This window comes from Carcharodon carcharias, chromosome 4 (genome assembly GCF_017639515.1).
Source record: "Carcharodon carcharias isolate sCarCar2 chromosome 4, sCarCar2.pri, whole genome shotgun sequence".
Lineage (NCBI taxonomy): Eukaryota > Metazoa > Chordata > Chondrichthyes > Lamniformes > Lamnidae > Carcharodon > Carcharodon carcharias.
The window spans coordinates 66,017,011-66,089,099 of NC_054470.1; the positions used below are offsets into that span (position 1 = coordinate 66,017,011).

The 72,089-nt window shown below is 44.8% G+C and overlaps 1 protein-coding gene across 2 annotated transcripts; it reads right to left on the reverse strand.

Annotated features, from left to right (window-relative positions):
• Window positions 1–30,259: 30,259 nt before the first annotated feature.
• On the reverse strand, window positions 30,260–45,105 carry eri1 (exoribonuclease 1). 2 transcript variants are annotated; one of them, XM_041186493.1, is made up of 7 exons: window positions 44,957–45,105; window positions 38,265–38,443; window positions 37,147–37,366; window positions 36,510–36,593; window positions 35,144–35,253; window positions 34,430–34,544; window positions 30,260–31,801 (listed from the first exon to the last, which is right to left on the reverse strand). In XM_041186493.1, the coding sequence occupies exons 1-7, from the start codon at window positions 45,062–45,064 to the stop codon at window positions 31,559–31,561; spliced, it is 1,059 nt and encodes a 352-aa protein (XP_041042427.1). In that variant the 5' UTR covers window positions 45,065–45,105; the 3' UTR covers window positions 30,260–31,558. The 2 variants fall into 2 exon arrangements, with proteins under 2 accessions (XP_041042427.1, XP_041042428.1); XM_041186494.1 differs by lacking the exon at window positions 30,260–31,801 and adding an exon at window positions 31,826–32,503.
• Between the last annotated feature and the right edge of the window lie 26,984 nt (window positions 45,106–72,089).

Below are 72,089 nucleotides of genomic sequence, written 5' to 3' on the forward strand. Positions count from 1 at the left end.
CCGATCGGAGGGCCGCCCGCCCACACCTGCTCGCAACGGGGGGAAATGTTGCCCACGGTCTCCATTGTGTAGGAGTCCATGTGGAGCGTAAACACTGCATTGACCCTCATGGCTGAGTGCACTGTCTCCTCCATTGAGAGAGTGGCGACTCTCGTGGAGAGGCAGCTCCAGGGACTGAATCAGGGGTTCCTGGGGATGCGCTCGGGCCTGCAAGCCCTCACACTGGCAATGACCTCATATGATAAGTGCCAATGTGGGAGATGGATGAGGCACCCAGTATCTCAGCTAGGTGCCCACCCATCAGTGATAAGCAGGGAGGTCCAGAGTGACCTCATGTTAGCACACGAGCTGCTTGTTATCTCTGCGGGCTCCTCTCAGGGCACTCTGGATGATGGCAGCTGCTCGTCCGCCCCGCTGCCAGTGCCTGTGGCATCTGATGAGGCTGCAATAACAGGGGAGATGCCAGCCAAGGCACTGGCCACTCTCTCCCAGGAGGGGCCAGCGCAGTATCCACTGCCCAGAGGATGACCATCAAGGTCATCAAGGCCAACAAGACAGCAGAGTCAGCAGGCTGTCTCCAACGCTGCTACTAGCGAGTGGGGGAGCACCAAGACATAGCACTAGGAAACGTAAGTTAAAGGCACCATGAGCACAAGAGGGGCAGTTCATGGGTGATTTTCTGTTCATTTATATTTGGTTTATATGTCTTCTGGTGTGGACATCAACACCAGTAATGATAATGTCATTACGCTTTCAATGTGACAATAACATTAAATTTGCTTTGGTTCTGATGGTCTGAGTATGCTTCACCTTTTTTATTTCTGATGCAGGGTACGCTGGTCTCCCCAGTCATCGCAGCCTCATCAGATGCCACAGTCACTGGAGGAGGGGCAGAGGAGCTGCTGCCGTCATCCTGAGCACTCAGAGAGGAGCCCGCAGAGACGACAAGCAGCTTGAGCACCACCATGAGGTCGCTCTGGACCTCCCTGCTCACCACTGATGGACGAGCAGCTAGCTGGAATACTGGGTGCCTCATCCATCTCCCATACTGGCACTGAAAATCAGCTGCCCACATAGATCCCCCACTGACCCCTGGAAAGAGGCATAGAAGTTGAGGGCCACTGTGACCTTCTGAGCCACTGGCATGGGATGTCCATCCACACAGTCGGAGCTGATCTCAGACCCAATCATCTGACAAATAGAGGTCACACTCTCCTTTGAGAGGCGGAGCCTCCTTCGGCTCTGGACCGCAGACATATTGAGGTAGCTGCGTCACCGCCTGTAAACCCTGGCAGCAGGATAGTGGCATCTTTTGCGGCCCCTTCCGCCTTGGACTTCCTGCTGGCCCTGCGCCCCTTGTGCCTGTACCTCTTCTCTCACAGGTCCCTCCCCTCAAAGCTGTATTGGGACATGTGGCCTCCTCTCCCTTTTGACCCTCTCTTCCTCCTCAGTGGAGGTACCACCAGCAGAGTCCACAATCCCCATTACCAGGGTAACAGAAGGCTTTCTGATACCTGGGAGGCTCCACATAGTCTGAATCCTCCCAGGGCCTTGCAGACACCAATAGGTCCTGAAATGAAGTCTGGAAATGCTAAGAATGAAGCCCCAAGCAGAGTTGAAGCTGCCAAGTACCAATAAGCAACCAGCAGCAAACTATCTCCAAAACTCCTCACTACTCACACTGGCAATGCTGCTAACCCTCTTTATCTTGCCCTTGGATGAGGTTTAACAAATTGTCAGCTGCCCACCTGCCTGTTTTGCCCATGCTATGAGCACGAAACTGCACGGGCAATGTAAAATACAACTTAATTGCCTTTTTTATGGCCTTAACTGGCTTGTAATTGATGGCGAACTTGGCTCTAACTCCCGCTCGTACCCGCTGAGTGAAATATCGTGCGAGTGCTCGATGACGTTGGGATGTTCACCCAACATCAACACGTGCATGTCGGGCACTGCCCGCACGCTGAGTGAAAAATTCTGGCTAAGAAGATATTTGAGGAAATGCTCAAAAGCTTGTTTAAAGAGGTAGGTTTAAAGTGAATCTTAAGGAGGCAAGAGAGATAGGGAGGCAGAGAGGTTTAGGGATGGAATTCCAGGCTTGGATGCCAGGCTATTGAAGGCATGGCCACCAATGGTGGAGCGATTAAAATCGGGTATGCACAGGAAGCTGCAACTGAAGGACTGTAGATATCTGGGATGTTTGTGGGGCTCGAAAAGTTTACAGAGGTGGGAAAGGGTGAGGCGATGGAGGGAGTTGAATTCTAAAATGAGATGTTGCTTAACTGGGAGCCAATGCAAGTCAGCGAGCACAGGAATGAATAGAACTTGCTGTGATTTAGGATACGGACAGCAGAGATTGGATGAGGTTAAGTTTACAGAGGGTAGAATGTGGGATACCAGCCATGAATGCATTGGAATAGTAACAAGTTTGAGAGTTTCAGCAACAGAGAAGTAGAAAAGGTGAAGCAGGGATGGAGTCAGACGATTGAGTTGGGCAATGTTACACAGGTAAAGTATGCGGTCTTAGTGATGGCATAAATATGTGATCAGAAGATCATTTCAGGGTCAAATACGATACTAAGGATGTGGATGGTCTGGTTCAGCATTAGACAGTTGCCAGGGAGAGAGCTGGATTTAGTGGCTAGGGAACTGAGATTATGGCAGGGATCAAAGACAATGGCCTGAATTTTAATGTAAAAAATTGGACAGGTTTGGGTTGGGTGAAGGGTTAAAGCCTCAGAGATCTGTTTCCCAAGCCAAACCCCTTCCAAGCCACCCATTCTGGCTTAAACTGAGTCTGGAAGGTGGATGCTGACTAACTCGATCTAAGGAGGCAGGTTGGAAAGTTAAATATGAAAATGAGGCTGTGAGCCTCACTGTCATGCAGCTTTTGAAATTTAACTGCTGTCAGCCTGATTGCCTGAGTGTCAGGGATCCTGGCCGTTTCATTGCGGTGAGGACAGTGGATTCAGGAGGTGCCTTCATACCTACTTCTGGGTTCCAGGCGCCTGTCTGAGGGAGCCTCTGTGTTTGGGAACATAGAATCATAGAAAAGTTACAGCACAGAAGGAGGCTATTTGGCCCATCTTGTCCATGCCAGCCTGAGGACAGCGAGGTGCCCTTTCTAATCCCACCTTCCTGCACCGGCCCATCGCCCAGCAGCTTACAGCACCCAACATCACCCCACCCCCCACCCCCCACCACCCCACCTCCCATCCACTCCCCAGAATCAGCAATCCCTGCAATCAACCACACCAATCACCTCCCTCTGGCTAGGGTCAGCCCTCGCCCTCATTCCTGTTGACTCCCACCTTGTCGACTCCAAGTTGCCAACGTAGACCTAACTGCTGCTGTGGCCATTAGTGATCAGCTCCCTGCCTGACTGAAGGCTGAACCTGTCACTCATGCTGACCTCTGGGCTGAGAACCTATCCATGACATCAGAGACATGCTATGAAGTTTAAACATCCATAGCATGTGGGAATCCCAAATTGTGAGTCCCGCTCCTTCGCCCATCCCCCAGCAGATCAGGTCAGTAAGAATTCTGCACAATTACTTCAGTCTTCCCAATATTTAGTTGGAGGAAATTTCTACTTATCTAAAACTTGGGTGGGAATACTGTCCCTGAGTCAGTGGTAACTTCTCCAGATAGAATGGTGGAGAAAAAATACCTTGAAAAACGAATGAACCTTACTTTGGAGGGGGGGCGGGTGGGTAGTGTGGGGGGCATTAGGTTCTCTCTGGATAGATGAATGAAGATGGGCCGAATGTCCTTCTTCATCTGTGTTTACCTTGTGATGCCACAAACTAGGCTGAGCTGTCCAGATTTTGATACCTGGATTGGGAGGCTCCAGGTCTGAATGTGTCCTTTGGGCTACAGGTTGAGTCTCTTCAGTTGGTTGGGTCTGAAATCCAAACACTTTTAATGTGATGGAAATTTAGTAAACAGGAGGATAGTAACAGAATTCAGGAGGACGTAGACAGACTGCCAAACTGGCAGACACATGGCAGATGGAAGTTAACACAGAGAAGTGTGAAGTGATTCATTTTGGTAGGAAGAGTGAGAATAGTCAATATAAGCTAAATGGTACAATTTTAAAAGGGGTCCAGGAACTGGGGATGTATATGTACACATCCTTGAAGTTGAGAAGTCTATTAAATTTGGGTTTATGAATAGAGGAATAGAGCACAAATGCATTGCAGCTAAACCTTTATAAAGCAGTAGTCAGGCCCCTGCAGAAATATTGTGATCAACTCTGGATACCACACTTTAGGAGATCTTAAGATCTCCTAAGCAAGGTGGATAAGTGGGACCCAGTAGATGCAGTGTATTTGGATTTTAAAGAGGTGTTCAATAGGATACCACATAAAAGATCACTACACAAGATAAGAGCTCAAGGTCTTGAGGCATAATATATATCCAGAACTAGGGGGCACTGTTTTAAATCGAGGGGCTTGCCCTTTTAGGACAGAGATGAGGAGAATTTTTTCTCTCAGAGAGTTGTGTGACTTTGGAACTCTCTGCCTCAGAAGGCAGTGGAGGCAGGGTCGGTGAATATTTTTAAGGCAGAGGTATATAGATTCTTGTTAGGCAAGGAAATCAAAGGTTATTGGGGGTGGATGGAAAGGTGGAACTTGAAACACAAACAGATCAGCCATGATCTTGTTGAATAGCTGAGCAGGCTTGAGAGGCCAAATAGCCTACTGCTGCTTCTAATTCATATGTTTTTATATTAACATGGATAGAGGATTGGCTAACGAACAGGAAAGAGAAAGTTGGGATAATAAGTCATTTTAGGTTGGCAAAATGTAACTAGTGAAGCGCCAAAGGAATCAGTGCTAGGGCCCCAACTATTTACAATATTGTAGCCCAATTTGTGACAATACAAAGGTAGGAAAGAAAGTTGTAAGGAGGATACAAAGAGTCTGCAAAAGAATATAGATAGGTTAAGTGAGTTGGCAAAAATTTGGCAGATGGAATATAATGTGGGAAAGTGTGAGGTTGTCCACTTTGGCAAAATAACCAGAGACAACATGAGGAAAATAGTTTGTGCAACAAGTTGCTCCGGATCTGGAAAGCACTGCCTAAGGGGGTGTTGGAAGTAGACTTAATAATAACTTTCAAAGAGGAATTGGATAAATACTTGAAAATCAAAAATTGGTAGATATATGGGAAAAGAACCGCAAATTGGGTAGCTCTTTCAAACAGCTGACAAAGGCATGATGGGTTGAATGACCTCCCTCTGTGCTGTATCATTCTATGATTCTAATCAAACACTGTACATTATCTTGGATTTTTCTCCTTAGAGCAGAGAAGGCTTAATAAGATATTTAACAGAGCTATTCAAAATTAAAAGGGATTCTGATAGGAGAACATAAGGAGAAACTGTCTTCAGGAGAGTCTGTAACCAGAGGATATACATTTGAGATAATTTGAAAAACATCAGTAGGGACGATGAGGAGAATTTTTTTATACAGCAAGTTATGATCTGGAATGCACTGACTGAAAAGGTAGTGGAAGCAGATTCAATAAAACTTTGAAAGGGAATTGGATATTTACTTGGAAAGGGAAAAGTTGTAGGGCTATGGTGAAAAGACAGGGGGGTAGGACTAATTGGATAGCTCAAAGCATAATGGGCCAAGCAGTCTCATTCTGTGTTATAAAATTCTAAGATTCTATGATTATTGCTAAAATACAATACATTGGTTGTGGGATTATTAGTAGCCAAGTCTCAAAAAAAGAGGCTTTCAAATTCTCAGTTGGTTGCATTTTTCAGAAGTCATTCTCTGTTATATGACAGTATTCCAATGTAGATTAAACTGCAATGGGTAAGCCAGCTCATCACTTTATAAGCAATACTCAGCAGGCTCTTTATTTTCTTGTTAGATATTTAGACACCCATCTATTTGCAAGAAGGAAATGGATTGTTGGCAATGAGGTGGTAAGTGATTTTCTAGCTGCTGTCAATCATCCTGATAGAACTGACCCTTCTGAAAAAATGACTTTTTGAAATGTATTTATCTATCTAACTCTAAAATAACTTACACTCATTCACAATATCCTCCCCCGCTCAGGAAAGCAGTCTGGCCTTGAGATGCCAATAAAGAGACTTTCAACATAGCTCTGCGGTGAAGCCACCTGCAGCATTTGTTAGCTGTGAGGGAAGGCCCAACTGGCCCCATGGCTGATTATTTTATTAAGCATTGCCCTGAGCAACCTCACTAGGACTGGACAACCTCTGATAATCAGTGAAGACTGGGCCTTGAACCTGAAAAAGTTAAATTGATGTTTATTGCAACTAATATCTGACCCATGTAAAAATATTAACCTTGTGGCATTTCTTTTTGGTCATTGACTCTTTAACTAACTATATTCTATTTGAGGCATTTGGCACTCACAACTTATCATTCACAATCTTTATTCATTCTCTCCCACACCACGAATAAGGACAAGTAACATGTTTTTGGTTGCTGCTTTGATATTCTCCTGTCAGCTATTAAAGAAGCAAGAAGTGAGGGTTGACTCTGATCCTGATCTTCCTTTTCTTCCTCCCTATCTGGAATTGCCTCCTTAAGTGAATTGGCTAAGATTAGGAACATCTCAAGTGGTGTTACTGCTCCCTTCCCTCAAGTGTACGTGTACTACTGCTGTTCTCTGATCATTGTTCTCTCTACACTCTCTCTTTCTGATATGACGTTCACTTACCTATCTCTCTTCAGTATTCATTACAGATAGATTTATTCAGACCTTACACTATACTTCCACATCCAGACTAATCAACACTGTTCCTTTCTTACATCCGCCTGCAGCACTTTGCTGATTCCTTCTTATCTCAACATGTAGAGGCTGATGCCACTCTTATTAACCCCTCCAACTGCCACAGATAGTTTTGTGTGTGTTAAATAATCTATATACTAAACTGTGTCTGCTCTTATAGCCACTCCCAGTCATTCACAGCTACACAAGTCTCTCAATAATTTAGAACTTTTTTGTATTGTAAATAGAATTGTTGCTTTAGAACTGTGCGTTTTCTTGCTCCTTTTTGGTACAGAAAAAAACAGAAGAGAAGCACTCAACAGGATCCAAAAGCATTCCGGCAGCATTTAAAGTAAAGGGAATCAGCCTTAATAGGGAACAAAAGATAAAAGAAGGTATGAGGTAGATTATCAGTTTGTTAAATATCTATCTGTCAGAGCTACACACTGCTCATTGGTTTATCACAGTCTCTGGTTTTCTCTGCACTGCCTAGTTTTATTATGACTTTTATTTAGGAAGTTAATCTTAAAGTAACACATTTGGGATCAAAGGGAATATCAAATGGGCTGTGATGACCCCTGAAGATTTGTTTACTCCCTGATCTTCAGAGATATGCCAAGGATTCTTTTATGTGAATTTATATTGCATCTTTCTTGACCTCAGAATGTCCCAAAGTGTTTTGGTCAATTAGGTATTTTGGAAATATAGTTCCTGTCATCATGTACGAATTGCCACATACCACTAATTCAAATGGGACAGACTGCGCAAAAGTAAGAATAAACAGGCCATTCTCAGATTGGCAGACTGTGACTAGTGGAATACCAAAAGGATCAGTACTTGAGCCCCAGCTGTTCACAATCTATGTCAATGATTTGGATTGGGGGGGGAACAAATATAACATTTCCAAGTTTGCAGACACAAAACTAGGCGGGAATGTGAGTTGTGAGGAGGATGCAAAGCGGCTTCAAGGGGATTTGAACAGGCTTAGTGAGTGGGCAAGAACGTGGCAGGTGGAATATAATGTGGATATGCGTGGATATCCTCCCTTTGGCAGGAGGAGCGGAGGTACAGAGCATTTCTTAAATAGTGAGAGATTGGGGAGTTTTGATATCCGAAGAGACACGGGTGTCCTTGTTCATAAGTCACTGAAAGCTAACAGGCAGCTGCAGCAAGCAATTAGGAAGGCAAATTGTATGTTGGCCTTTATTGCAAGAGGATTTGAATATAGGAGTCTTGTTCCAATTGAACCTTGTTTAGACTGCACCTGGAGTATTGTGTACAGTTTTGATCCCCTTACCTTAGGAGGGATATTTTTGCCATAGAGCGAGTGCAGTGGAGATCCACCAGACTAATTCCTGGGACGGCAGGACTGTCCTATTAGGAGAGATTGAGGAGACTGGGTCTATATTCTCTAAAGTTTAGAAGAATGAGAGGTGACCTCATTGAAATTTACAAAATTCTTAAGGGGCTGGACAGGGTGGATGCAGAAAGAATGTTTCCCCTGGCTGGGGTGGAGGGGTGGTCTAGAACAAGGGGACACAGTCTCAGAGTAAAAGGCAAGCTATTTAGAAACATATGGACATACAAACATACAAATTAGGAACAGGAGTAGGCCACTTGGCCCTTTGAGCCTGCTCTGCCATTGAATACAATAATGGCTGATCTGACTGTAACCTCCCGCCTACCCCTAATAGTCCTTCACCCCCTTGTTTATCAAGATTATATCCACCACTGCCTTAAAAACATTCAAAGACTCTGCTTCCACTTCCTTTTGAGGAAGAGAGTTCCAAAGACTCACAACCCTCAGAGAGAAATAATTTCTTCTTATCTGTCTTAAATGGGCGACCCCTTATTTTTAAACAGTGACCCTTAGTTCTAGATTCTCCCACAAGAAGAAACATCCTCTCCACATCCATCCTGTCAAGACTCTTCAGGATCTTGTATATTTCAATTAAGTTGCCTCTTACTCTTCTAAACTGCTGCAGGTATAAGCCAGCCTGCCCAGTCTTTCCTCATAAGATAACCTGCCCTTTCCTGGTATTAGTTTAGTGAATCTTCTATGAACTGCTTCTAATACTGAGATGTGGAGGAATTTCCTCACTCAGAGGGTAGTCAATCTTTGGAATTCTCTACCCCAGGGGGCTGTGAAAGCTCAGTCCTTGAGTATGTTCAAGACAGAGACTGGTAGATTTCTAGATACTAATGGCATCAAAGAATATGGGGATAGTGCAGAAAAATGGCACTGAGGTAAATGATCAGCCATGACCTAGCTGAATGGTGAAACGGGTTCAAGGAGCTGAATGGCCTCCTGCTCCTATGTTCCGATCTTCCTCCAACAGTGCAGCACCTTTTAGTATTGCAGTGGAGTGTGAGCCTAGGTTATGGGATCAAATCTCTTTAATAAAGCTTTGATCCCAAAACCTACTGATTCAGAGTTGAGAACGGATTCGAAGATGATTCCATCCCCAGGCCAGATAACATTAACCCAGGGTACTGAGGAGACAAATGAAGAGATTTTTTCAGGATGCTGACTACAGTCAAGACTCACTAGAGGAGTTCCACGCTTTTCTATGTTTGAAAAGCCTGATAAATTTTCAGAACCACAGAAAATGATGAAAACCCATGCCAAGGTCAACTCAATAAATAAAAGTCATATTTTGTGAAGGTTACAAGAGGCAAATTCAGTGAGGCTATGCTCCTGGAAAAGTGTTACACTAGATGGAAGTACAAGGTAGAATTAGATGTCGATTGGTGAATCTCTGCTCTGGAACTGCAGCCTCATAATATTTGCTGTAAAGGTCTTTGCTTTTGGTTTGTTGCAAAAGGTGTATGTTGTGAGTCAGCATTTGTTAATCTGTAAATACCTAAATGAAATGAACTTGATATACTGGGGAGGGAATGTTATACTGCCACTTTAAGGTTTAGCAATTTCTGGGTTAACCCAACAAAGCAAGCTTCCACAAGGTCACTGCTGTCTCACACAATTGATCTTGCAATGAAGGAGTCATTACATTGACTGTAGTTTCTATGGCAGCTGATAATGATGCTCCTATGTTGACTGAATGTGTGCAACAAGGATTTAATATTAACTTTTATGTTTGCATCCGTTAAGGGATAACTGATCTTTTATTTCCTTGCACTTAGGTGAAAATTCCAGTTGCCTTGAAGTCCAGGATAAAACTGGGTCAGACAGCCAACCCTCGTCAGTAAACAAGAGCAGCTCCCAAAACAGACTTGAACATTCATCTCTCTGCACAGTCCTGTAGAGTGTTGGAGCCTCTCAGGTTAAGATTCGAGTCTGAAATGATTTTCACTTCAAATCGCTCCAGAGTTAATTCCAATGTTAATTTAAGTAGATTCAATTGTCTGAAATAGAAACTGCTGGCATGTGTATCTAACAATCAGGACTAAGATTAGGGTTAAGGCTAGAATTAGAAGTAGAGCCTAAAGAGTTAAGGCTGAGGATAGGGTTAGAGGTAGAATTAGGTTTAATCAACAAATCCACTGAGCAACAAAGGAAAGAAATGCAGTGTCCATTGTCCTTTAAACAAGAAAAAAAATACTAGTCTGTTGTCACCTGAAAATTTATTTATAAACAATTGGGTAAAACATTTTCAATGAAAAACTTCTGAGAAACTAAAGGTGCAGTGAAAACTGAGAATGCAATGGAATGCAGAACCTGTAGTTGGATGTAATTTATTAGCAGGTGGTGTTGTAAAAACATTTAAATGACAAGGAGGTCTGCAGTGATTCCATTTATAGTCATCTGATTTCATTCCTACAGCATGCTCTTCATTATAAGTTCAGTAAGGGGAGGAGGGAGAAAGAATTTGCACTTATTTAGAGCCTTTCATGACTTCAGGAGCTTTACAGTCAATGAAGTACTTTTGAAGTAAAGTCACTGTTGTAATGTAGAGAAACGGAGCAGCCAAGATCCCACAAACAGCACTGAGATAAGTGACTGGATAATCTTGTTTTGCAGTTGGTTGTGGGAATAGTTGGCCAGGGTACTTCCTCGACTCTTCTGCGAATAGTACTTTTGGATTATCCATCAGAACAGGCAGCTCAATTTAACATTGTGTCTGAAAAATGGCACCTCTGTAAATACAGCACTCCCTCAGTACTGCACTGAAGTGTCATCCTACATTACATACTCAAGACATCAGAATGGGGTTTGATCCCAAAGCCTTCTAACTAGAGAATGAAAAGTGTTACCACTGAGCCAAGCACATCTAGTTATATATACGGGTCTGGATTTGTGATAGGAATAAAGGCAAGACTACAGCACACATTGCTATTATGAAGTAAATCAGACAGCAACTTTCGAAATCTGCAAAGTTGAAAGCTGCAGTCTGGTTTGCCCTGCTCCTCCAGTACCTCGCCAATACATTTGGCATTGAAATACATGAACGGTGTGAAATTGTGATACTTACCCACTAATTCTGTACTAAACAAGCCAGAAATAAAATTATGGCTGGTGCATTCAGGCATAAGTGAATTTTTGATGATATGATTAGTCTTAATTATTGGCAAACAACATCTTTGGCCTGAAAATTTGATTTCACAAGTATAGAATCTCATTCTTTCAGAATTTATTGTTGGAAATTTTAAAAAATTAACGTAACCTTTTTAATCTTTTCTTTCTGTCTCTTTTAACTCTCTGTCTGTTAATCCCATTCTTTTTCCCTCCTTTTATTTTGCTTTCTGTGCATGATTTTCCAATGAATTAAATATTCCAATTTATACTTACTGGTTTAGATTCTGTGGATGGAATCTTAACAGAACAAACCAGCATGCAGCAGTGAGATTGGTGGTGGGTTGGAAACCCATTTGTTCTTTCAATGGGCTTTGCTGTTGCCCTTTAACTCAGGTAGGGCATTAATATCCCGCTCCCAGGTCTCCTGATCACTTAGAGAGAGTGAGTGGGATGACACACCAAATCCCTTAAAGGAAGGATTTCGAGTTTCAGCAAGGGTCAGAATGGCTGAGCTGCATATTGAACTGTACACTTCTCAAACTAAGCAGGCATGGATGGAAGTAACCAAGGAAATAAGCAGCAGGAGAATGGTGACTCAAACCTGGATACAGAGCATCAAGAAGTTCAAGGACCTCAGTAGGTCAGGGAAGGTGAGCGGTATACCATTTATAGCTGCCAACCCCACACTCTGACTTTCCCATAATTCTACTGCACAGTACAACTTGCAGCTCCATTCATCCATCTTTCTCCAAGTACCTCACATTCCCATCTGAACAGCTACATGCATTCTCAACTTTGTGCCATCATCCATGCCTCACAACCACCCTCCATAAATGTAGTCCTTCCCTCTTTGCTTATAAAATTAATTTCTCACACTCACAGCTCTCTACTTTCTCTCCTTGCAGAAGAGAATGCAGAATTCCAGGGAGAGGCAGAAGCTAGGGACATAGAGGGGAAGGGGAGCAGTCTTCAGTGAGAGCCATCTTGACAATCAGATGTATGCTGACCTGCGCCACTGGAAAGGAGGTCTTGTTTCAGGAGGCTGCAGATGTCTGCAATGACTTGACATGAAAGCTTGAGCATCCTGAGGCACTGGTACTCACACAAGTTGAGGATCCTCTGCCTGTGGACTCTGTGTTGAGGGTCCCACCTCCTTTGGACTGTATCTCTGTGTCCATCCCCTCGGTCCAGTCAAACGACATGTGGCTGAGGGGAAGGCAGATGGTGCAGCTGCTGGTGTTAAACCTACTGCTTCTGGTACTGTTGGTGTTGCTGCTCCTCTTCTTCATCAGAGCTATTCCCATGCCCCAATAAAGGTTGACAGGGAAGTACAGGTGAAGGTGATTGAAGTCCAACAGGTTAACTGACTTTCAAGAAGTTAGGAATCACCTGTTGAGCAGTAAAAGCACATTCTCAGAAGTGCTGTGAGCAGTGGTCTCTCACCTTGGCATGGCTGCAACTCCTTGGTTTCACTGTTCAAAGGATTTCTAGCTCTGTCAGTTTCACTGATGAAGCACTCCTCACAGTTTCCTCACCTTGTTGACCCTGGCAAGTTCTTCAGAGCTCATGAAACCCATGCACTGGTTATTAGCCACAGGAGATTGGGTTCAATCCCCAGTGAGCTGCCTCTTTGTATAATTTAATTGCTATCTAACAGCTTAATGGAGGGTTCCCCATTCACGTGCAATGTCGACAGGATTATAGTGGTTAAAATTCTGCACTGTGTGGCTCAGTGAGCATTTTTCAATCTGATTGGTTGAAGAGACATGCTGTTACTTCATTGAATCGTTACAGCGCAGAAGAGGGCCATTCGGCCCATTGTGTCTGGCTGTCTGGATGAGCAATTCGTTTAGTGCTGTTCTTCTGCCTTCTCCCAGTAACCCTGCACATTGTTCATTTTCAAATAACCATCTAATTCCCTCTTGATGCCTCAATTTAACCTTCCTGCACCACACACTCAGGCAGTGCATTCCAGACCCTAACCACTCGCTGTGTGAAAAAGTTTTTTTCTCATATCACTTTTGCTTCTTTTGCCAATTACTTTAAATCTCTGCCCTCTTGTTCTCGATCCAATCATGAGTGGGAACAGTTTCTCTTTATCTACTCTGTCCAGACCCCTCATGATTTTAAATATTTCTATCAAATCTCCTCTCAACCTTCTTTTCTCCAAGGGAAAAAGTCCCAACTTCATCAAACTATCTTCATGACTGAAGTTTCTCATTCCTGGGACCATTCTCATAAACCTCTTCGGTACTCTTTCCAATGCCTTCACATATTTCCTAAAGTGCAGTGTCCCGAACTGGACGCAATACTCCAGCTGAGGTCTAACTAGTGTCTTATACAAGTTCAACATAATCTCCTTGGTCTTGTACTCAATGCCCCTATTAATAAAGCCGAGGATACTGTATGCTTTATTAACTGCTCTTTCGACCTGTCCTGCCACGTTTAATGACTTATGCACACATACACCCAGGTCCCTCTGCTCCTGTACCCCCTTGAGAGTTGTGCCTTTTATTTTATATTGTCTCTCCATGTTCATTTTACTAAAATGTATCACTTCACATTTCTCTGCATTAAACTTCATCTGCTACCTGTCCATCCATTCCACCAACTTGTCTATGTCTTATTGAAGTTCTACACTGTCCTCCTCACAGTTTACAGTGCTTCCAGGTTTTGAATCATCCAAAAATTTTGAAATTGTTCCCTGTACACCAAGGTCTAGATCATTAATATATATAAGGAAAAGCAAGGGTCCCAATATCCAACCCCTGGGGAAATCCACAACAAACTTTCCTCCAGCCTGAAAAACATCCATTAACAATTACTCTCTTCCTGTCACTCCTTCAATTTTGTATCCATGCTGCTACTGTCCTTTTTATTTCATGAGCCATAACTTTTCTCAAGTCTGTTGTATCAAATGTCTTTTGGAAATCTATGTACACCACATCAACAGCCTTGCCCTCATCAGCCTTCTCCATTACTTCTTTGAAAACTCAAGCAAGTTAGGTAAACACAATTTTTCCTTAAGAAATCCTTGCTGGCTCTCCTTAATTAACCTGCATTTGTCCAAGTGATTATTAATTCTGTCCTGAATTATAGTTTCTAAAAATTTCCCACCAATGAAATTAAACTGAGTGGTCTGTCGTTGCTCGATTATCTTTACACCCTTTTTTAAACAAGGATGTAATGTTTGCAATTCTCCTGTTCTCTGGCACTACCCCTCAGCGTAAGGAAGACTGAAAAAACTTGGCCGCTGCCTCTGCCATTTCCACTCTCTTCCCCCAGTATCCTTGGATGCACCTCATCCAGTACCAGTGCCTTATCAACTTTAAGTACAGATAGCCTACCCAATACCTCCTCATCATCAATTCTAAACCATTCCAGTGTCTAAATTACCTCCTCTTTCACCAGGGGCTGGGCAGCATCATCTTCTTTGGTAAAGACAGGTGCAAAGTATCCATTTAATACCTTAGCTATGCCCTCTGCCTCCATGCTTAAATCCTGTTGACCTACTCCTCCTTTTACCACCCTTTCTTTATGTATATGCCTATAGAAGACTTTGGAATTCCCTTTTATGTTAGCTACCAGTCTCTTTTCATACTCCTTCTTTGCTTCTCTTATTTGCTTTATACCACCTCTCCTCTGAACCTTCTGTTTTCAGCCTGGTTTTCAATTATATTTTCTACCTGACACCTGTCATAAGCACACTTTTCCTCCTTTATCTTAATTTCTACCTTCCTTGTCTTCCAGGAAGCTCTGGATTTGTTTGCCCTGCTTTTTCCTTTTGAGGGGATATACCTTGACTTATATACTCCTGTCCAAATACACCACAGATCTCATGTAGAGGGCACTGTGCTGAAAAGGATGTGTAGGAGTCCTCAGTTGCCACTCAAAAGCTCACAAAAAGACTGGGAAGCTGTAAGTCTAATGACCAATAGATTCAATCGAGTTCTGCATTCTAGAGTTTTAATAATGCATTATTTAGATGTGAAAATTTACACAAAGCTTAGCTAAAATCTGGAGATCTGTCCCCCAAAAGTTTGCAGATGCTGATTCAATAAGAAATTTCCAAGGCTGAGTCAGATACTTTTGTTTGGCAAGGCCATTGAAGGATATGGAGCTAAGGTGGATAAACATTGAGGTACAGATCAGCCATGATCTAATTAACTGGAGGAATGGGCTCAAGAAACTGAATGAATGACACATTCCTCCATTTGTATCAATGACTATTAAAATTCACAAATGACACCTGCATAACTGTGACAAAGGTAAACAATCTCTCCTTGTCCTTCTTGTCCTGCCTGTAGCCTTTGACATGGTTTGACCACACTATTCTTTTCCAATGCCTCTCCATTGTCGTCCACTTGGGTGGGATTTCACTCACTTAATTCCATTCTTATGTATTTAATTTCTTATGTATTTAATTGCGTTATGACTTGTAATGACTTCTCTTCCTGCGTCTGCACCGTTATCTCTCGTGCCCCCCAAGAATCTATCCTTGGCCCCTCCTATTTCTCATCTAAATGCGACACCATTCGAAAGCACAATGTTAGTTTTCATACATACACTGAAAACATCCAGCTCCATCTCACCACTGCCAGTTTCATTCCTCCACTGTTGCTAGGTTATCAGACTGCTTACCCAACATCCAGTATAGGATAAGGAGAAATTTCCTCCAATTAATTGTTGGGAAGACAGAAGACGTTGCCCCAGATAGAGGCAGATGGTGGCACAGTGGTGATGCGGCTGGTTATCCAGAGGCCCACACTAATGTTCTTGGGACACAGGTTCAAATCTCACCGTGGCAGCTGGTGAAGTTTAAATTCAATTAATAAGTCTGGAATATAAAGGTAAGGTGGAACTTTCCACTCCAGAGATTAAGCGCGGTGGCAGGCGGAAAAGGTGGTACATTTCTCGCAGGCTGGCGTCGGGGGGGGGGGTGGGTGTTTCCACGCCAGATTGTCCGTTTTCAGCTCATTATATACACATAAATGTGAAACACGTCATATCTCATGGCAGGACAAGCTGGGGTTTGTCCACCCCGCTGTTGTCTCATCGGCTCATCTTTGTGGGCGCCATATTTAAACCACACCCATGCACACATTCATTCTCTGCAACCCAGGACTGGGTAGTGGCGGAACCCAGAATGGCCCCGAAAAGAAAGGAGCACAGAGCTCCAAAGCTCAGCAGCGTTTTATTGGCAGCACTCCTCCAGGCTGTCGAGGACCGGCGGGGGATATTTCTCCCCTGTGATAGGAGCCAGAGGACCACCAACCTCACCACAAAGGTTTAAGAGGAAGTCGCCAACACTAACGTGCAGAGAGGAGATCCACTGTACACTGCAGGAAGGGGATGAATGATTTCATCCGCTCTGCCAGGCGAAGTCCACCTTCCCATTACTCTGAACGTACTCTCACAAACCCATCAGGCTTTCGCAGTGTTGTAACCCACAGGAATCTCACACACTACAACCACAAGGTACATCACCATCTATTCTCTCACTTACACTTATACATCTTCATCTCTTCTCACAACCTGCATAAGTCATGTCCTTAGCCCTTACAGAAATCCATCCACGTTCAGTCTGATGTCATGGCATTGACATGCCAGCGCGACAAGGTCACCCATGGAAGGATGGTGATTGCCATGGAGACCTTGGCCCAGGACTTTGTGCCAGATATGCACGAGAACCTGCACACTATCACTTCAGCCATGTGAGCTTTTGAGCATTGGCAGCTAAGAGCCCCTTCTCCTCAGGGAGTGACCCCTGGGCACCCATAGGGAGAGGGAGTGTCAGCCGGGGAGCCCAGAGCAATCCACCCAGGACTCTCCTGAGCTGTTCAGCCACTTCAAACCCCCTCTGCCTGTGACCCGAACAACTCCAGCTCCTCAGGCCAAGGAGGGTGCAAATGCCCCACCCTCTTCGCATATATCCCATTGTGTGCTTCAGGTCTATGGTACCTCACAGCATCTCATAACAGTGCCTGGTCACTCTCTGGGCAGCAGCAATATGAGCAGTCGACATGGTCATGTGATCGCGATAATGCCATCGGGGTGCCTGGTATGTGCGTGGATGTGAGGCTGGTGGAATGAAAATGTGGTGACCTCATATGGGGTAAGAGTGAAGTTGTGTGTTCTTTATTATCAAGCATGTAACTAGTTGATGCCTAAATGTAGTGTCTCTGGCCCACAGATGCCAAGGTTAGGCTGAACATGGGAGACCCCAGATGATTGCAGGGTCATGATTGCTTGACAGTGATCAAACAATGCTGCTGCTGGAGCTTCAACAGTCCACAGAAAGTTGAGCTGACTCGTAGGCTTCTATCCGTTACTGTGAGTGGTAGATGGCTGCGCCCTAAGGAACGAGCTTATGCTGGGGACTCAGTATGATGATGAGACCTGTACACTAATCTTGCATAAACGATTGCCTGGGGAGAGATGCTACAATATGGATTGAGATTAGACCTCAGGCATCCAGGTGAGAACCACTGAGTGATTAATGTCCTCCTTGAGGCATCTTGCAACACTGCAGGCATTCTGCCATGAGTACAGTGAGGCTTGCAGTGCTGCTCCCACATCTTGGAAGGCTGCCATAGACAGTGGAATGTTTGCAAGATTCTTGAAGAGACTGCACCGTGTCTACTCTGCGCACAGTGCACACTGGTGGAGTCATGATCCCAGGACAGCCACATGCTCCATAGGCTAACTAGCATTCCAAGGATGAGGATATCATGACACGAGATAGTAACAACTCATTCAGAGATTGATGTGTGTCATTGAGATGATGAGCATTGCAACAAAGGGGCCATTGTCAAACCAGCATGAAGGGCACAGGTGAAAGAGGCTCATATGAGCTACTCATCGCCATTATCCTGGAGCCTTGTGGCTATAAGAATCTTATGGGCACGTTTGCCATGCCTGGCCTACCCTACAGCATCCTCCTCTGAAGCCTCAACTGCCTCGCACTCATTGAGCTCAGCCCTCTCGATGTCCTCATCGAGGGAGACGTGCAGCTCCTCCATCTCTTACTGTGCCAGGTCATCAACCCTTTGTAGCACCAGGTTCTGTAGAGTGCAGCAAGCCACAATAATGCAGGAGATCCTCTGGGGACAGTACTGGAACATGCCACCTGACTGTCCAGACATCTGAAACGCATCTTCAACATACCAATGATCTGCTCAATCAAGGGTCGTGTTGCAGAATGAAACGTATTATACCTCTCTTCTGAAGCACGTTGTGGCTGCCAAATGGGCATCATCAGCCACGTCCTTTGTGGGTAGCTGTTGTCACTGAGTAGCCAGCTCTGGATGAGCTGAAGGCCCTAGGAGATCTGTGGCACCTGTAAGTGACTCAAAATGTATAAATCCTGGGAACTCCCAGTGTACCTTGCACAGACCTGCATAATCTGCTTTTGGCGGTTACAGATCAGCTGTGTGTTGAGTGAGTGGAAGCTTTTTCTTTTGATGAATCGTAGTGGCTGCTGCATAGTGGCTGCTGCCAGGGAGCTCTTAAAGCTGCAGGCATGTAGTCTATGGCACCCTGCATCTTTGAGAATCCAGAGATCTCTGCAAAGCCCACTGCTCTGGCAGGCGGCTGGCTTCGTTCAGGGAGAAGTGGACATAATCGTGTGCCTTACTGAATAGGGCATCGATAACCTCTCGGGCGCATTTACGAGCAGATGATTGAGATATTCTGCAGAAGTCCCCAGTGGAGCCCAGGAACAAGCCACTCACAAAAACATTCAGTGCAGCGGTCACCTATAGAGCCATTGGTAATGGATGGCCTCCCAGCCCCTACAGCGTCAGTTTATTTTCATTCATTCATGGGATGTGGGCATCGCTGGCTAGGCCAGCATTAATTGCCCATCCCTAATTGCCCTTGAGAAGGTGTTGGTGAGCTGCCTCCTTGAACAAGCACATCCCTCTAAATCATTGCACACTTGCCCAGGACCCTCCATACTTTCTGGCCCCAATTACTTGACCACTCCCATCCCCAGTCTTTGTCTCTGTGCACTCTTTCCCAGTCATCAACCCCCAGTCATGTGTCTCCATGCACCCTTCCCCCCTTGCTCCACTCTACACCTGTCCCCATCAAGTCTTTGTTTTCCAGCATCTTCCCATGCCTCTGTCTCATCTCCGCTCCCCACCCCAGTCAAGCCTTTGCCTTCCAGCACACCGCCATTCAGCCCCTTTCCATCTTGCTGGTCTTGCCTGAGCAGCCTCGGCACAGAGACAGAGCAGTGGTAACTGCAGTGCAATGAAAGGAAGGTGAGTGCTGTGCACCCAAACCTTGAGGTTGCAAGTGAAGCGCAGTTCACCAGGTGCCCGTCAGTTGTATCCGATCATGATTCACGACGTTATAATTAGCCGTCAGAGTAGTCAATTGATCTGGAGTGGGGCCGTGATTCCTACGAGCTGGGTTTCTAATGAGTGTTCATGAGATTCAAGCAAAAAACTGCGATGCTGGAAATCCAAAACAAAAACAAAAATACCTGGAAAAACTCAGCAGGTCTGGCAGCATCTGTGGAGAGGAGTACAGTTAACGTTTCAAGGCCGAATGACCCTTCAACAGAACTAAGTAAAAATAGAAAAGAGGTGAAATATAAGTTGGTTTAAGGGGGTGGTGGGACAAGAAGAGCTGTATAGAGGGCCAGTGATAGGTGGAGATAACCAAAAGATGTCACGGACAAGAGGACAAAGAGGTGTTGAAGGTGGTGATATTATCTAAAGGAATGTTAATTAAGGGTAGAAAGCAGGACGAGCAAGGTACAGATAGCCCTAGTGGGGGTGGGCTGGGGTGAAGGGATCAAAATAGGCTAAAAGGTAGAGATAAAACAATGGATGGAAATACATTTAAAAATAATGGAAGTAGGTGGGAAAAGAAAAATCTATACAAATTATTGGAAAAAACAAAAAGGAGGGGGAAAATCGGAAAGGGGGTGGGGATGGAGGAGAGAGGTCATGATCTAAAATTGTTGAACTCAATATTCAGTCCGGAAGGCTGTAAAGTGCCTAGTTGGAAGATGAGGTGCTGTTCCTCCAGTTTGCGTTGAGCTTTACTGGAACAATGCAGCAAGCCAAGGACGGATATGTGGGCATGAGAGCAGGGTGGAGTGTTGAAAAGGCAAGCGACAGGGAGGTCTGGGTAATGCTTGCGGACAGACCGAAGGTGTTCTGCAAAGCGGTCACCCAGTCTGTGTTTGTTCTCTCCAATGTAGAGGAAACCGCATTGGGAGCAGCGAATGCAGTAGACTAAATTGAGGGAAGTGCAAGTGAAATGCTGCTTCACTTGAAAGGAGTGTAAATATCCATAATAGCCATTAAATGGAGGATAGCCATTAAATCCATTATAAGCCTACCGACTCCCACAGCTCCTCACACCCTGCTTCCTGTGAGGACTCCATCCCATTCTCTCAGTTCCTTCGCCTCGGTCGTATCTATTCTGATGATGCCACTTTCAAAAACAGTTCCTCTGACATGTCCTCCTTCTTCCTTAACCGAGGTTTTCCACCCACGGTGGTTGACAGGGCCTTCAATCGTGTCCAGCTCATCTCCCATGCATCCGCCCTCACACCTTCTTCTCCCTCCCAGAAACATGATAGGGTCCCCCTTGTCCTCACTTATAACCCCACCAGCCTCCGCATTCAAAGGATCATCCTCTGCCATTTCCGCCTACTCCAGCATGATGCCACCACCAAACACATCTTCCCTTCACAACCCCCCTGGCGGCATTCCGCAGGGATCGTTCCCTCTAGGACACCCTAGTCCACTCCTCCATCACCCCCTACACCTCAATCCCCTCCCACGGCACCTTCCCATGCAACCGCAGAAGGTGCAACACCTGCCCCTTTACTTCCCCTCTCCTCACTGTCCAAGGGCCCAAACACTCCTTTCAAGTGAAGCAGCATTTCACTTGCACTTCCCTCAATTTAGCCTACTGCATTCGTTGCTCCCAATGCAATTTCCTCTACATTGGAGAGATCAAACACAGTCTGGGTGACCGCTTTGCAGAACACCTTCGGTCTGTTCACAAGCATTACCCAGACCACCCTGTTGTTTGCCATTTCAACACTCCACCTTGCTCTCATGCCCACATATCCATCCTTGACTTACTGCATTGTTCCAGTGAAGCTCAACGCAAACTAGAGGAACAGCACCTCATCTTCCGACTAGGCACTTTACAGCCTTCCAGACTGAATATTGAGTTCAACAATTTTAGATCATGAAATCTCTCCTCCATCCCCACCCCCTTTCCGATTTTCCCCCTCCTTTTTGTTTTTTCCAATAATTTGTATAGATTTTTCTTTTCCCACCTACTTCCATTATTTTTAAGTGTATTTCCATCCATTGTTTTATCCCTACCTTTTAGCTTATTTCGATCCCTTTCCCCCACCCCACCCTCACTAAGGCTATCTGTACCTTGCTCGTCCTGCTTTCTACCTTTAATTAGCACATTCCTTTAGATAATACCACCACCTTCAACACCTCTTTGTCCTTTTGTCTGTGACATCGTTTGGTTATCTCCACCTATCACTGGCTCTCTATCCAGCTCTTCTTGTCCCACCCATTCCCCCCCCCCGCCCTTAAACCAACTTATATTTCACCTCTTTTCTATTTTTACTTAGTTCTGTTGAAGGGTCATTCGGACTCGAAACGTTAACTGTGTTCCTCTCCGCAGATGCTGCCAGACCTGCTGAGTTTTTCCAGGTATTTTTGTTTTGGTTCATGAGATTCAAATGCGTGCAAATGCTGGGTAGGCAACCCAATCTGCCATGAAAGTCAGGAGTGCAAAATTTCAAACCTTTCTCACGCAGGTGGGAAACTGACTTTTGCCTGTACTCCGAATTTTCTGCTCCCGCCCATCATGATGTCCACTGCTGGCAGGGCAGAAAATCTTGCCCGTAGTCTCAACAATGGTGACAATGACAACTATCACTGATTGTTGTAAAAACACATCTGGTTCACTATGTCCTTTGGAGAAGGAAATCTGCCATCCTTATCCAGACCCACAGCAATGCGGTTGACTCTTAACTGCTCTCTGAAATGGCCTAGCAAGTCGCTCAGTTCAAAGGTCATTAACGATGGCCAACAAATGCTGGCCTTGCCAGGGACATACACATCCCATGAAAGAATACAGAAAAGATCTTCTGGTCTCCGGATCGTCGTTGTCTGGATGGCACTTTTGGACCCTGCTGAAGTTCCGATACAATGAATCTGTGGGAACTGTCCTGGAAGTTTGAGCTTCCAATGGGCAATTCCCCTGCTCCCTGGGGCCCTCCAAAAAAATCTCCATCTCTGAGTTGGAGTCGGTGAATTTGGACAGTCCTGTCTTAGGGTGCCTGACCCAACTCAACTACCCCTCATCCACCTGATACCCTACCCAGCTAAACACTATCTACTTACCTCACCCACTGACATATTCACTCATATGCTAACATACTGAGAAGCTTGGGGACCACTCTACATTGCTTTCATAGACCTCACCAAGGCCTTCGACCACGTCAGAGAGATGGGCTCTTTAAACCTCTACGGAAAATAGGCTGCCCTATTAGACTCCTGGGCATCATTTATTTTGTCCATGAGAATATGTTGTTTCCTCAGTTACAATGGAGCATCATTAGAGGCTTTCAAAATCAGCAGCAGGATAAAGCAGGGCTATGTCCTGGTGCCAACTCTCTTTGGAATATTTTCCTCCATGCTGCTATTGTATGCTTTTGGTGACTCAAATGAGGGTGTCTACCTAAATGCCTGAGCCGACAGCAAACTAATCAACATGGCAAGATTGCGGACCAAGACCAAAATGTATATATATCCTAGTTTGTGAGTTGCTGTTTATTAATGATGCCGCACTGGCATCCAACGCTGAAGTTCACTCGCAGCAACTTGTAAATCAGTCCTGCTGGGCCTGCGAGGAATTTGAACTGACATTTAACATTAGGAAGACCAATGTTATGGTCCAGGATGTAAAGATGCCACCTTCCATCAACATCGACAGCCTCACTCTGGAGGTCGATGGGTTTCACATATCTTGAATCAACAATTACCAGCAACTTGCCCTCGATGCCGAAATCAGCACTGGGATTACCAAGGCCACAGCCGTCATATCAAGGTTGAGAAGTGTGGACCAACAGCAAACTAACCGAAAATAAAAAGCTGCGTATGTACAAGGCTTGCATTCGCAGCACCCTTTTTTACAGCAGTGAAGCACGGACAACTTATGCAAGCCAAGAAAGCGGCTCAACAATTTCCACCTCCGCTGCTTCAGACAAATATTGGGCATCTTCTGGCAAGACAGAGTGCCAACCATGGAAGTACACCAGCGTGCAGGGATCCCCAACAGGTTTGCCCTTGAGTCAGGAGCGACTCTATTGGCTGGGTCATGTGAGCTGAATAGATGACAACTGCATCCCCAAAGGCATACTCTATGGCAAGTGTGCTATCAGCACGAGACCAACAGGTCGCCCAGGTCTGTGATACAAGGACATAAGCGCAATCTCAAGTTGACCTGGCCCGGAGTCGGTGCATGGGAAGTCCTCGCTGCCGATCAGAGTACCTAGAAACAAGCACTCAGGAAGAGCATGAAAAAAACAGGACAAACGAAAAGACCAGGTGGCAGAAAAGAGAGCCTGCGGAAGGAAAAACATCAGTCAAGCTCGGGGCAACACTATTCATGGGTCAGCTGTGGAAGGGGCTGCCATTCATGTAGCAGCCTCCACAGCCACAACAGGTGATGTTCAATACATAAGTGACATACACCCTGGGCTCAGTCCATTGTTTCCCAAGGTGGATGGATGCCAAAGTCAAGAAAATTGAAGCAAATTATGCTCCCAACAGTCAGTTGGTAAAGGATGCAACCAGAGCCAAACTTTATTCAGTTTAGAATTATCACAGAGTGGAAGATTCTTTTTTAAATTCATTCATGGGATGTCAGCTTCACTGGCTGAGCTAGTGTTTATTGCCCATACCTAATTGCCCTTGAGAAGGTGGTGGTGGAGCTGCCTTCTTGAACTGTTGCAGTCCATGTGGTGTAGGTACACCCACAGTGCTGTCAAGGAGATTACAAACATTTATCTCTTAACACAATCACATAGTGTCAATGTCTCTTTATACTCTTTTTGAGAAACAAAAATCAATAAATTAAGTGACAGCCCCTGGTGGGGCACTAATTAAAACAAGAACATGAAAGGAAATTCATATCAAATCAAAATGTCACTTCCAGGGGTGATGACGCACCCCAGCCCCCGCTGTGCCCACCGATCATGGAAGGTCTCTAGGGGTATGCCGCATGCTTCCTCCCCAGGGCTACCCGGCCACGAACGCAAGTGTCTCTTTATATGTGCTCAAGGAACAACCCAATTAATGTGTTCCACCTGCATATAGCTACCCATTGGTGATACACAATTACCAAGGCAGGTGAGCGTGAAAATTTGTGTTGCTGGTTTGCCAACACATTCCCACTCCTGGGCCATTTTTCCAGAGGTGGAATCAGAGGCAACAAGGCTGCCTGCACTCCAGGCAGGCCTTGAAACCCTCCCCACTTACCTGGCTGAGGGTCGTCCTGTGGAGGGATTCCTCCTCAACGATGGCAGCCTGGCAGCTGTGGCTAATTTTTAAATTAAGTTTTAAAAGTTGGAGAGAGAGTGCCTTAAGATGGAGGTGCCCTCTCCCTCTCTTACCTGAAATGGTAGGCTGCAGCTCCTTTCAAGTTGGAGGGCCTCTTAACTGGCCAATTCAGGGAAAATCACAGTACGGGATTGGGAGGTCCAGATGACCCAGACACAGGTCCTAACCCAAAACTCAAAATCCAAGTAAGGTGGGTGGAGGCTTGAGTGGAGAATAGGCACCAACATGGACTTGTACAATCCAATGTGATTCAATGTAGATTGTGAACTCTTAACTCTGTTTATGCATAGAACTCATGACAGCAAACCCTCAAATAGACTTTCTGTGCAGCAATGAAATATGCACCAATATTGAAAAGTATCTCTAAACATTTGCTACACTGACATATTTCTCATCTTAGTGAGGCAGGTAAACAGGACAGATGCCAACTCACCTGTGCAGGTGGCAGTGAAGTGGACCAGGATTGATGCCACACCACCATAGTGGATGCAAAACTAATGGAACAGGTGTCAGTCACACCACAGGGATGGGTGGCTCACTATCAGGATAGATGTCAAAATCAGCAAGCTTGGGCCACAACGCCATAACAAGTGGCAGAATACCAGAACAGATGCCAGTCACATCACTGGGATAAGTGCCAGATCACTAGGGCAGGTCAAACCAATGGGGAGATCCAAAATTAATGAGTAAGGTGCAATACTTCACACAAGAGAGCAGTGACTCTCACTTCCATCAGATGATTACAAAGCAGCATCAGCAGAGGCCTAGGATCAGTGCATCTCCAATCCACAGGATGTGTCAAGTGTAGTGAAAGAAAAATGCATTTTAATAGGAAGTTCTGTAGAACACAATTTATATAATAGCAGAGGTGAACTCCTTATTTTATTTCAAAATTGCACCTTTGGATCTTTTGCTTCCACATACAGCTAGGCAAGGCCTCAGTTTAACATCTCATCCAACATTCAGCACCTCCAACTTTGCAGCATTCTCCATGTAATGCACTGGAGTGTCAAACCCATTTTATGAGCTCAAGTACTGGAGTGAGACTTTACCTCAGCGCCAGTGTTGGCTGTTCATAGATGTCACTGCTTATCTTCAGTTAATGAGCAGTGTTGTTTCCTCTCTCTTTGGGTGATTGTGGGTATCTTTACTCCATTCTCCCTTTTTGATTGGGACCTTAATTTTTTTTTTTTACCTCAGCACCAGCTGCCTCAAATATGCTACCAATTAAGCCAAACTGGCACTCAAATGATCAACACAGAAAAAGACTCCTTTTATAAAACATATAGCAAAGGCCAGAATCAACTTGTCAATTTAATCATTAGAGATAAATACTCTCAATTCTAACCTGTGGCAACCTCATCACCAGTAATGTCTTGGCAGAGACATTGGAGCTTGCTTAGCAGTAGCTTTAGTGTAAATCATCGACTGGTTCACAACATACTGAGATAAAAACAAAAAAACTGCGGATGCTGGAAATCTCTCTCTCCCCCCCTCCACACCTTAAACCAGCTTATATTTCAACTCTTTCTTGGACTCACTCAAGTTCTGTCGAAGGGTCATGAGGACTCGAAACGTCAACTCTTTTCTTCTCCGCCGATGCTGCCAGACCTGCTGAGTTTTTCCAGGTAATTCTGTTTTTGTTTCACAACATACTGAGCCTGCTTAAGTCTTCTCTCAGGTTTTCTCCTCAGCAAAAATAAATTTAATTGGCATATTCAGATGACATCTAAATCCTAAAAGTTGGCTCATTGTCTTCAAGTCATACAGTAAAAATTATGGACGAGTGATCCAGTATTTTAAGATGTTGATGGATTATAGATGTGCAATGAGTGGAGATTTGCTGGAAGCATTCAAAGGTAAGCTGGACAAGTTCTTGAAAACGTTAATCATGCTGCTTAAGGCTTTCTTCTGAGCTGCTGCATAAATTCTAACACATCAGTGGTTATACTGGGTCCTTTTTTATACGAATGTTTGCTCTAGAGTGGAAAAATGACTTTTGCCAGTGATAACGGATAACTGCATGCTAGCTAAAGTATTAAGAACAAAAAAGAATAAAAGACTTGCATTTGTATAACACCCTTCACAATCTCAGGACTTCCCAAAGCACTTTACAGCTAATTAAGTACGTTTGAAGTGTTGTAGACGTTTAGTGTTGTGTTCAAGTCTCTTGGTGGGACTTGACTCACAACCTTCTGACTCAGGCAGCTGATTTTGAAATCCATGAGCTGCTCACAAATAGCATCAGATTAAACTATTGACAGGTGGAAGAGCAGGCAGTAGAACCAGTGTTGGTTTGAAATCCAGAGAAAGCATATTACAGATTTGTTATTGCCTCTTAGTTGAGGCAAGCCCATTGTGCAAACAGCTCCTCTGATAAATCCAAGAAACGTATCCTTTGCTTATACAATAGTGGCCTGGATACAATGATTATTTATGGAAGGGCACCCACTCGCTGAGTTATAAAGAAACATGCTCAATAGTCACAGTTAATACAGCATTTTAATGTTTAGAACACAATTTATATAATAGGAGAGGTGAACTCCTTATTTTATTTCAAAATTGCACCTTTGGATCTTTTGCTTCCACATACAGCTAGGCAAGGCCTCAGTTTAACATCTCATCCAACATTCAGCACCTCCAACTTTGCAGCATTTCCCGTGTAATGCATTGGATGTCAAACCCATATTATGAGCTCAAGTACTGAAGTGAGACTTTACCTCAGCATTTACATCAAGCATGACCCAAATTACATTTTACACTGCTTTGCAGTCGAAACTGTAAAAAAAAAGTTTATTCAAATGGCATCTAATCCCTTTAATTGACTGGAGCACAAAATCCAAACTGACAATCCAGAAGTGCCATTTCATGGATTAGATGTTGAACCAAGACCCTGTCTTCCTTCCCAGGTGGATGTAAAAGACCCATCAGCACTGTTTCAAAGAATGGGGGGATGCCCTGGCTCATTGTCATTTACCCCTCAACCAACTAAAACAGATAATACGGTATCACTTTTCTGTTTGTTGAGCCTTGCTGTGCAAAATTGGCTACTGCATACCCTACATTACAACAATGGCAGCACTTCAAAAGTACATCACTGGCTTTGAGATATCCTGAGCTCATCAAAGGTGTTAAATAAATCCAAGTCTGTCTTTTCAACATCTCATCATTAGATCTTTTTTCAACTTCAGTGCCCTCAGGCTTACCTTCCCCATAAATCCTGTGCTACTTGAACCTCTGGCTAATTCAGTTTCTGTGTATTCAGCTACCCTCTTTCCACTCAGTCTAATATGTGCTTACATCTTCAATCACTACTCCTCTTGAAAATCACCTCATTCCTTAAAAAGCTTGCTTCGAACCCTTTAAGCTCTGCAGGCACTGCACCTCCTGACTCCCCAAAGATTGTTCACCATCTACAAGGCACAAGTCAGGAGTGTGATGAAATAATCTCCACTTGCCTGGGTAAGTGCAGCTGCAACACCCAAGAAGCTCAACACCATCCAAGACAAAACAGTCCACTTGATCGTCACCCCATCCACCAACTTAAATATTCTCAATCCCTGCACCACCAGAACACAGTGGCAGTTGCGTGCCTTCCAATTCTGTGATCTCAACCACTTAGAAGAATAAGGGTAGCAGACAAATGAGAACACCACCTTCTGCAAGCTCCCCACCAAGCCAAGTACAATCCTGACTTAGAACTATAATGCTGTTCTGTCACTGTTGCTGGGGCAAAACCCTGAAACTAGTAGGTGTACCTACTACTGTAGTTCAAGAAGGTGGCCCATCACCACCTTCTCAAGAGCAATTAGGAATGAGCAATAAATTGGCCTTGCCAGCAATACAAATCCCAAGAATATGACAAACCTTACTCAGGTTCTGGAATTACATGACCAGAACTCAAATTCATAGCTAATCCCATTTCAGTCTGCCTTCCATTCAGTTCATGTCCCAACAACATTGCGTTACAGTGATCACAGCACGGGGGAAGGGGACAGGGTGCCTTTTTCCCTCCTTTGACCTGGTGCAACTACAACATTCTCATTCAGCATTTCTCTTCTCCACTTCTTAGTTACTACCCTTACACAGTTTTATCCCTATTGAAGCCAGCAGCCAGCACATTTCCTGCAAAGGCTTTTCCTCCTATCCCTCCTTGACCCTGCTCATTCTTCCTCAAATTGCTTTCCTCATACCATCCCCTCCGCAATATTATCCATGAGTGTGGGAGCTAGCTTGTATATGCATATTGAGAATAACATACTTTACTTCACTAACATCAACCTTGTTGGGTTTTGTGAAATCCAGTTGTGGGGAGCCATAACATTCTGCAGTACATCACTGTTAGGAAAGAAACCATCGTGCACACCCACTGCTTACATTCACATTTAAATACCAACCCGACAGCTTGCAACTTCAATGACCTTATTAATATCTTCAAATGTACATTCAGTTCACCACAAAGTCTGCTTACTTCTACCTTAAAAAGACTCTGTCCCCATCCCCAATTCACCCTACTACTGCTAAAACATACTTCCAAGTCCAGCTTTAGGAACATCTCCAATTCCCCAGTACTCCAGTGCTTGTCCCTGAAGTATAACTTGGGCCTTTTTGCAACATTAAACACCCTATATAAATCTATGTTGCTGGAAGTAGGGATTATAGCAGCATTGTAAACTCTAACATCCAGGTGGGTGATGCACTGAATGGAGTGCTGCAAGTTTATCCACTCCTGGGAATGGTCAACTTACTTTCATTATGTACAGGTATTGACAAGATAGATCAATAGAAAGGATGCTCATTCCCTCAGTTTGAAAGGGAGGTACAATGCTTGAAAACTCATTTTCCTCTATGCAAGGTCAATGCAGGACAATTTTATCCTTAGCCAATTGTTGTGGTTTAGTTACAATAAGGTAACGAACAAGTACTGACATGGGAAAAATTTTAAAAGGAATCAGGACAGAGCTTGTTATTTGATAAGGGGCATACTCCTTGGGGCTGTTGAGGCAGCTCCAAAACAATTCTGGCAAGGACAGTTCTAAAACCAATTCAATACTCCACCAGAGATAATTAAACACAGAGCAGTGCAATACTCCACCAGCCTGGCTCCTTAGTGGAACATTCTTCCTATTTAGCACCCTGGATTATTTTGCAGGTTTCCAGTGGCCCAAAATCAAAATTCCAGGAGACACTGATAGCTGATGAGAGAAGCTCAGTCCTGCTTGGATTGTCGTTACAAAAAATTTTGTACAACAGTACAACGTTACCTGGTTAAGTTCCAGCCAGTCACAGCATAGGAACTGGTGGTAGACAAGAACCACTTTTATATCTGTTATCCAGCCCTTAATATGAAAAGTATTCTCTATAAACCTAAGACCAGAGTAAAGTCCACGCAGTGAGTTTAACAAAACTTTTAAAACTTAGCCTTTAATTAACAAAACCAAACAAAGGTACTGAACAGATGTAACAAGTTCTAATCTATTCAAACTTTCACATGGAGAAAGGAAGCAACATTGAAGGACAAATTTGGCACTCTCAGCAGGGAACCATGTGGATTGAAGAAATGCTGATAGTATTGTGCCCCTTATCTCTGATTCTCTCCTCTCTGCATACTGTTCTCTTTGAGAATGAGTAGCTGAATTTACCTTTATAGTTAATGCAGCCAACAGAGGCACAAGTGCAGTGATTTGAGTGCAGACTCCTCCCATGAGCTTCTGCATGATGGGAAAGTCAAAAAGCATGACAACCTCCAATGCTCTTGTGCAAGTGCAGAGTGACTCTGTCACAGGAAATTTGATGGCATTTTCAGTCACCATCAGAAGTTGGGTAAAAAATGTGGCAAGGGATGTGCGAAGGAAAAATAAATATCAAGCATGTAATAAAAAATCTAATAGCTCAAGCACTGCAGCATTAATGTACAAGAGGAATGTACATTTTCAAACAATTGGCATAAAGTTATATCAAAGAATTTAGTAAATAATTTATGTAGGAACATTCAATTTGTAGCAAGGTACCACATTGAAGCTATCTGTCCCATTAAATGGATGAAATCCCACAAGGTTGGGCTGCATATTATTTTGGCAAATTAGCACAGCAGAGAAAACCATACCACAACTATGTCGGGTTCATCTGCCTAATGCGAGGCAAGCAAGAATACCCCTGTTCGTGATAAAGCTTAGCACTGCATAAAGCTGATTCCTGGCTTCCTTTAAGGTAAAGAAACTTAATGTGATATTAGGATGTGTGAGTCAAACTATTAAGAGGCAGTGTTTTTCTTTAAAGGAATCATAAAAGCAATTGATTAAAGGTGACAATTGCACATTATTTTTGACAAGTTTAAATTCCACAAGATGTAAAAAGGCAAAGCTGGGCTATTCTAAAACAATACTTTTGTAGGTGTTAATTTATATAAAAAAACAATGCTTCAAAAGGATTAAGCAGAATTTTGCCATTTATCTCCCCACTTTACACCAATTTACACTGTACAGTAAGTTTTACAACACAATTAGAACATAACAGGCAATCGTGTGACTCAAGTGAAAAATATGGCACAAAATCCTGCCAGTGCTTCTAAACGAGAGAATTTCTAAAAATCAATGGAGTTTTTTTGCAGCTGCCAGCAAACAGTCAGAATGCTGTGCTCCCTCAAGCCAAATGGGGCTCATTGGAGTCCAGTTTGGCCCCCCCGTCATGATTCTGTTGATGACTAGATTTTCTGCCATGGTGAATAAGGAGGAGGAGCACTCTCCAGTGGGGAGGTATTTGGCACGTTCATCAGCTGCCCTGCATGCAGCCGCTCATTCACTCGCAGTTCACATCCATCCTGGAGCATCCGTATAGCAATACGAGCGATATTTCGGGAATCATCAAGCCCGCAGTGAGGCCGCCCTTCGTACTTCATTCCCAGCTTTTCAAGCATGGAGGCGAGTTTAGTCTGAGTCCTAGGAACCTGCAGGCAGATGGCCACAGCATCCATCAAAAACAGACAAGTGTAATGGCCAAAGACAAATTTGTACAAAATGAAGCTGGGACCACTCAAACTTCCCCAAGTGTTTGTAGGGAAAACCAATGCAGCTGAGATCAAGTTGAATTTTTTTTTAAAAACAGGATCAATACAAATTCTTGAAAAATGCAACCTGCAAGAATGAACTGTGCAGCAATTATCAACCCAACTCAGTGCAAAGTGACAGGACCACTTTATGCAGAAACATCATTGAGGTATGTTAAAGTATGGCAATGCAAAGTACAAAGTTTATCTGCTGGAAATTTGTGCAATGACAATGCTTCAAAAAGTTGATTAAAACCCATGGGTATGTGCTGGATTTCAACAAATACTGCAGCAACGGTACCAACCATAATGCTTTTTCAAATTCTCTCAGCTTTGTAGGTTATCTGTAACAGTCCAGTCTGGTTCAGTTTCAATAATATCAAAGTGACCAGGAAAGCTTCAGGTTGTGGTAAAAATTCAACTGATTCACGAAGAGCCTTTGGGAAAGGAAGCTTGCCACTTATCCTTGACCCGTTTTTGATTCCAGGCCCACAACGAGACATGGCTGAATCTTAACTGTCTTTTGAAATGGTCTGGTAAGCCACTATATCATGATGACAACTAGGGATGGTCAATAAATGCCTTGGCAGCAATATTAACAACCTAGAATGGAAAAAAAAGCTGTGGATGCTGGGTCAATTGAAATTTAAGACTGAGACTGACAGGTATGGGTATCAAAAGATATGGTTCAAAGGTAGGTCAATCGAGTTGGGGTACAAATCAGGCATGATCAGATTAACTGGCAGAGCAAACTTGAGGGGCTAGATAGCCTACTCCAACACACCCAAGACAGCTATATAACAACAGCCCTTTCAGTTACAAAGGTGAGCACCGTAAACAGTAAATACTCAAAGTCAGTGATTCCATCAACAGCAGTGATCTCAACAAAGTTGGAAACGTTAAAATCACTACAGCCCTAACAGTTAAAGACCTTCCTGTGTTTTTGAGAGTCACGACTGGCAGAGCAAAGCACAGTAATTTCAGCTCACTGCAGTTTCTCAACAACCAGAACTTTACAAATACCTCAGAATTATGTTATTAAACAATTTCTTAATCTTTCCTTTGGGCTTAGCTCTTGTCTATTAAAAAGTAACGTTAAAAATGCTTGAACAGCTACCAATTATGGAAGTGAAAATAATTCACTGTTGTATTTCTAATTACAGCTCAAATTACGAAGTGTCTGGTCAAGGTTTAGCCCAGTTGTGTCCACACAGACTCATTAGACCCCATCACTGTAGGCCACTGTTGCCATTACTGTTGAATTGCAGGCCTCAACTTTCCAAGATCCACACCCCACATTCCATCAATCCAATCAGGATTCAGTAGCATTTCACCGCAATCTGGCAATATAAACAATCCTTGGGAAGGCCAGTCCCTACATTCATAGAATGCACGCCACTGCTGAAATTGCCACGCGCCCCTTGACTGACACAAAGTTCCACCAGTCCCTTCACCCAGATGGACACCGCTACTGGCCAATCTGGTTGTTCCTCCCTTCCACACTTACCATAGCTACACCAGCAGCAGACCAATCTTCTGCATTTCACCTGCAAGCTACCTGCTGCTCTCACCAGCTCCATGTAAATAAGGCCTCAAGACCAATAGCAGGCGGCACTTCAGGCTTCGTCATTCAAAGGGATTGGTCTCTGCTCAACCCTGTGCCCCTGAAACTAGGTGCTCAAATTTCTAGGTTGGTGTTTTTAGATTGGACCTGTTTACAAAGCATCCTGGTTAGGGAAACTTACAGTTAGCCTCCAGCAAAACCTGCAGTATAATACCGACCAACGGTCAGCGCATTGCTCCGTACAACACAACTATGTAGATAGTGATTCAGGCCAATGATTGCATGGCTCAGATTGAACATTCTTCCTAATAATGAGAACAAAGTTCCTACTGTACTTGGTTTAAGCACACAAAGTGAACTCTTGACAATTCTCTTTCAATACATTCACCCTTGCCGTTTGCTTTAAATGCTCACCAGTTAATGATGAAAGTGTCATGTTCATAGACTGCAAACCACACAGTAAGGTCTCCATTGCAATTGCTTCAAAAACAATCTCATTCTGTCCACATTTATTACTCCAATGTTTTATTTTCAAATAACAAGAACCTAGAATATGCTTTAAATTAATGACAGTAGATTAAGTTAGTCTTGTAAGTGGGCACTACAATGGAGCATCAAGGTATACTTAAAAGATTTAAATTCCTGTTCCTAGTTACTTGTATAAATATATTATATATATATATGCAACTGCTGATATCAACAGATGTTGGGATTTGGATTTAAGATTTATCTGTCAATTTATCAATTAATTGCCAAAATTATCAAACAGGGCAAATCAACCAGTTTAAAATACAAGAACAAATAGAACTGAGCTGTCTGGACTTCAAGGGCTGGACATCAGGGCCTGGAGGTTTGGTAGATAGTCCATGGGTTAGGTTTTGAACACACCTGATGTACAATATAATGAAAATTTAGACTTAATTTCCCTACTGGACTCTTAACACGAGGCAAAACAAATTACAAACCTTGTAGAAGTTACCATAACATTTTCGGATGTTAATCCATTTCTTTGCAAACCGTGGATATTCGATGCTACTAAGATGGCACTGAACATTCAGGAACTTACTCATATCCCAGGAGCTAAGATTGGGGGGAAAATAAGTTTTTTTATTGAATTAGTCAGTCACATAGAGAAAGCCAGAACTCAAGTGCTTCACACTGAATAAATGCAAGACAGAGCATGCAATTTAAAACCATATCCAAGTGGTTTACGGAAACTCAATTATGAGTTTCAGATGTGTATTAAAGGTAGTAGGCCACCTCGATAGTTCTGGATATTAGACCAGAAGGATATTTTTGATGAAGAGTCCACACTCAGAAACTTATAAGCTATTTTTTTCCCCTTTACTAACAAAAATTGTATGTCATTAGTTATGTATTAATGAAATCTATGATGGGGTATTTATTCAATACTGAAAAAGTATTGGCTCTGGTGAAGCTCTGATGTAAGGGTACATTGAGGACCCCAGTTGGAGGTTAATTTGTACACAGCATACAGGGATAGTGTTTACAGGATAACTGACTAAGCTATACTGTATTGTATAATAGCAAGCATGCTAATTGAAGTTTCATTTTTTAAAGCACAATTTCTATGCCATGTCAAAATTATCCATTCTGTTTCTTCCACAATTAATGTCAGCATGCTTCTTTGTTTTATGTTTTGAGGATGTACTACGTACCCATCAGTCAGCACTGCATATTTGCATTTGGTTCCAAGTTCCTTCTCTCTCATCCAGTCAACCACTCGTTGAAGAACATCTGGGAAGCTCCCTGCTTTGTCAACCATATCCTGTATAAACACAGCATGCACACTTAAGCAGACTGAAAGAATGACCTTCACCTACACTACACAAAAACTTGTCACTTTAGATTCCGCATTATTGGTTTAGTCTCTCCAACATATATTTCGTTAATACTAACAGATCTCCCATAATGTTGCTCATGTTAAATCAGAAGACACACTGTTTTCCAACAACCAGGAAGTATCGAAGTGTGACAGCAAAATCCTGTGGATGTTGGAAATCTGAAACAAAATCAAAAAGTGCAGGAAAATCTCAGCAGGTCTGGCAGCATCTGTGGAGAGAGAAACAGGGTTAATGTTTCAAGTCTGTATGACTTTTCTTCAGAAGCGTGACAGTGCAAGTGTGAGACATAGAAAATTCCGCACTACATGCAAGACTTAACGTATCAATATTCAATATCTCAGTGCTAGACACAGAAAGTCAAGGCCTATTAGTGGGGGGGGAATGAGTGGAGTGATTGAAGCAGTCGTGTGCTTACATTTCAGTCTCTGCTTGAAAGTTATACAATCTGTGGCTGATTTTTATACAATCATACATAAACTAATATATATATATATATATATATACACACACACACACATATATATCATTGAGGAATACACTACTCAAATTCTGTTTATAAGGCTGAGGCTATCATTGAAGTTTTGTGCTCACACATGGATATGTTTTAAACTTCTACTTTGAAATAAAGGAATTTTTGCAAACACATCAAAGTGTGCAATTTAAAAGGTGTAATTCCCACTTTGTTTTCTTGTTTTCTGTAGTTTCAAATCTCACAATCTGTTATTCTGACAGTGCTGCTATTAGATAATATAAAAATGTTAATCAGATCTTCTGACTCATGGAGAAAAAAGTTGGAGCAAAAATCTGACGCTAAGGGTTTTGAATATTTCTTAAAAATACTCAATTTTAAATGATACCTGAGAAAATTAAAATGACTCCTAATCAAGGGGAGGTCACGGCGTAGTGGTTTTGTCACTAGACTGGTAACCCGGGTTCGAATCCCACCATGGCAGATGGCAGAATTTGAATTCAATAAAAATCTGGAATTAAAAGCATGAAACCACTGTTGATTGTCGTAAAAACCTACCTGGTTCATTAACGTCCTTTAGGGAAGGAAATCCTACATGTGACTGTAGACCAAAGAGTCATTGACTCTTAAAACGCCCTCTGAACAATCAGTTTGGGCAATAGCCAGCAACGCCCACATCCCATGAACGAATAAAAAAAAGAATATCATTACCTGCGTGATGCCTGTGAGTTTGGTACAAAATTCTGTAAGCTTGGGCTTCAGTTCTGGTTTGACATATTCCTGGAATGTATCCTCCTTGAAAACAGCAAAAAAAAGTTATTTTTGTAAATACTTCCAGTTTTGTTGCTCCCAATGCTGCTGTGATTCAGCCCCAATTTCTACACTGATTAAAAAAGATTTCACTGGCAAGCTGTCATTAAGTAAACCTCGCTGGAATGCAGCAGCATCTTTAGAAATCTAAATGTGATATTAGGCAGGCACACCTTATGCAAAAAGTAATACTTAACATAGGGAACTGCCTTGCAAAATAAAATGGCCTTGGAGTAAGGTCTCATTTTCTTTAAAGAGATTAAGTGTCATCTTGGCTTGTTTGGTAGCATTCTTGCCCGAGTCAGAAGATTGAGAGTTCAAGCCCTAGAAATTGAACATATTATCCAGGCTTCTTTCGAGCACTGTAGAAGTGTTGCTTCAGAGGTACTATGTTTCATTTGTGAAATCTTACTGCCACAATTTTTTCCTACATAACAGCAACTGCATACCACTGGATAGAGAGAACTTTAGTTTGTGATAAGACGCAAGCTCTTTATTTAAATCTCATGCAAGGTGTATAAAGCTGACAATTACTCACAATTTCGAGAGTGTGAGTATTCACGAGGGCAATAGGGAATTCAATAATTTCATGCAAGTATTCCGGTGGGTTGTTCTCTTCACACGTTGCTTCAAAGTCAATGACACAGATGTAATCGTAGTACATATCTGAACACTCTGGCTTGATTAACAATGTCTGAGTCAGCTTCTGCTTCTTGTAGTAATTTTTTAATCGTTTTCTCAGCACATCCTTCACTCCCCTAAAGTAGTTCAGCGTGTGAGTGAGTGAGGAATGAAGACAGAGAATATAGGTGAGACAAAAGCAAAGACAGTGAAACAGAGGCAGAAAGAGAGAGAAACAAATTGGGTTAAGGTGAGATGGACAAAAAAAGTGAAAAATAGACAAACACAAGGGAATGATACAAGGAATTAAAGACAGAAAGAGTAAAAAAAATTAATTAACAATTGCATAATCTATTCACATCTATATATTTCATCAATAGCACTAAATATTTTTCACTGTGCATCAATTACTCCAACACAATTATTATAATTATGGTCACATGCACAAGTTTTAGCAATATGCATAACTCAAAATCACTATGATATGGTTAGGTTTGAGATTTTGGTCAGAGGAATATTAAATCAATTGGAACAGAGATCAAATGATATATAAGCCCCACCTGAGGCTCTGTGACACACAAGAACAAAATATGTGGACTCCCTCAGATTATGGTTTGTAATCTTTTGCAAATAAAATCTACTACCTCAAAACTTTGGCAATCCTAGTTACAATTTCATGAAGGGGAGGCAAAGCAGTTTATGAGAGTCAAAGCTTACTCATTAGTAATTTATTGCTATAGGACCAGCAGAAGGTCACTTGGCAATAGAAACAGGCAAGGAAAATCCGTGCATGCAGTAAATGTTCATTGGCTCATTTTCAAAAGAACAATTTCAGATTTCAATGCCCCCACCAACACCACCCTCCCGATCCCTGCCCACCTCTTAATAACCACTGGCAGAGTAATGTGCATTTACTTAGCACAGAACTTTTACAACTTCACAAATACATAATCCTAATGGGATCAGGCTACAATAGTTCTGTCTAGAGCTTCACTTGCTTTTTTTATTCCTCCTTTTGGCCAGAATGCCGCTTACCTGGTTTCCAGATGGAGTTCTGCTAGCTTTGTGCGAAGCTCGTCACGAGTCATCCTGTTGATATGGCCATTTGTGACAGCAATCTCTTTGTAGACTGGGTCACTGAAATCTTTAACATAGGCAGCAGGGGTAGCTTTCATTGGCAGCTCTTGTCCATCAAGTCTGCTACGCTGCTTCATCTGAAATAAAGGTAAATGGACATTAGAACAGTGACAGGTCAATGGCTTACATTACATGGCAGGTATTGTACTGGTTTCTTTACAGAATTCAGATGAGCATTGTTTACACAACACAGTCAGTTTATACAGTAACAAGCTCACTACACTGCATGAGCAAATCATGATGCCAATTCAGAAGCATTACTCAGAAATAAGAACGAAAATGCTGGTAGGAGATGGTTAAAACTCACATTTTTTTCCCAACAGGCAGATGCTGTTGTCAGTGTGGCAGAGGGTGAGCAAGAAAACTAACATCTACATTTCCACTGCCTTCACACAAATTACCTAATTGGTAATCTTTCAATCTGAAAAGTTACATCATATTACATTGCCAGGTACATCATTCTCCAATCCTCTCAAAAAAATTAGGTTAATTTTGCTTCCACCTTCAATATAGCCATTTAGCTGACTAGTAGGAGCACAAAATGACTGGTTACATTGCTTTAAATGTTCCTGCCCTGCAAGATCACACTTTGCCTCTATCCTTCCCCACGATTGTACAGTAGAAGCTGATAACACAAGTGAAAGTACAGGTCTTCAGACAGAAAACACGGGATGATGCAATGACTGTTCAACTGAGGTTCAGGCTGCCAAATGACAGTCTCTTCTCCCCACTGGCTATAAAGCACTGCATGTGAAAGGAGTTTCAGTCTAGTTGCTAATGGGCATGGCATCAGATCACCATATTCTGCACAATTCAGCAATATTTAAGGTAATGTCAAAAAGCAGAAAGAATACATTAAATTGTTCAACTTCACACATTCACCAGGTCAGGGCTCACTCTGTGTCCACACTGGCTGAGGTCTATTTTCTTGCCACCACAAGGTCGTGGAAAGAATTCTCAGTGCTGAAAAGCTCAAGACAAGCAAAAAGGAATCACAAAGATCAAAAGAGGCCATGAAGTTTGAAATACCAGCATTGTTCAATTGTTTATACAATTGCTCAGTTGGTAAAACTCTCAACAGCATCAGAAGGTAATGGGTTCAAGCCCCATTCCAGGACTTGGGCACACAAATCTAGGCCAACACTTGTGTGGCACTAAAGGAGCACTGTACTGTTGGAGGTGCCATCTTTTGGATGAGACATTAAACAGAGACCTTGTTTGTCTTCACAACTGGAAATGAAGGATCCCATGGCAATATTTCCAAGAGCAGGAGAGTTGTCCCTGGTGTCTTGGTCAATATTGATCCCTCAGTCAACAGCACTAAAAAGAAACTGTCATTATCACACTCTTATGGAAGCAAATTAGCTGCTGCATTTCCTACATTACAATGACTGCACATCAAAAGTACTTGATTAGTCTAAAGTACTTTGACACATCCTGAGGTCATGAAAGGCACTATTTAAATGCAAATCTTTCTTTTGATACTGTGCACTCCATTTCAAAGTTTTATTCATGTATGAATCTCTCCTATCCTCCAACCTTTTTTACACCACTAATGAGGGCATGTTTGCCATTCTGCTTCTAAACAACGTGCTGCACCATAATATCTTGTAAGATGTTAGCTTGGTGCTAGAACAAGCAGCAGCAGAGATTGAACAACTGGAATAAAAGGCATCAAGGACAAAAGCTGCTTTCACAGGAGGTGCTGCAGGGCAGATAATACTTATGGGGAGGGGTGGAGGTAAGGGTGAGCGGGGGTGGGGGGGGGGAATAAATTCCTAACTGCAAGCTGAGAACAAGCAGATTGTCAGCTGGTAGTGTTTGAACTATAGCAGTTTACAGCACAGGAGGTTGCAATTTGACTGATCTTGTCTATGCCTGATCTTTGCTCGAGCAGCCCAAAATTAATCCCATGCAGATCGGAGGCCAATGTGGGTCAACAAATACCATGACGAACAAGCACACGTGAGAAGGGAAAGAGGGGACAGCAGAGAGAGGAGAGAGACAGACAGAAAGACATAAAGGGGTGAGTGCATGAGAGGGAAGTTCTGTCGCTCACATTGTTGGGCTTGGTCACTTCCTGCATCCAGGAATAATTAATGATGTTCTTGGCAATACTTTATGTTAAATAATTTTGTTTAAGGCTGTAGAAATACCATTAAGGTTCGCTGAAACTTCCATTTATAAAAGGGGCATTAAAAATGAGGCTTCAACTTCAATGATAATTCAGATGAATATAAAAATAGTATGATCAATGGTCAGAAATAAAATACTGTATTATATTTCAGCTGCAGAGATTCTATAGATATAGGTTTCCCCCACTGACTTACCCTGATGAAATTACTGGACACTGACAGCTCAGAATGTCTAGTGGTAGATTAATGAATTGCTCAGCACCAGCTGTCACTTTAACCAGAATCTGAGAGAGGTACGCAAGGGACTTGTCCATCATGTCACCCAATTTAATGCACAGTAAGCCAAGCTACTCGAAATAGCAGCCAGCTTCAGAATTTAGACAGACATGCAGCATATTTGGGGATTCAGCCATCCAAGGCCGTCATTAAGCCACAAACCAACATGGCTCCAGGCTACAAATAACCGAGCAAATCACATATAACCACACTAAAGATGCTGCTGAAATTATAAGAGGTTTTGTAATAAGTGTAAAAAACAGATCGAGTGGACCTTTAATAGCAGTGAAAAAGCATCTTTCAAAGATGGCGAGTTATAAATCTGAACACCATTGTCTTCATGCTGTGAAACACACTTTTCAGGAAATTATGTACTGTATAGAATCATATTTTGCAGTTGCCATCTGTGTTTACGCAGCACCTTATGTTCAGAGGTCAATCCTGGTATTGGACTAACCACACCAACATTTTCATTGGTTCAAGAAAGTTAAGCAATGTGGTTTCAGGTTTATAAACTCGATGCATAATTCATCAACTGAACCATGGTCACTTGCTTTGAAAGAACAGGTTACCTTGCAATTGTGAAAGAATCTTAGTTCAGCAGCTTCCCTTTTGTTCTATCCTCCCTCCCTTTTCGTCTCTGTGCTTGCTAAAAACAACTAATATTTCTATAGCACCTTTGACATAATGAAGCATCCCAAGGCACTTCACAGATGCATTATAAAACAAAGCATGACACAGTCACATAAGGAGATATTAAGTCTGATGACCAAAGTCTTGATCAATAAGATAGGTTTTAAGGAGTGTATTAAAGGAGGAAAGCAATGTAGCAAGGCAGGGAGGTGCAGGGAGGATATTTCAGAGCAGAGGGAACACAGGACTTGGGAGTCGTCATCAGCCATTCAGCGCTTCAAAGCTGCTCTGTCATGGCTGATCTGCTCGTGGTCTCAATTCCATTTTCTTGTCTGCCGGCTCCCACAGTGGATGTACCTACACCACAAAGACTGCAGCGGTTCAAGAAGGCAGCTCACCAACACCTTCTCAAGGGCAATTACGGATGGGCAATAAATGCTGGCCTAGCCAGCGACACCCACATCCCATGAATGAATAAAAAAAAAACCAATGACTCACTTGTCTATCAAAGATCTATCCTATTTCCTGCTCTCAAGACCTACATAACAAAAGTTTCAAAGCATGAACTAGATTTTCCAATAATAGAGCATCCAACTTTTTCCTACTTATCTAAAAATAAATCTGAAAATTTTGAAGATGGGAATAGAAATGTGGTCAAGATGCTGCAACATTGCAAAAATTAGATCAATTAATTTTGAGTGTGGTATTATTGATAATGATTATTAACAATGGTGTGTGAGCCTAAAAAGTCCTCAGGTGGTGAGAGAATGATGGTTAGAAATTATTAATAGTCATCAATCTGTGCTCAATGTTAGGCCTAGGCGACTGAAATTGGGAATGCACAAGAGATCAGAATTTGAGTGGGTCAGATATCGGAGTTGTGGTGATGGAGGAGATTACAGAAATAGGGAGAATAAAGGCCATGGAGGGAAAACCAGTTACTTTTCTAATTTTTTCCAGTTCTGGTGGAAGATCATCGACCTGAAATATTTCCTCTGTTTCTATCTCGGTGGATTGCCACCTGACCTGCTGAGTACTTCCAGCATTTTGGGTCTTTAAATCAGCACCTGTTCAGTGGACCAATTGATGAGAAGTAATAGCGCTCCACGCTTAAGAAGCTTTTCATACTGACAGAGGAAGTAAAAATGTTAAAGTATTTTTGGAATATACAAACTCAGTACTCGCAAGTTATAAACTTGTAGACTTATCACATTGGACAATATCTATCGTGGCTCAATGATAGCCTGAAAAACATGAGGAACAAGGGCAGCTATAGGTCATACAGTCCCTCACGTTTGCTCTGCCATTTAGTAAAGTTATGCTGATGTTTAATCTCAGCTCCACTTCCCACCCAATCCCCATATCCCTTCATTCCCAAAAGTCTATCGCTGTCAGCCTTGAGCATGCACAATGACAGAGCATCCACAGTCCTCTGGGGCTGAAAATTCCAAGGTTCACAACCCTGAGTGAAGAAGTCTCACATCCTAATCCTCAGTGGCTGGCCCCTTGTCCTGACACTGTGATTCCCTCGTTATAAACTCTCTGGCCAAGAGAAACAGCCTCTCAGCATCTGCCCCCACAATCAAATATTTCAAACAGATCACTTCTTGCCTCTGCATCAGACAATTGTGTGTATAAGTCCCACTTCACGATCTTGAGCACATAATGTAGGCTGATGCATCAATGCAGTACTGAAGGTGGGTCTTTAATGAAAATTTCTTACATTATTGTGAGGTTAAGTGCTAATTAAAAAGAAAATCATATTTAGAGTGTATTTGACATCAGGATGTCGCAAAGAGATTTACAACCAATGAAGCACTTTTGACCAGTAGTCATTATTGTAATGTAGGAAACATGGCAGCCAACTTACATGTAACACTGTACCACAAAGAGAAATGACTAGGTAATCTGTTTTAGGTTTTGGCTAAGTGATAAACATAGGCCAGGAGAACTCTTGTGCTTTTCTTCAAAACAGTGGTGCGAGATCTTTTGTGTCAGTCCGAAAGGGTAGAGAGGATCTCAATTTATTGTCTCATCTGAAAGGCAGCTCCTCTGACAGTGCAGCACTTCCTCAGTACTGCACTGAAATTTCAGCCTACATTATGTGCTTGAGTTTCAAGAGTGGGATTTGAATTATCACATAAAGGTTTGGCTCTGGATTTCAAGGGAAGTGGAGTCAGACCTTCTATCAGAGTGGGTTTGGGGGTGGGTGAGGCAGGCAAGCATCTCCTGGCTTGGAAGGGGAGGGCTGGAAGGGGCTCTGGGCTTGTAAAGGGGAGGAGTTTTTAAAAATTCATTCATGGGATGTGGGTGTCACTGGCTAGGCCAGCATTTATTGCTCATCCCTAATTGCCTTTGAGAAAGTGGTGTTGAGCTGCCTTCTTGAATCGCTGCAGTCCATGTGGTGTAGGTATACCCACAGTGCTGTTAGGGAGGGAATTCCAGGATTTTGACCCAGCGACAGTGAAGGAACAGCGATATATTTCCAAGTCAAGACAGTGAGTGGCTTGGAGGGGGAACTTCCAGGTGGTAGTGTTCCCATGTATCCACTGCCCTTGTCCTTCTAGATGGTAGTCGTCGTGGGTTTGGAAGGTGCTGTCTAAGGAGCCTTGGAGTTCCTGCAGTGCATCTTGTAGTTGGTACTGCTGCTACTGTGTGTCAGTGGTGAAAAGAGTGAATGCTTGTGGATGGAGGTCCCAATCAAGCAGATTGCTTTGTCCTGGGCGGTGTCAAACTTCTTGAGTGTTGTTGAAGCTGCACTCACCCAAGAAAGTAGAGAGTATTCCATCACACTCCTGGTTTCCTCCTTGTAGATGGTGGGCAGGTTTTGGGGAGTCAGGTGGTGAGTTACACACTGCAGGAGTCCCAGCCTCTGACCTGCTCTTGTAGCCACAGTATTTATATGGCTAGTTCAGTTTAGTTTCTGGTCAATGGTAGGCCCCAGGATGTTGATAGTGGGGGGGTTCAGTGATGGTAATGCCATTGAACATCAAGGGGCAATGGTTAGATTCTCTCTTGTTGGACATGATCTTTGTCCAGCACTTCGTGGCATAAATATTACTTGCTACTCGCCAGCCCAAGCCTAGATATTGTCCAGGTCTTGCTGCATTTGGACACGGACTACTTTAATACGAGTCGTCGTGAATGGTGCTGAACATCCCCACTTCTGACCTTAAAGTGGGAGGAAGGTTACCAATCATAAAGGTAATCTCTGGGTTTTAGAGGGGGATGGTCACCGGGTCCTTGAGGAGGATGGGTCTCTAGATTTCAGAAAAATCTTGCGGCTTTAGGGTTTTCTCTGGATTTGGGAGAGGGGGGGTCTCCGGGTTTTGGATGCTGAGGGGGGAGGGGGGGGGGCCTCGGGTGTTGAGGGGGAGGGGGTCTCGGGTGTTGAGGAAGGTGGGGGGGGTCTCCGGGTCTTGGGCGGCTCCATGCTTAGCCTCCCAGCTGTGGACTGTTGTCCTCCTCACCCGGGCGGGCTCTCGCTCTGTCACAAAATCCCGCTCCAGGCCCTGTCTGCGGTTCCGAGTCACCTAATTATCTCACCTGGCCCTGGCCTGAGCCCGGGCCCAGGCCACTTTCCACGACCCTCGGAAGGTTCTCCTTCTGCTCCTCCTCCATCCCCACTCCAACCGCCGCGCAGCCCACACTCATCACTTCCGCTTCTCCAAAGCAACGAATGCCGGCGGCGGGAAACTCTCCATGACCTCACGTCCGTTCCGGGCGCCGGCATCCGCACGTGCGCACTGTTCACAAGAAGCAGCTAGTGCAGAGTCTGCGCAGTGAAAACTTTCACGGTGGAGTGCATGCGAAGAACGGGAGAAATGGGGAAGGTGGGGCGGAGAGATGGGGGCAGGGCGATGGGGGGGCAGGGGGATTGGGGGCCGGAGAAACGGGGGGGGGGGGGGGGGCGGGGAAATCGGGGGGTGATGGGGGCGGGGAAATCGGGGAGGGGCGGTGAAATGGGGGGGCGGGGGATGGGGGCGGAGAAATGGGGGGGCAGGGGGATGAGGGGTGCAGGGGGGTGGGGATCAGGGGGGCAGGGGGGTGGGGATGAGGGGGCAAGGGGAGTGGGGGTGGCAAGGGGATGGGGCCGGAGAAATGGGGGGACGGGGGGATGTGGGCGGTGAAATGGGGGGGCGGGAAGATGGGGGCGGAATAATGAGGGGTGGAGAAATGGGGGGGCAGGGGGATGGGGGGATGAGGGGGGCAGGGGGGTGGGGATCAGGGGGGTGGGGATGAGGGGGCAAGGGGAGTGGGGATCAGGGGAGTGGGGATGAGGGGGCAAGGGGAGTGGGGACAGCAGGGGGATGGGGCCGGAGAAATGGGGGGACGGGGGGATGTGGGCGGTGAAATGGGGGGGCGGAGAAATGGGGGGGGCGGGAGGATGGGGGCGGAATAATGGGGGGCGGGGGGATGGGGGCGGTGAAATGGGGGGGGCGGAGAAATGGGGGGGCGGGGGGATGGGGCGAATAAATGGGGCAGGGGGATGGGGGCGAAGAAATGGGGCGGGGGGATGGGGGCGAAGAAATGGGGCGGGGGGATGGGGGCGAAGAAATGGGGCGGGGGGATGGGGGCGAAGAAATGGGCGGGGGATGGGAGTGGAGAAATGGGGGGCGGGGGGATGGTGGCAGAGAAATGGGGGCGGAGAAATGGGGGGGCGGAGAAATGGGGGCGGGGAGATGGGGCGAAGAAATGGGGGCGGAGAAATTGGGGCGAAGAAATGGGGGGCGGGGGGTGGGGGGATGGGGGCGAAGAAATGGGCGGGGGATGGGAGTGGAGAAATGGGGGCGGGGGGATGGTGGCAGAGAAATGGGGGTGGAGAAATGGGGGGGGGGGGCGGGGGATGGGGGCGGAGAAATGGGGGCGGGGAGATGGGGCGAAGAAATGGGGGGCGGGGGGATGGGGCGAAGAAATGGGGGACGGGGAGATGGAGCGGAGAAATGGGGGGCGGAGGGATGGTGGCAGAGAAATGGGCAGGGAATGGGGGCGAAGAAATGGGGAGGCAGGGGATGGGGGCGGAGAAATGGGGGGGCGGGGGATGGCGGCGGAGAAATGGGGCGGGGGATGGCGGCGGAGAAATGGGGGGGTGGAGGATGGGGGCGGAGAAATGGGGGGGGGCGGGGGATGGGGGCGGAGAAATGGGGGGTGGGGCGGAGAAATGGGGGGCAGGGGCGGAGAAATGGGGGGCGGGGGCGGAGAAATGGGTGGGTGGGTGGGGGATGGGGGCAGACAAATGCGGGGGGGATGGGGGTGGAGAAATGCAGGGGGTGGATGGGGGCGGAGAAATGCAGGAGGGGTGGGGGCGGAGAAATGCAGGAGGGGTGGGGGCGGAGAAATGCAGGAGGGGTGGGGGCGGAGAAATGCAGGAGGGGTGGGGGCAGAGAAATGCGGGGTGGGATGGGGCAGAGAAATGGGGATGGGGGCGGAGAAATGGGGGGGGGCGGAAAAATGTTGGAGGGCGGAAAAATGGGGATGGGGCGGAGATATGGGGATGGGGGAGGAGATATGGGTATGGGGGAGGAGATATGGGGATGGGGGAGCGGGGATTAGGGGGAGATATGGGGATGGCGAGATATGGGGATGGGGGAGACATAGAGATGGGGGGGAGATATGGGGGAGGGGGAGATATGGGGGAGGGGGTGATGGGGGGAGATGGGGGAGGGGGAGATATGGGGAGATGGGGGGAGATATGAGGGATGGGGAGATGGGGGAGATATGAGGTTGGGGGAAATGGAGATATGGGGGAGGGAGAGATGGGGAGATATGGGGGGGAGATGAGGGGGAGATATGGGGGGAAGGGAGATGGGCGGAGATATGGGGGAGGGGGAGATTAGGGGGAGTTGGGGGGAGATATGGGGGAGGGGGAGATGGGGGGGAGATATGGGGGAGGGGCAGATGGGAGATATGGGGGAGGGGGAGATGAGGAGAGGGAGGGGACGATCGAGCGAGGGGGAGATGGGGCGGGGGGAGATGGGGTGGGTGTGGGGAGGGAGTGGGAGATGTGGCGGTGGGGCAGGGATGGGGAGATGGGGGGGGGAATGGGTGGGGAGAGATGGGGGGAAGGGATGGGGAGTGGAGGAGAGAGGGAGGGGGAGCCTGGTGCTGCTCCTTGCATGCCCTTCTGCTCTCTTCATTGAACCAGCATTGGTCCCCAGCTTGATGGTAATGGCAGAGTGGGGGATTTGCTGGGCCATGAGGTTACGGATTGTGGTTGTATACAATTCTGCTGCTGCTGATGGCCCACAGCGCCTCATGAATGCCCAGTTTTGAGTTGCTAGATCTATCCCATTTAGCACGGTGGTAATGCCACACAACACAATGGAGGGTGTCCCCAATGTGAAGTCAGGACTTTGTCTCCGTGAGGATTATGCAGTGGTCACTCCTACCAATACTGCCATGGACAGATGCATCTGCAACGGGTAGATTGGTGAGGATGAGATCAAATAAGTTTTTTCCTCTTGTCGGATGCCTCACCACCTGCTGCAGACCAGTCTAGTAACTATGTCATTTAGGACTTAGCCAGCTCAGTCAGTAGTGGTGCTACCAAGCCACTCTTGGTGATGGACATTGAAGTCCCCCACCTAGAGTACATTCTGCACCTTGTCACCCAAGTGATGTTCAACATGGAGGAATACTGATTCATCAGCTGAAGAGGGACGGTAGATGGTAATCGGCAGGAGGTTTCCTTGCCCCATGTTTGATCTGATGCCATGTGACTTCATGAGGTCCAGAGTCAATGTTAAGAACTCCCAGGGCAATTCTCTCCCAACTGTATATCCTATGCTGCCACCTCTGTTCAGTCTATCCTGTCGTTGTGACAGGGATGGTGATGGTGGTCTCTGGGACATTGTATGTAAAGTATGATTCCATGAGTATGACAATGTCAGGTTGTTGCTTGACTAGTCTGTGGGACAACTCTCTCAATTTTGGCACAAGCCCCCAGATGTTAGTAAGGAGAACTTTGCATGGGGATCAGGGCTGGGTTTGCTGTTGTTGTTTCCGGTGCCTAGGTCGATGCCAGGCAATCCGTCCTGTTTAATTCTTTTTTGTAGGCTTTATAGCAGTTTTGATACAACTGATTGACTTGCTAGGCCTTTCAGAGGGCATTTAAGAGTCAACCACAATACTGAGTCTGGAGGCACAAGTAGGCCAGACCAGGTAAGGACGGCAGATTTCGTTCCCTAAAGGGCATTAGTGAACCAGATGGGTTTTTATGATAATCAACAATGGTTTAGTGGTTAATATTACTGAGACTAGCTTTTTAATTCCAGATTTATTAACTGAATTTAAATTCCACCAGCTCCTTGGTGGGATTCAAGCCCATACCCACGGCCTCTGGCTTACTGCTCGGGTGACATCACCATTAAGCCACCACCTCCCCTAACTGTTTCCTAACTTGCTTTCACGGTCACGATGGACTAAACGACCTTCTGTGCTGTAAATCTTTCTAATTTTCTCTTCTGAATGTTCTTGCTCTGAACTTACGGCTACGTCCTTTTATCTTAGACTCCCCAACCAGCAGGAAAAGTTATTCCTGTCTATCTACCCTATCAATTTCTTTCAAAATCCTAAAACCCCAATCACATCCCTTAGCCTTATATACTCCAGGGAATAAAAACCTAGCATACTGTCTCGCCTCATAATCTGACCCTTAGACAACTGGTAACATTCTGGTGAATCTGCAATGCACCTCTTCCAAAGCAAGTACATACTTTCTATAATGTGGTGCCTGGAACTGTACACTGTACTCCAGATGTGGTTCAGCTACCCTTCTAGTTAGAAAGGCCATCATTCATTAGCTTTTTTGATTATTTTTGTATCTGACTACTACATTTCAGTTATGCGTATGAATGGATCCCTAGATCTCTTAAGGCTCACTGTTTCTACACTTTGACCATTTAGAAAATAATCAGATCTATCCTTTGTTGGTCCAAAATAGAAGACTTCAACTTTAGCTGCATTAAAATTGCATCTGCCACAGTTTTGCCCACTTAATAAATCTATCAATCATTGTCCCTTTGTAATTATATGCCCTGTCTACAGTAATTACTTTATCACCAATCTTTGTGTCTTTGGCAAGCATGGATATATAAGTCTATTGCACTAAGTTATTAATAAAAGGTGAATAGTTGATCCCCCAACACAGACCACAAGTCACTTTTCTCCATTTGAGTACATATGCATTATCTCTACTCTCTTCTGTCACCTAATCAATCTCCTAATCAGATGGATAATTTCTATAACATTTATTTGTAGCTAAGAGTCTTGTACATGCAGCTTTATTGAATACTTCCTGTAAATTCATTTAAACTACATCCATAGGTATTTCTATCTACTATTTTATTTCCTCAAAATTTCAATTAGGCTTGCTAGGCATGACCTACCCTTTACCAATCCACCATGGCTCTCTCTATTCAGTTCAAAGTGCTCTCGGTTCCATTAACTCCCCTGCAACAGATGTTAGATGAACACATCTATAATTTCTTGGTTTCTCTCTCTGCTGTTTGTTGAAGCTTTCCCTGCACAAACTGGCTGCTGCATTTCCCATATTACAATGGTAACTACACTTCCAAGCTTCTCTCTCGTCTTTCTTAAATAACGGAGTTACACTTGTTTGGGATAGCTTGAAAAAAGGGGGCAGATTGGGAGAGTCTGAAGGAGCAGAGGCAGAGACAAGATAGTCGGGAGAGGGAGAGGAAGAGACAGGGCAGAATCCAGAGGGAAGGACAAGAGTTTGGGAGAATCTAAGGGAGGGGCAGAAACAGAGCAGGTTCTGGGGAGGATGGGGCAGAGATCAGGAGAATATATGGGTACAGAGCAGAGACTTGGCAGTCTGGAGTGGAAGGTGCAGAAACAGGGCAGTCTGTAGACAGTCTACACCACAGCCCCGCTCCTCCCACAATTAACATTGTCCATTAAACATTGAATATAGTTAATTATTTCAGAAGGACTTCCTGTGTGCTGATTAGTTAGATCCAATTCAGGCAAAGGAACAAAATGAAGCCATACCAGATATGTTGTGCATGAATTCACACGATTAAAGGATTACAGATGACACAGCATTAAAATAACACTTGAATTTTTGTACACAGTCCTTTTGAAGATCAGAGAAATTGGTTTTTAGATAAATTAGCATTTTTCACACTTGCCAGAGATTAAATCCCAACAAAGTAATTAAAGCTGATCTGCCAAATCTTGTACCATATCTGTATTGGAGTTTCACACATAATTACCTTTAATTTTGTGAGTTATTAAAATCAGAAATTGTAAAAAATGTATATTTATCATGTCAAAATCGGAGATTATGTTTGGATCAGGTATTAGCTTTATGGAGTAATGATTACGTACATTCAACTTTTAAAAAGAAGCCTGTATTCATATGGCGCCTTTCATGATCTTAGGGCATCCCAAAGTGCTTTACAGTCAATGAAGAAGCTTGGAAGTGTAGTCACTATTGTAATATGGGAAATGCAGCAGCCAGTTTGTGCAGGGAAAGTTTCAACAAACAGCAGTGAGATAATGACAATATCAGCAGAATATTAGATTTTGATTGAAGGCTAAATATTGGAGAGGCCACTGTAAGAACTCCTTTGCTCTTGTTCTGATAGTGCCATGGGATTTTTAATACAACCGCCTGAGAGCAGAAAGGGCATCGGTTTATTGATCCAACTGGAAAACAATACCTCCGACAGTGCAGCATTTCTTCAGTATTGCACTGAATTATTTCCTCAAATCTCTGGAGTGAGCATGGATGCTGTTAGTTTTTTGCTAATTCTTCAAGGATTGCAATCTCCAACTCTTCAAATATAGTTCTTTTGGGAAGACCTTAGTAGACAGATTTTGATTGTGGAAGCAAACTCAGAAAATTAGTAATTTATTCACTCGAGCAAAAAAGTTAAAGTGGAATCTAACACATAGATAGTCAAGAATATGGAATATTTTGAGAAGTTAAATAGTTAAAAAGAATTTGTCTCTGGTGACTGGGAAATCAGTAACGAGGGAATAATCCTAGGATTATCACTAGAAGAGCAAAGGGTTATTAGAAAAAATGTATTCAAACACAGGTATTGCCTTACCACAAGCAGTTACCCGAAAAAGAGACTGTTATTTAAAAGAGAAGTGAATAATTATTTGAAAAGGAGAACTTCTGACAGTTCTGAGGAAAAGGCAGAGAAATGGGATGGGATTTGACTTTTTACAGTCCAAGAATGCTGTGATGGGATGAATGGTTTACTGCATTGTAATTTCCATTGTATGGTTTAAAGGAGGTGGGGGGGGAGGGGTTCTCAACCCTTTTGTTTCTGATACCACATCCCCTCCTCATTCTGTTATAAAAGTTCCACGGGTGCCCATAACACAAATATTTTTTCTGTATAAAAATTAGTTATAAACAATTAAACATAGATATTCAACATTTTTTTTTGTTTTGCCTACTTAACCTGAAACTTGTTGCTAGTGCTGAGCAACAATTCCATTGAGATATGGAGGTATGTTCAACAAAAGTACCAAAGACGTGGGAAACAATTAACCAAAAAAAAATCAAAAAATGCATCTGGAGACCAAGTCCAAAAAAAGGGAAGTTATTAATCAAAAATCAGGGAAATGATTAACCAAAACGTTGAAAATAATGCTTAAAAGAATAGGTCTGAAGGTGGAAATGGGAAATGGCAGGAAATGACAAACCAAAAGCTGCAAAAAAAAATTAGTAAATAGTGGGAAATCATTAACTGAAAGTGGAAAAATAACTGCAGAGAACATGGGTGGAATCATCCCAGATTTGCACAAAGTGCAGTAGCCGGCAGGAAAAAGGAAGTTGGCTGATGGGGTTTTCGTACCATATCATCCCATTCAGGCATGGCCCGCCTCATTGACATTGCATTCCTGGGAAACACGCCGGATCACTGCAAGGGTGGCCTTTGATTCACCCACCCTGCCGTTACCTCAGGCCTTCAGTAATCCAGGCACCATATTTAAAAGGTGCCCTGCACAGCGTTGCACTCTCTAAGGGATCGGAAGCTGCTGCAAAGTCATAGCTGCCAAAGGGAGGAAACATGCTGTCCCCAAATTTAGCGACACCTCCCTCGGGCACCTACTGGACACAGTGGAGGCCCACCATGAAGTCCTCTACCAGCAAGCAAGGTCACCAATGGGAGGCGGTGACAGCGTTGGTCAATGCCAAAGCCCTGCAAAAGAGGACAAACACCCAGTGCCGAAAGAGGATGAATGGTCTCCTCCGTTCCACCAGGGAAGTCAAGTTTCATATCACTCTCAACTCACAGATACTCAAATCCATCACACATCCACAGGGATCTCACTCTGCTGGTTCAAGGAATATCACCATTCACTCTCTCTCACACACCTTCATGTGCTCTATGAATCATGTCTTCAACCTGTCTATGGCACCACTCACCACCCACACATGTCAGGCATCCTCATCATTTGGCCTGGCAGGTGTCTTGCTTATACTCTCCATTTGTATTCCTGCAGGACAAGCTGGCACACAACAAAAGGGAGAGGTTGCAGACTGGTGGCGGATGTCTGAAATCAAGGTCCTCATAGACTTTGAAAATAGGGTCATCCAGCTGGCTGGCAACGATCTGGACCGTTCCTGTGCTGACATTGAGGTTGGCGGTGCTCAACCAAGTGAGGATCCAGCAGTGCAACATCCGTCAGACATCCATGCTGTGAGTCAGTTCCCCTGTTCTGCAGTCCCCTGCCATACACTAATTATCTCTCCTTGCTTTCACATGAGCCAGGTCCTCGGCTCAAGCCCTGAATACATCTTAGAAGAAGAATCTGACGATACCCTCATTGATGACCCATCACAGTGCTCACCCACACCCTTCACCAGCACGGGGACACATATATCAGTGGGACCTAGTTCTAGAGTAGCCTTGTGAGCACATCACACTGATACACAGCAGGCGGCGGCAGGGACTTCCCAGGTTTCTGGCACTCAGAGGACTACTGGAGGCCAAAAATCTGCTGTGTCCAAGTCAGATGAGCAACCTCTGGACTCAGTTGTACCTTACTTGCTGGAGCTGCAAATGTAAGCTCAGGAACATCAAGAAAGGATGTCTGCTGCACTCCTCTGAATGCAATGCATGATGGAGGAGTCCCTCTGTCTTCGGTCTGAGGTGATAGTGCCAGCATGCTAATGCATCGAGGTCAACACTGGTAGGATGGCGGCTGCCATGGAGATCTTGGTCCAGCATATCAGTCCTGCACTGCTAAGCAGGCTGGCCTCCAACAATGTCAATGCAAGAGGAGTGCGGTGGTAGCTCGATCTCACTCCAGCTTCCCCCTTCTCCTCAAGGAATCAACTAGGGGCTCTTGGTCACCCATAGGGAGGAGGATGAGCAGGTGCACACCCCAGGGCCATCCACCCAGGTGACCCCAGAAGTGTCCAGCCCATCCTCATCCCCTCTTCCTGTGATCCCAGCACCTCTAGCTACAAAGGTCGAGAAGGGTGCCACTGCCACACAGCAGGACCTGGAAAGCTGGCCAGGGCCTCCAGGTCTCAGCCCTCCAGAGAACGTCCATCAAGGTCATCACAGGCAATCAGCAGGCTGCCTCCACTTCCGCTGTGGATGTCGCGGGAGCACCAAGACATAGTGGCAGGGTTAGGAAGGTTAAGAAGATGTAGTTGCACAGCCTGGGCACAGGTGTTAATCATTTATACATAATGTTCACTATTGTAAAGATAGTCCCAAGAATGTACCTTGCCTATGGTTCCTTGTTATGATGAGCAGTGTTTGTGTCACTCAGATGTGAAACCTTGGTTCCTGCACAAGATTAAGGCACGTTTCTCAGTCCAGGGCCTCTTCCCTGTGCAGTGCATATCCTTCAGACCAAAATGATGGCCCAGCTTCACACTTACTGGACACACTAGCGATGCCTGCACCTCAATGGTGCTTGTCATTGATGCCAGAATGTCATAGGCAGGTGTCACAGAGTTCCGTCATGCTCTCTGTGTGCTCTCAGCACTTTTGTGGTGGGCTGGCTCACCATTTCTTCAATATCCGTGACCAGTTATGCCATGCTCCTGAAGGGGTCAGGTGCTGAAGGTGGACAAAGGATCATGGGGACTTAAAGTTTCACGGCTGCATCTCCATGATTACAGAGCACATGCGAACTGTCCTCAGCTAGACGAGAGTCAGACATTCACAGAGGTAATGTGAAGATCTATGGGGTGTACTCACTGCATGTCATCGACGTCATCCACTTGAAATCTAATGACTGTTAGGACCTCTGCTGTGTCACACAGGAGTGAAACGTTCACAGATGCAAAGTGAGGATGTCAGTACTGTCCTCACTGCACCTCGTCATCTTCCATGAATCTTGCGGCTATGAGGGCCTCCCAAGCGTGCTTGCCTCATCTGGCCAGTGTGATGTCCTCATCGCTGGCGTTCTTGCTTTTGAACTCATCATCGTCATCCCCTCTGATGTCCTCCTCATCAGAGGATACATGCAGCTCTTCCACCTCCTCCTCAGCCAGGTCTTCCTCCATTGCAGCACCAGGTTGTGGAGCGTACAGCAAGCAACGATGATGTGCGACACCCTTTGGGGACTGTATTGCAGTGCTCCACCAAACCTGTCGAGGCAGCGGAACCTAATTTTCAAAATGCCTATTGTTTACTCCACCAAAGCCCAGGTTGCTGCATGAACCTCGTTGTACCGTTGCTCTGCTGCAGTCTGAGGCTGTCACACAGGCGTTATCAGCAACGTCTTCTGTGGGTAGCCCTGGAAGATATCAGGGATGTCAGAGACATGCTAAGCATGTAGGAGTCATGGACACTCCCTGGGAATTGTGCGCAGGCCTGCAGGATGTGTTTGTGGTGGTCACACACCAGCTGAACATTCAGAGAGTGGAAGCACTTACGGTTGACGTAGTTAACTGTTGCCTCGGAGATCTAAGCGCCACGTGAGTGCAGTCGATGGCACCCTGCACCTGTGGAAAACCTGAGAAATGTGTAAATCCCAGCACTCTTGCTTCCTGGTTTTCCTGATCCCAGGCCAAATGCAAAGTTCCATGCCTTCGCAAAGATGGTGCCTGTGACCTCCTGGATACACTTGCGCATGGAGGCTTGCAAGATCCTGCACAGGTCACCTGTGGAGCCCTGGAAGAAGCCACTGGCGTAAATATCGAGCACTGCGGCCACTGGCAGTGGATGCCATCCAGCAGCACCAAATCCTGCAGCAGGTGGCATATGTGACTAACCAGTTCCCCAGGCATGTGCAGCCTTCAGCGACACTGGTTCTCAGTCATCTGCAGAAATGACAGGCGCAATCTATAGACTCTGTGTTTAGCGAGGTGCCTACGAGCAACAGCTCGCTGTGGATCTTCACCTGCATGCGCAGCAAGCCCTGCAGTACCTTCATCTTGAGGGAGTTGCTCCTCCCTTTGCCGAGCCAGGCACCTCCACCGGTCTCTTCTACTTCTTCTCTAGTCTCTGTAAACAGGGAGGCAGACCGCTAAATCACCAGGCTCCATGATCCTGATGTTCTGCTCCTACGGATTAATGAGAGAGACGCATGGGTTCACATGGACGTACTAAGAACCGTCAACACCCCTTTGTCCTTTTGTCTATGACATCTTTGGCAATCTCTTTTTTGCCTCCACCTATCACTGGCCCTCTATCCAGCTCTACCTGTCCCACCCCACCTCAAACAGCTTATATTTCACCTCATTTCTCTATTTCCTTAGTTCTGATGAAGAGTCATACGGACTGGAAACGTCAACTGTGTTCCTCTCCACAGATACTGTCAGACCTGCTGAATTTTTCCAGTTATTTTTGTTTTTGTACTAAGAACTTCTCTTGGTTAGGTCTGATGGCCCCGTCACACATGCAGGAGAGTGCTGGCCACCACTTGGATGGCCAATGTGTAGTGGACTCATTGGCTGTCTGAAACCCCACCCACCTCCACCCCAGTACACTTGACCGATTGGCGACTGCTTCAGCCACTGGACTGCATGCTGTGCTCTAAGCTCAGTCGCAGGCATTCTCCTAACCACACTGCAAAGCTGCACTGTTAACTTGAGCCATAATGGATACTGGTCCACATTTAATAAAGACATTGCAAGAGGCTGTGAGTGCCTCAGACAGTGACTGCACCATGGCCACCTTTCGCAAGGGAATTGTACAACTTGCCCCGTTGGCAATTTGCAGTGCTGCCCACACGTTAATTTGCAGTCTGCGCCCAAGGGGTGAAAAGTTCTGGAGCATTTGGTGGCACTTGTGCATGGAGGCTTGAGAGATTCTGCTTTTATACCGCTTGAGTGGGGAGAAAAGACTCAGAGGCCTAACTCCAAGCATGTCAATGGAGCTGCAGCTGAACGGTCTCAGCTGCAGAAGAATGCTCACTTTTGATAAGCTTTTCCAAGTACATGGCCGCTTCCCTCATTTTCCTCCAGTGGTGAGAAACACGGCCCGCCATTAATGGGTGGAGTGGATGATCACAGACCGGTTTCATGGCGGTGTAAAACGGATTTTTGGCCTTCTCGCCATATTGTGCCCCCTTCCCCACTGCCCTGCCATGACATCCAATGCCAACGGGGCTGGAAATTTCTGGCCCAAGTCTGAAATGGGAAATGGTTAACCAGAAAATGGGGAAATAATAACTTGCAGAAGTTGGTAAAAGAGAGTAAAAGTTTAATCAGAAGTGGAAAATAATTTCCAGACACGGGAAGTTGATAACAAAGTTTCTCCCTGAAAAAGAATGCTATGCTTTGTGGGCGGGGACCTGGAATTACCTTAATTAATGATTTCCATCATGGATTTCCCCTAGTTAATTCATTTGGCTATGGTCTGATGCATCTTGGATTGGAGTTCAGAGTCTCATTTCCTCCAGGAGTAACTATATGGAAAGCGCTGCCACTGCCATGTGCTATTTGGTCTTGATCAAACAAGGGAGTTGGGTGAAGCGGAGACTCCACTGCCAGGCCAAGTGTACGTGGTCAGTTTTCCAATAATAACTTTGGGCCAGAACATCAGATCTCTTTCAGGTCAATGGCAGGTGAAAGGTTTGCTGAGCTGGAGAGGTCAGTAGACAGTCTTCATAGCTGCGCTTTTGCTGGGCAGAGCGACAGTGGTGAAGTGGAAGACCCTTTTCCCACTGATAATGCTGCAGGTCTTAGCAGAAGTGGGCCTTTGAAGCCTCAAAATACCCCTCCAAAAATGGGAGTCAACTTATACACTGAGAATAAAAGTGAACTGCCAGATTGGGTGTGGGTGGTTACAAGAAATGTAAGCAATGAAATGTAAACAAAACAGGGCAGAATGAGATAGAAAAGAATAAAGGAAGGGCGGGACATTGATGGCCAGGGGATAAGTACAGTTGTAGAACATGAGCAAGAAGGCTAAAAAGATGGTTAAACATAAAGTGAGAGAAACTCCTATTAAAAATGAGTTAAAATGCCTATACAGCAATGCAAACAGTGTCTATTATAGAACAGTAGAGCTGAAGGCATTCATGCATTGGGAGGAAGCAGACATAGCGCTGTTACGATCCCCATAGAGACCGATGACTTTAAACAAGAGATTTGAATTCCCAGTGACCAACTTAAAGGAATTGCATGACAAGATTTCAAGTTTTAAGACTTTTACATAATGAACAAACTAAAAGCAATACCAACCAAACATTACCTAGTAGACAATTAATACTCTAAGCTACAGAAAAGATAATCCTCATTAAAATCTTAACACAACTGATAAACCTATGCTACATACAAAAACTTTAGACCACATCTCCACAGGATGAAGGAAACAGTCCACAGTCACTTCCAGCTTCCAATGTGTTCACATCTCACCATTTCACTGAGTCGCAACATTGAGCAATCACTTTAAGGCATTTCCCTCAGTTGTTGGAAAATTCCCAAGCTGGCTATTATCAGTAAAAACCACTCCGTGATTTCTTCTCCTGGCCTTGCCAGAGCAAATCTTCCAAAGTCTTTAGATTGTCATGGAATGTGTCTCTTTGAGTAGGGCCCATCCACCTTCCTGCGCTCTGTCTGATAGTTTGCAGAGTACCAGCAGCGTTCTCCCTGCTGACCACATCAGCTGCACTGATTTTCGTCTCTCTGCCCAAAAATTCTGAGGCAGTAGATCTTTCCATAATCAGCCCAGCTGCTCCCCCCTTTGTTTTCAGATGTGAACATTTTGCACTGTGCTCTCAGTAAGTCTAAATCTAGGCCCTGGTCTCCATGGTAACGAAGCCACACTGGCTTCTTACTGGGCAGATCGCATAACAAATCACATGACTCTTCATTATTCCCTTTTACCTTAGAGACAGTTTAAAAATTAGCAATCTTCTAAAACCTCATGTTCATAACACCTCCCCCAAAAGGTGAAATATTATTACTTAAGTAATATTTTTTCAAAAACAATACCAAAATATAACATTGTAAACACCTTATCAACTAACTTACTACGAACAGAACAGAACAGCTAATATTGTCTCCCTTGTCATATGTCACCATTAAACAGCCTGGCTTGGCAGCACAACCCCTCACATCCTATCTCATGACAATTAGGACTTAAAGTAGAGTTTATACAGATTCTTGGAACTCCAACTTTAGTGTTGTTGAAAAAAGAGACATGCTGTCTACGTTTTTTGTCTTGCACTCATCAGGACAGATTGCAAGATTACCAACAGTAAAGGGAACAACAATTTATACTGCATGAGAAGAGAGTACTGATTGGTTGGCAAGTGGACTTTGGTAGAGGTGTTGCAGCATAAATTGTTTTTCCCTTTACTGTTGATAATCTTGTGATCCGTCCTGATGATTGCAAGATGAAAAGCTTAGACAGCATGTCTCTTTTTTCAGCAATACTGTTCTGTACTACCAAACTCTAGCTTTCTTCCAAATGAGAGTTTATTTTACTACTCATGACTTCACTTTACGTCATTCATTGTAGCAATTCTCCTTTCCCATGGGAGTAGGTTTCACAGCTTTTCCACATCCCGATTTAGAAAATTATATACTTGGTTTGGCCCTTCTCTCCCCGCCCACATGGGCAGCGTTGAGTGCTGCTGCTTGCTTTTCACACTGAGCGGGCCTTAATTGGACTGCCAGCATGAAATCACCTTCCGGCCTCAATCGTGGGCAGCAGTCAGCTTCCCGCCTGCCCTCGCCTGATCCTACCGAGGGTGAAATTCTGCCCCAGGAGTCACATTTGACTCATTGTCAAATTTTCATTCTATCCCCTGTTCACCCAATCTGAGCTTTTTTCTGTCAAGTCCAAATGTCCTTTCTAATTTGTCTCATTCCAGTTTCTCTTTTTCCCATTCTCTTTGAAATGCCAGGCTTTCCTGTTCCTTTGCTCTTTGGAATTCAAGTTCAAGTTTTCGCATTTCCCTTTCTTTTTCCTCCTGTGAATTCAAGTTTTTCCAGTTCTCTCTCTGTCTTGAATTCCAGTTGGTTCATTTGTAATTGAATTGAAGTGAACTCAACCTGCATGCAATCAGGATTAATTTTCCCTTCCTCAAGGTTTAGGTGTTGAACCAATACTTGAAAAATCTCACCAGACTCCACATTCAAAGGAACATCCTTGCTATTTCCGCCAACTCCAGCATGATGCCACCAACAAACACATCTTCCCCTTACCCCACTGTCTGCATTCCATAGGGACCATTGCCTCCAGGACACTCTGGTCCACTCCTCCAACACCCCCAACACCTTCCCATGCAATCGCAGAGGGTACAACACCTGCCCCTTTACTTCTTCTCTCCTCACCGTCCAAGGCCCCAAACACTCCTTTCAGGTGAAGCAGCGCTTCACCTGCACCTCCTTCAATTTGGTCTACTGCATTCGCTGCTTCCAATGTGGTCTCCTTTACATTGGGGAGACCAAACACATACAGGGTGACCGCTTTGTGGAACATCTCCAGTCTGTCCACAAGTATGACCCAGACCTTCCTATCGCTTGCCATTTCAACACACCATCCTGTTCTCATCCCACATCTCCGTCCTTGGCCTGCTGCAATGTTTCAGTGAAGCCCAATGCAAACTGGAGGAACAGCACCTCATCTTCCGATTAGGTACTTAATAGCCTTCCGGACTTAACATTGAGTTCAACAACTTCAGACCATGAACTCTTTCCTCTATCCTCACCCCTTTTTTCTACATTCATTTTTATTTTTTATCCACTTCTTTTTATTTTTATTCTTAGTCATTTATCCATGGTTTTATCCCCTTTTTAATCCCCCTTCTATCCCATTTTCTATCCTTTTTTTGCCCTCCCCCTCACCAAAAGGGCCATCTGTTACTTGTTCAGGTTTTTTTCAGAGTGCTGGCCCCTGTTCTGTTATTATCACATTTCTGCTTTCTTACTTTTGCCACTATCAGCATCTTTTATAGCCCTTAACACTACTATTAACACTTTGTCCTTCAGTTTACGACATCTTTGTCAATCTCTCCTTTGTCCCCACCTATCTCCGGCCTTTTATCCAGCTTTACCTGCTCCACCCTCATTAAACAGTATAAGTTTAATCACATTTCCACTTCTGCTCAGCTCTGAAGCAGGGTCATACGGACTTGAAACATTAACTCTGTTTCTCTCTCCATAGATGCTGCTAGATCTGCAGTAATTTTTCCAGCATTTTCTGTTTTTGTTCCAGATTTCCAGCATCTGCGGTATTTTGCTTTTATCTTGAAAAATCTCTGCCTTTTTAGTGCCTACTTTCAAATCTATTTCCAATTTCCCTGTTACTAGCTTCAAATTCACAAGGCATTCACAGCTGGGTCTTTTTGGAGAAATGCTTCAGCTGTAAAAATAGCCATGTTAATTTTTAACTGAATGCAGAAAAAGTAATTATGAAATTTTATTTGTTTAAGCTCTGGCAAATTCCAGTGTTTTAATTCCCAGCCTCTGGATTCATATCTCATAACAGCCCCAAATTTCTTATGATCTCTATAGAGACCAATGACTTTAGACAAGAGATTTGAATTCCTTAAAAGAATTGCAACAAGATTTCAAGTTTTAAGACTTTGACTGTAACAAACCAAAAGCAATATCGATTGAACATTACCTAGTTGGCAACTAATACTATAAACTACAGAAAAGATAACCCTTATTAATGTCGTAACATGACCAATAACGCCATGCCACATATGTATACCTTACAACATGTTCTCCACAGAATTACAGTCTTTATAGGGAACAGTCCACAGTCACTCCCAGCTTCCAATGGGTTCACAGCTCACCATTTAAGAACATAAAGAAATTAGAACAGGAATAGACCATTTGGCCCCTCAAACCTGCTCCATCATTCAATAAAATCATGGCTGGTCTCCTTGTGTTTGGATTTCCACATTCTCATCTAACCTCGATAACCTTGTCTACCAAGAATCTATCTACCTCTGCCTTAAAAATATTCAATGACCCTGCCTCCACCACCTTCTGAGGCAGAGAATTCCAAAGTTGCACAACCCTCAGAGAAAAAATTTCTCCTCATCTCTGTCCCAAAAGGGCAATCCCTAATTTTAAAACAGTACCCCCTAGTTCTTGACTCATCCACAAGAGGAAACATTCTTTTGATATCTACCTTGTCAAGGCCATTCAGGATCTGTATCCTTCAATCAAATCACCCCTCACTCTTCTAAACTCCAATGGAAACAAGCCCAGTCTGTCTAACCTTTTCTCATATGGCAACTCACTCATTCCAGGCATCAATCTAGTAAGCCTCCTTCTTTAAATAAGGAGACCAAAACTGCGCACAGTATTTGAAGTGCAGTCTCACCAATGCCCTGTAATAAGTGAAGCATAACATCCTTACTTTTATTTTCAATTCCTCTCGTAATAAAGGATAGGATTCCATTAGCCTTTTAATAACTTGCTGTACCTGCATACTAACTTTTTGTGACTCATGTACTAGAACACCTAAATCCATTTGCACCTCAGAATTATACAGCCATTCTCCATTTAAGTAATGCTCTGCTTTTTTGTTCTTTCTGCCAAAGTGAACAACTTCACATTTCCCCACATTAAACTTCATTTGCCAGATCTTTGCCCACTCACTCAACCTATCTATATCCATCTGCAACCTCCTCATGTCCTCTTCACAACATACTTTCCTACCTATCTTTGTGTCATTTACAGATTTAGCTACCATGTCTTTACTCCCCTCATCTAAGTCATTGATGTAAATTGTAAAAAGTTGAGTCCCCAGTACAGACCCCTGTGGGACTCCACTTGTCACATCCTGCCAATCAGAAAAAGGCCCATTTATGCATACTTTGCTTTCTGCCAGCCAACCAATCTTCTATCCATGCTAATATGTTACCCTCTACACCATGCACTTTTATTTTTCGTAATGACCTTTGATGTGGCACCTTAGCAAATCCCTTCTGGAAATCCAAGCACAGTGTATCAACAGGCTCCCCTTTATCCACTGCACATGTTACTCCTTCAAAAAACTCCAATAAATTGATTATACACAATTTTCCTTTCACAAAACCTGGCTGACTCTTCCCGATACTCTTGAGCTCTTCTAAGTGCCCAGGTATAACCTCCTTAATGATCATTTCTAATAACTTCCCCATAACAGACATCAAGCTAACTGGCATTTGGTTCCTGTTTTTCGAGTCCCTCCCTTCTTGAATAGAGGAGTTATATTTGCTACTTTCCAATCTGATGGAACCTCTCCAGAATCTAGTGAATTTTAGAAAATTAACACCAGCACATCGACTGCCTCTTTTAAAACTCTAGGATGTAGTCTATCAGGACCCGGAGACTTGCCAGCCTGCAGCTCCATCAATTTGTTCAGTACTATTTCCCCAGTGGTTTCAATTTCACCACGTTCTTTCTCCCGTTCACCTCCTGATTTGCAGCTATTACTGGAATGTTTTTTGTATCCTCTGTAGTGAACATAGAAGCAAAATATTTATTCATTTCATCTGCCATTTCCTTATTATCTACTACTAACTCCCCACCCTCACTCTCTAGAGGACCAACACTCACTTTATTTTTTTCCTTTTTGAGTACGTGTAGAAACTCTTGCTATCCGTTTTTACAATTCTAGCTAGCTCTAATTTCTGTACTCTAATTTCTTTCTCCTGATTAACCTTTTAGTCATTCTCTGCCATTCTTTTTATTCTGTCCAATCATCTGTCCTGCCACTCATCTTTGTGGAGTTGTATGCTTCTTCCTTAAGTTTGATGCTTTCCTTAACTTCTTTAGTTAACCACAGATGATGGTTCCTCCCCTTAGAATTTTTCTTTATAGTAGGAATGTACTTATTCTGAATACTCTGAAATATCCCCTTAAATGTCTGCCACAGCTTCTCTACTGATCAATTCTCTAGCCTAGTTTCCCAGTTCACTTCCGCTAGCTCAGCTTTCATCCCCACATAGTTGCCCTTATTTAGTCTTAGACCCACTCATCTCCCTTTCAAATTGGATGTAAAATTCAATCATATTGTGGTTGCTGCTACTCTGAAGTCATTAATTAATCCTGTCACATTACACAATACCAAGTTTAATATAATCTGCTCTCTGGTTGGTTCCAGAACATGCTGCTCTAAGAAACTATCTCAAAAGTATTCTAAGAACTCCTCATCCAGAACTACTGCCAGTCTGATTTTTCCAGTTTGTGGAGACTAAAATCACCCATGATTATTGCCGTCCCTTTATCACAAGCCCACAATATTTTCCCTTGAATACGTTGTCCTACACTGTGGCTACTGTTGGGGGGCCTGTAGACCACTCCCACTAATGACTTTTTTCCCCTACTATTCTTCATCTCCACCCTAACTGATTCTACATCCTGATCTCCTGAAACAAGGTCATCATTAACTATTGCACCAATGCCCTCTTTGATTAACAATGCTACCCCTCCTCCTTTATCTAACTTCCTATTCTTCTTGAATGTCATGTACCCTTCAATATTAAAGACCCAATCTTCATCGTCCTGCAGTCACGTCTCCATAATTGCTATCAGATCACATTTATTTACTTCAGTGTGGGCCATCAATTCATTTACTTTGTTAGTAATGCTGCATGCATTCAGATAGAGCCTTCAGTTTTGTCTTTTTGCTTTCTTTTTAACATCTAGTCTTGACTGTTGATGTATTCTTAGGTTCCTCTCTTAGCATTCTCTCTGTCCCTTCCTGCCATTTTCTGACCCTCATTTTTCATATTATTTTGCTCTCCTGTCTTGACTCTACACCTTGAATTGCTACCTCTACCCAAGCTTGACCCCTTACCCCTCTTGTTTAGTTTAAGCCCTCTCTACTTCCCTAGTTATGTGATTTGCGAGGACACTGGTCCCAAAATAGTTTTGGGTGTAAACTGTCCCAACGATATAGCTCCCACCCTCCCCAGTACTGATGCCAGTGCCCCACAAACCGGAACCCACTTCTCCCACACCAGTCTTTGAGCCATGCATTTGTCTCTCTAATCTTATTTGCGCTATGCCAATTTGCACGTGGCTCAGGTAACAATCCAGGGATTATTACCTTTGAGGTTCTGCTTCTTAATTTGGTATCTAGCTCCTCATACTGACTTTGCAGAACCTCTTTCCTAGTTCTACCTATGTCATTGGTACCTACATGGACCACGACAACGGAGCCTCCCCTTGCACTGCAAGTTCCTCTCCAGCCCTGAGCAGCTGTCCCGAACCCTGGCACTAGGCAGGCAACATTGCCATCTGGACTCACTATCTTTGCTGCAGAGAACAGTGTCAATCCCTCGCACTATACTATCCCCTACTGCCAGTACATTCTTTTTTACTCCCCACGCATGAATGGCTTCCTATACCACAGTGCCATGGCCAGCCAGCTCATCCACCTTGCAGACTTCGCTTTCTTCCACACAGGTTGTGAGCACCTCAACCTGTTTGACAATTGCAAAGCTTGAGGCTCCTCCCCTACTATCTGCTCATTCCCATGGCCTGCCTCACTCACGGTCACATCCTCCTGTCCCTCACTGCAAAATAGATGACCTTCTTCTAAGAGGTGTGACTGTCTTCTGGAACAAAGAATCCAGGTATTTCTCCCCCTCCCTTATGTTGCTCAGTGTCTGCATTTCACATTCCAGATCAATAATCCTGATCCGGAATTCCTCAAGCTGCTTACACTTCCTATAGACGTGTTTGTCATGGATCGCCTTGGCGTCCAAAAGCTCCCACATCTCACAGCTGCAACATAACACCTGTCCCGCTATTCTAACTTATTTAGTTAATTTACTTCAATTACTTTCTTCCTATGTATGCTACAATTTACTGTGTTTATTGAATACTAGTACCACTGACAGCTAAAGGTTATATGCTTCTTAACTACAAGGTGTGTGTTTTAGAAATTTGTTTATTTATTTATTACTTTATTTTTATTGCTTTATTGTTTTATTTTAATTTTAAAGTTTTCAAATTTTGGTTTATTATTTTAAAGTTTTAGTTCTTTTTATTTATAGATCTACCTGAACTTGCCTGTCTTAAACTGGTTTCTCACACACTGTCCCTTAGACTGAGCACTTGCCGGCCAGTCAACTTACTAGATTCCTGTGACTTCACTGTTGCTCTTTCCCCATCCCAATCTCCTGTTGCCTCACAGCAGCTGAAACAGTGCCCCTCAGCTCCCGACTGTCTCCTGCAGGTCTGCTCCGCTCCAACTCCCAGCAAGGTAGTCAGCTCTGCAATCCCCAGTCTCTATTTATAGGTGTTCCTCGGCTCCCAACTGTCTCCCGCTGTTCCACTCTGCTCCGACCTCCAGCAAGGTAGGGCGCTCCGCAATCCCTGGTCAGTATTTATAGGCACTCCTCAGCTCCTGACTATCTCCTGCAGGTCTGCTCCTCAGCTCCACTTCAACTCCAAGCAAGGAGTTGTAACATCAAGTGCTGTGGAAAGGCATTTCCCTGAGTTTTCGGAGAATTCCCAAATTGACCACCAGCAGTGAAGCCTACTCTGGTGATTTCTTCTTCTGACCTTGTCAGAGCAAATCTTCCAGAGTCTTTAGATTGCCATGGGATGTGTCTTTTCGACCAGAGACCATCCTCTCTTCCACATTCTGCCTGGTGGTTTGCATAGGACCAGCATTCTTCTCTCTGAGAGACCTCTGTCTCTCTTTCCGTCCAAAAACTCTGAGGCAGAAGGTCTGTCCAGAGTTAGCTCAGCTACTCCTGTCTTTGTTCTCAGGTGTGACCATTTTGCACCTTAGTCTCAGTAAGTCTCAACTTGGCCCCTGGTTTCCAGGTAACCAAGCTGCATGGGCTTGTTGTTGGGCAGATCTCGTAACAGATCACATGACTCTCTTCATTACTCCTTAAACCTTAAATTAAAGATACACTTCAAAGTATAACAATCTTATAACACGTCTCATTCATAACAGTAGGGATTACAGCTCCCAGATTTGCACTAAGTTTGGTTGCAAGTTTTTTTTTAATTCATTCATGGGAGGTAGGCTTTACTGGCTGGGCCAGCATTTATTGCCCATTCCCAGTTGCCCTTGAGAAGATGGTGGTGAGCTGCCTTCTTGAACCGCTGCAGTCCATGTGGTGTAGGTACACCCACAGTGCTGTTAGGGAGGGAGTTCCAGGATTTTAACCCAGCGACAGCGAAGGAACGGCAATATATTTCCAAGTCAGGATAGTGAGGGGCTTGGAGGGGAACTTTGAGGTGGTGGTTTTTCCCATGCATCTGCTGCCCTTCTAGGTGGTAGAGAACGTGGCTTTGGAAGGTGCCGTCGAAGGAGTTTTGGCGAGTTGCTGCATTGTATCCTGTAGCTGGTACATACTGCTGCCACAGTGCGACGGTGGTGAAGGGAGTGGATATTGAAGTTAGTGGATGTGATGCCAATCAAGTGGGCTGTTTTGTCCTAGATTGAGTGTTTTTGGAGCTGCACTCATCCAGGCAAGTGGAGAGTATTTCATCACACTCCTGACTTGTGCCTTGTAGATGGTGGACAGGCTTTGGGGAGTCAGGAAGTGAGTTACTCGTCGCACAATTCCTAGCCTCTGACCTGCTCTTATAGCCACAGTATTTATATGGCTAGTCCAGTTCAGCTTCTGGTCAATGGCAACCTCCAGGATGTTGATAGTGGGGGATTCAGTGATGGTAATGCCATTGAACATCAAGGGGTGATGGTTGGATTCTCTCTTGTTGGAGATGGTCATTGCCTGACACTTGTGTGGCCCGAATGTTACTTGCCACTTGTCAGCCCAAGCCTGGATATTGTCCAGGTCTTGCTGCATTTGGACATGGACTGCTTCAGTATCTGACGAGTCATGAATGGTGCTGAACCTTTGTGCCATCATCAGCGAACATCCCCACTTCTGACCTTATGAAGGAAGGTCATTGATGAAGCAGCTGAAGATGGTTGGGCTGAAGACACTACCCTGAGGAACTCCTGCACTGATGTCCTGGAGCTGAGATGACTGACCTCCAACAACCACAACAATCTTCCTTTGTGCTAGGTAGGACTCCAACCAGCAGAGAGTTTTCCCCCTGATTCCCATTGACTCCAGTTTTGCTAGGGCTCCTTGATGCCACACTGGTCAAATGCTGCCTTGATGTCAAGGACAGTCACTCTCACCTCACCTCAGGAGTTCAGCTCTTTTGTCCATGTTTGAACCAAGGCTGTAATGTGGTCAGGAGCTGAGTGGCCCTGGCGGAACCCAATCTGGGCATCATTGAGCAGGCTATTGCTAAGCAAGTGCCGCTTGATAGCACAGTTAATGACCCTTCCATTACTTTACTGATGATGGAGAGTAGACTGATGGGGCAATAGTTGGCCAGGTTGGATTTGCCCTGCTTTTTGTGTGCAGGACATATCTGGGCAATTTTCCACATAGCCGGGTAGATGCCAGTGTTCTAGCTGTACTGGAACAGCTTGGCTAGGGGCACAGCAAGTTCTGGAGCACAAGTCTTCAGTACTGTTACCAGAATATTGTCAGGGCCCATAGCCTTTGCAGTATCCATTGGCCTCAGCTGTTTCTTGATATTACATGGAGTGAATCGAATTGGCTGAAGACTGGCATCTGTGATGCTGGGAACCTCCAGAGGAGGCCAAGATGGATCATCCACTCGGCACTTCTGGCTGAAGATTGTTGTGAATGCTTCAGCCTTATCTTTTGCTGGGCTCCTTCATGATTGAGGATGGGAATATTTGTGAAGCCTTTTTCTCCAGTGGGTTATTTAATTGTCCACCACCATTCACAATTGGATGCGGCAGGACTGCAGAACTTAGATCTGATCCATTCATTGTGGGATTGCTTAGCTCCATCACTTGCTGCTTATGCTGTTTGGCACGCAAGTAGTGCTGTGTTATAGAATCCCCAGGTTGATACCTCATTTTTAGGTATGCCTGGTGCTGCTCCTAACATGCCCTCCTGCACTCTTCATTGAACCAGGGTTAATCCCCTGGCTTGATGGTAATGGTAGAGTGAGGGATATACCAGGCCATGAGGTTACAGATTGTATTCGAGTACAATTTAGCTGCTAATGATGGCCCACAGCACCTCATGGATGCCCAGTCTTGAGTTGCTAGATCTGTTCGAAATCTATCCCATTTAGTACTGTGTTGGTGCCAAACAACATGTTGGAGGGTATCCTGAATGTGAAGGCGGGACTTCGTCTCCACAATGACTGTACGGTGGTCACTCCTACCGATACTGTCATGAACAGATGCATCTGCGACAGGCTGGTTGGTGAGGATGAGGTCACGTATGTTTATCTCTCTTGTTGGTTCCCTCACCACCTGCCGCAGACCCAGTCTAGCAGCTATGTCCTTTAGGACTCGGCTAGCTCGGTCAGTAGCTACCGAGCAACTCTTGGTGATGGACATTAAATTCCCCCACCCAGAGTACATCCTTGTCAGCCTCAGTTCTTCCTCCAAGTGGTGTTTAACATGGAGGAGCACTGATTCATCAGCTGAGGGAGGATGATACGTGGTAATCAGCCCATGTTTGACCTGATGCCATGAGACTTCATGGAGTATGGAGTCAATTTTGATGACTCCCAGGGCAACTCCTTCCCGACTTTCTACCACTGTGGTATATTGTGGTATTCGGCCGCCACCTCTGCTGTGTCTGTCCTGCTGGTGGGACAGGACATACCAAGGGAATGGCGACGGTGGAGTCTGGGACATTATCTGTAAGGTATGATTCCGTGAGGATGACTATGTCAGGATATTTCTTGACTCATCTGTGAGACAGCTCTCCCAATTTTGGCACAAGCCCCCAGATGTTAGTAAGGAGGACTTTGCAGGGAGGATGCTTTCGTTTCCAGTGCCTAGGTTGATGCCGGGTGGTCCGTCTGGTTGTGACTTTGTAGCAATTTGTTACAACTGAGTGGCTTGCTAGGCCATTTCAGAGGGCATTTAAGAGTCAACCACATTGCTGTGGGTCTGGAGTCACATGTAGGCCAGACCATATTTCCTTCCCCTAAAGGGCATTAGTGAACCAGATGGGTTTTTTACAACAATAGTTTCATGGCCATCATTAGACTTTTAATTCCAGATTTTTTATTTAATTCATTTCCACCATCTGCTGTGGCAGGATTCGAACCTGGATCCCCAGGGCTTTACCCTGGGTCTCTGGATTACTAGTCCAGCGACAATAACACTACACCATCACACCCTCACAGCAATGGTGGCTTCTCACGCCGTATCGTCCCAGCCCACTGCATTAGTTATGCATTCCTGGGCAACACGTCATTTCAATGGCAAGCAGGTTCTCATCCGCCCGCCACACCATCACCTCGCTGCTTCCTTATGCCGGGCGCCACATTTGAAGTGCATCCGCATACACACCTCTCAGTGCTTCCAGCCCACAACTGCTGCATGGAAGACATGGCCCCGAAAGGCAAGAAGACTGCAGCATCTCAGTTTAATGATGCTTCCCTTGAGTGCCTTTTGGATGCAGCGGAAGCTCGGTGTGATATCCTCTACCCTGCTCTGGCCGCAGGAAGGGCAGCAACATCACTAATCCAGCATGGGAGGCGGTGGTCAGCGCCAATGCCCTGCAAAAGATGATGGCCACCCAGTGCCGCTACAGGATGAATGGTCTCATTTGTTCTGCCAGTGCATGTCACTTTTCTCATCACTCTCAACTCAGACACTCACAAACCCATCACACATCCACAGGGATCTCACACTTCCAAGAGACAACACTACTGACTCTCACACACACCCTCGCATCTCCATTAGGCTCATATCCTCTGGAGCTCGTGTCCTCATCCCATCCATGTCTCTGCTCACCACACAAACACCCCATTCAGTGCCATGTGTCCTGCTCACACACTCTCCATCTGTTCTTTTGCAGGAGAAGCTGGCTCACAACAGCAGGGAGAGGTCCCAGACCAGGGGTGGAGTGCCCCACATCACTCCCTTTGAGAGCGCACATCGCACTGACTGGTGAGGACGTGGACTGTGCCTGCGGCGACGGTGAGATCAGTGGTAAACACTCTCGTGAGGATCCTGCACCACATCATCCGTCTCTCAATGCAAAGGTGAGTGCTCTCTCTCTCTGCTTTTGACCTATATCAAGAACAGGCTCAAGTTCACAATCAGGTGGTCACCGCATGGTCTTGTGATAACAGCAGGAGAAGGCAGATTCAGCCGAGCTCCCCGGCACTCGGAGGACTGCTGTGGAAGAGGCATCAGTGAGGTCCGAGTCAGATGATGAGCCTCTGGATTCGGCCTTCCCCCAACTCATTGTGGAGAGTCAGCAGAAGGCGGGGGAACATCACACGGAGCTGTTGGAAGCCCTCAATAGAGTGGCACGCAATTTGGAGGAGTGCATCCTCCTGCTCTCTGATGAAGTGGTGCCCACATGTGCATGTATGGAGGTCTGCATGGGGAGGATGGCGGATGCCATGGACACCCTGGTCCAGCAGAATGCAGTAGCGTCACGCGAGAGGAAACAGGGCACCTTGATATCCCTCCAGGTGCTCCTTCCCCTTGAGGAGTCAGGCTGAGGCCCTTGGGCACCCGAAGGGAGGAGGAGCAGGAGCTGAACACCCCTGGGTCATCCACTCAGGAATCTCAGGAGTCCCTTTGTCTGTAATCCCCTCAACCTCATCCTCTGTTACCACAGAGGGAGCAGCTGGTCCACAGGAGGACAGCCAAAACAATCTGGGGCCCCCAAGGCCTTGGCTCTCCAGAGGATGCACACATGTGGCAACAGGGGCAACCATTGCACAGGCTGTCTCCACCCCTCTAGGGCAGCACCTAGAAGTCTAAGGCATTCAAAAGTTAAGAAATTCTGATCACAGTTGGTTGCATGGGTGAACACATTTTGTCACTTTACAATCTGGAAATATAATCACTTTCACTGAATAATGTGTAATGTTGTCTTTCAGCTTCGTTGACAGGCTTCGCAAGTCCTCCCACTGCATCCCCCCCACCACCCGCCCCCCACAACTAGCAGTTTAGCTGCATGCAGCTGGCCCATGAGTGATTCTGGAGGGAGCAGTGTGTGTGCGTGTGTGGCAGAGCCTCGCACAAGGATCCTTCCTGCATCACACTGACCTCAATGTCCTGAGCATTTTCAGTGCTGCCTGCTGGGGCTCTCTTTCAGTCAACCATCTGAGCTGACCTGCATCTCCGCCCACCCACTGATCACACTCCCATGCAGCACCTAATCTCACCCAACACAAGTCTCATTTCACTTTCTTTCACTCCCCCGTCCTTTCCCCTCCCCAAGTCACCCATTTCCTTTCCCCCATCATTGTTGACCCTGCCCC

Excerpts from the sequence above, each read along its gene's own strand:
- eri1 (XM_041186493.1), bottom strand. The coding sequence starts at position 45,064 with ATGAGTGTGGGCTGCGCGGCGGTTGGAGTGGGGATGGAGGAGGAGCAG. Across the intron at positions 38,444-44,956 it reads CGGGCTCAGGCCAGGGCCAG|ATGAAGCAGCGTAGCAGACT; the intron begins GTGAGATAATTA and ends CCTTTATTTCAG. Across the intron at positions 35,254-36,509 it reads AACTCACAGGCATCACGCAG|GATATGGTTGACAAAGCAGG; the intron begins GTAATGATATTC and ends GTGTTTATACAG.